General features: G+C 38.6%; 1 protein-coding gene across 2 annotated transcripts; it reads right to left on the bottom strand.

The window, feature by feature from the left end:
- Nucleotides 1-49446: 49446 nt before the first annotated feature.
- On the bottom strand, nt 49447-71878 carry MRPL39 (mitochondrial ribosomal protein L39). 2 transcript variants are annotated; one of them, XM_081234265.1, is made up of 10 exons: nt 71767-71876; nt 70766-70972; nt 68830-68969; nt 66218-66317; nt 65079-65146; nt 61511-61623; nt 58934-58999; nt 57560-57713; nt 52454-52517; nt 49447-49550 (listed from the first exon to the last, which is right to left on the bottom strand). In XM_081234265.1, the coding sequence occupies exons 1-10, from the start codon at nt 71828-71830 to the stop codon at nt 49543-49545; spliced, it is 984 nt and encodes a 327-aa protein (XP_081090391.1). In that variant the 5' UTR covers nt 71831-71876; the 3' UTR covers nt 49447-49542. The 2 variants fall into 2 exon arrangements, with proteins under 2 accessions (XP_081090391.1, XP_081090390.1); XM_081234264.1 differs by lacking the exon at nt 49447-49550 and having other exon boundaries at nt 49568-52517; nt 71767-71878.
- Nucleotides 71879-72089: the final 211 nt, after the last annotated feature.

The following is a 72089-nucleotide window of genomic DNA, read 5'->3' as shown; positions in this document are numbered from 1 at the left end:
GTCCCTCTTTTTTGAGATCTATTCAGCCAGAAGAGCTTTCATAAAACTGTTTCCTGATTGTAACATAGCTTTACCTGCCCACTTAGAATACTCTACAACTCCCAGCAACTTTCTGAACTCAAGTGTGGGGTCATTAGTTTTGTGGTAAATTTATTCTGGCAAAGATAAAAAAGGAGGGGGAGGAGAATGAAGATTAGAGAGCAAGAAAGAGGTATTTTTAACGTTACTGCCAAAAAACAAAAATCAATAAAATTTGGAAAGACATAGTTGAGGAAACCTCTCAAAAAATAAGTCAAAGAACTCCTCCTCAAAAAAGAGAGGAAAGGGGTTTCCCTGGTGGTCCAGCGGGTAAGACTTTACGCTCCCAATGCAGGGGGCCTGGGTTCAGTCCCTGGTCAGGGAACTAGATCCTGCACGCTACAACTAAGAGTTTGCATGCCGCAACTGAGGGGTCCACATGCCACAACTAAGACCTGGTACAGCAAAAATAAATAAATAAATATTTTTTAAAAAGAGAGAAAAAGATTAGACACAAAGAGAATTAATCCAAGTAGCCCATCATCAGACCGTAAAGAAAGGTTCCAGAAAAATGATTAGAGACAGCAGAACAGAGATAAGTATAAAATGAAAGAGGAAAATTTCCCTGGGTTAAAGACACACTCAGATTTTCAGACTAAAATATCCCCCCACATGCCCAAAAGTTGATGAGTAAAGACCCACACCTGTACATACTATTGTGAAATTTTAGAATGCAAGAATTAAAGACAATATTCTAAATATTCCCAGTTAGAGAAAAATCAAAACATAAAAGGAAGCCACATACAAAGAAATAAGAATTAATCCAGCATCAGACTTCTCATTTGCAACACTAGATGCAAGAATACAACAAAACGTGGCTTCAAAGTTCTAAAGAAGGGATTGGCAAAGTACATCCCATGGGCCAGATACAGCATGCTTCCTCTTTTGAAAATGAAGTTTTACTAGAACACAGCCAGGCTCATTCATTTACCTCTTGTCTATAACTTCTTTTATGCTACAAAGGCAGAGTTGAGTAGTTGCAACAGAAACCATATGGCTCACAAAGCCTAAAATATTTACTATCTGGTTCTTTACAGAAGTTTGCTGACCACTGCTCTTCAGGAAAATGATTATCAACCTAGATTTCTACAACCTTCCAAACCATAATGCAAGCTGGAGGGTAAGATATATTTACAAACATGAAAGAACTAATAGCTTAATCTATCATTCTCTCTTGGAGAATGGAATACGCAAGTGGAGTCATAACACAGAAAAGAAAAGGACGTGTGATCCAGGAAACAATGGCTCTTACATCAGAGAATAGTAAGAAAAGTGTAAGGATGATAACTGTGCAGCAAGTCAGGGCACCCAATCCATACTGTGTTGGGAAGACAGAGGAGAGGTCTATAGGAAACAGAACTTGACAGGACTGACATAATGAAGAGACTGAGGTAGCGGGGAAATGAGGCTATGGTGAAGGCAATACTCTTCAAGGAGATAACTCTATTTTGTCTAATAATGTAAATACTGACTATTGAATTTCAATGTGTACCATGAGCCTGTAAGCAAACATGGAAGATTCAATCATGACTGCAAAAAAGAAAGTAAATGTCATCAATCATTACAGTGTAAAAGGAAAAATACAGATCAAAAAGGCTGAAAGATTAAGGGGAGAGGAGACTTAAAGGAAAACTCTCTTCTCTTTGTAATATCTTCATCTTACAGAGTGAGGCAGGACTCTGATGTATCAAGTAATAAAGATACAATGCTGACCAATACAGAAATCAAAAGTGATAATGGAACTATACTGTAAAGAGAGAAAAGAGGGAGTATGTGGTATAAGTGAATTAAAATGTCTAAATCTGATCAAGTAAGTCACAGTGATATAAATGTGTCATTTAGAAATAGGGTTGAAATCACGTAGGAAAAAAACAGGTAAAAGGGTTTAAAATGGCTCTGGGAAGCAGAAGTGGGAGTGGGAGGGATGGGGCAGAATTGATGTTTTTAAGCATAAGTCTCTCTGCATTTGATTTTCTAATGATGTGCTTGGTAAATGTTTATTTTAAATGAATAACAAAGTTGTTATTAACCTCTGGATAATGAAATGAAATAATGAAATGGAATGAAATGAAATGAAATGAGCTGGACTGCATGCAGAGTAGATTCACCCCTCCTACTCTCACACCAGCATGCTGCTGCAATTGTCCCTGGGATAAATAAAGCAAATTTGCTCCATATTGCTTCATTATCTCCTTCTGTACTGTTACTATCAAATATACTATTTATTGTCAAATATATATTTTAATGCATATATTTTCATATATATAGTGTATACTCAAAAATATGGTGTAATAATTATTTCATTATTGATTTAAACATTCTTACATTTTTAAGGAAATAAAAAGATGGAAAAATACATATGCAGACTGTTACACATACCTACATATTTAACATTTTCTGTGGTCTGCATCTTTCCTGTGGATCTGAGTTAAAATTTCTGTCATTTCCTTCCTTTCTGCTGGACTTTTTTTAGTATTCCTTAAAGGGAAAGACTGCTAGCAATGAATTCTCTAAGCATTGGTAGATCTAGAAATGTCTTCATTTTATCTTATAATTTTTGAAGAATAATTTTGTTGGCTATTGGCAGGTTTGTTTTCCCCAGAACTTTGATTATGTCATTTCACTGTCTTTGGATCTCCCTTGTTTCTGATGAGAAGTCAGCTGTTTATTTCTGTATTGTTAATGCTCTCTGTGTGGTGAGTTGTTTTTTTCTTGTGGCTTTCAAGATTTCTCTTTATTTTTGGCTTTCAGTAGTTGCGCTATGATATGTCTAAATGTGATTCTCTTTATGTTTATACTAGATTCATTGAGATTCTCAGATGTGTAGGTAAATGTTTTTCATCAAATTTGGGAAGTTTTTTAAAACAAGTAGCTGTAAATATAGGTCGGTATATATGAACCTCATGGTAACCACAAATCAAAAACCTAAAACAGATACAAAAAAAAAAACAGAGAGAAAGGAACCCAAACATAACACTAAAGAAAATCATCAAACCACAAGAGAAGAAACTAAAAGAAGAAAAAAACAGATAACTATAAAAACAATCCAAAAACATTTAACAAAATGGCAATAAGTACATACCTATCAATAATCACTTTAAATGTAAATAGACTAAATGCTCCAACCAAAAGACATAGGGTGGCTGAATGGATAAAAAACAATACCCATCTATATGCTATCTTAAGACTTCAGAACTTAAGACACATACAGACTGAAAGCAAAGGGATGGAAAAAGATATGTGGTGCAAATGGAAATGAAAAGAAAGCTGGGGTAGCAACAGTCATATCAAACAAAATAGACATTAAGACAAAGTCTATAACAAAAGACAAAAAAGAGCACTAATGATAAAAGGGTCAATTGAAGAAGAGGATATAACATTCATAAACATATATGTACCTAATATAGGAGCACCTAAATATATAAAGCAAGTAATAACAGACATAAAGGGAGAAATTGAAACTAATACAATAATAGTAGGGGACTTTAATACCCCATTTACATCAATGGGCCGACCATCCAGAAAGAAAATCAATATGGAAACAGTGGCCTTAGATGACACATTAGACCAGATGAACTTGATCTCTGTCGAACATTCCAACCAAAAGCAGTACACATTCTTTTCAAGTACATGAAACTTTTTTCAGAGTAGATAACATGCTAGGCCACATAACAAGTCTCAGTAAATTTAAGAAGACTGAAATCATATCAAGCAGTTTTTCCAACCACAACAACATGAAATTAGAAATCAACTACAGGAAGAAAGCTAGAAAAAACACAAACACATGGAGACTAAAAAAGCAAAAAAAAAAAAAAAAAAAAAAAAGCATGCTACTAAAAAACCAATAGGTCAATGAAGAAATCAAAAAGGAAATCAAAAAATACCTTGAGACAAATGAAAATAGAAACACAACTTTCAAATCTATGCCAAGATGGACCAATATCTGGAAAATAATCAATGTGATATACTACATTAACAAAACAAAGGAAAAAATCACATGATCATCTCAATAGATGCAGAAAAAGCATTTGACAAAATTCAACATATATACATGATAGAAACTAACAACGAAGTTGCTATAGAAGGAACATACCTCAACGTAATAAAGGCCATTTATGACAAACCCACTGCTAACTTCATACTAAATGGTGAAAAGCTGAAAGCATTTCCTCTGAGATCAGGAACAAGACAAGGATACCTTCTCTCACCACTTTTTAAATATAGTACTGGAAGTGCTAGCCACAGAAATCAGACAATAAAAAGGGATAAAAGACATCCAAATTTGAAGGGAAGAAATAAAGCTGTCACAACTTGCAGATGATATGATACTTTATATAGAATAAAGACTCCACTAAAGAAGTATTAGATCCAATAAATAAATTCAATAAAGCTGCAGGATACAAGATTAATATACAGAAATATGTTGTATTTCTATACACTAATAATGAAATATCAGAAAGAGAAATCAAGAAAACAATCCCATTTACAATCAAATCAAAAAGAATAAAATACCTAGGCATAAATTTAACTGAGAAAGTGAAAGACCTGTACTCTGAAAACTATAAAACATTAATGAAGGAAATTAAATGCAGTACAAATAAATGGAAAGATATCCTGTGTTCATGGATTGGAAGATTAATATTGTTAAAAATTCTATACTACCCAAAGCAATATGCAGATTTAATGCAATCACTATCAAAATACCCATGGCATTTTTCACAGAACAAGAATAAATAATTCTAAAATTTGTCTGGAAACACAAAAAAGAGTAGGGGTATTCACTGGTGGCACAGTGGTTAAGAATCCACCTGCCAATGCAGGGGACATGGGCTTGAGCCCTGGTCAGGGAAGATCCCACATGCCACAGAGCAACTAAGCCTGTGCACCACAGCTACTGAACCTGCGCTCTAGAGCCCATGAGCCACAGCTACTGAAGCCCACATGCCTAGAGTCCATGCTCCACAACAAGAGAAGCCACTGAAATGAGAAGCCTGTGCACCACAACAAAGAGTAGCCCCCACTCACCACAACTAGAGAAAGCCCGCACCCAGGAACAAAGACCAACTCAGCCAAAAATAAATAAATACATAAATTTATTTTTTTTAAAGTATGATACTGGCACAGAAACAACCACATAGATCAATGAAACAGAATAGAAAGCATAGAAATAAACCCACACACATATGGTCAACTAATCTATGAAAAAGGAGGCAAGAATATACAATGGGGAAAAAACAGCCCCTTCAATAAGTGGTGTTGGGAAAACTGGACAGCTACATGTAAAAAAAATGAAACTAGAACATTTACTCAAAATGAATTCAAGACTTAAATGTAAAACCTGAAACCATAAAACTCCTAGAAGAAAACATAGGCAGTATGCTCTTTGACATTGATCTTAGCAATACTTTTTTGGATATGTCTCAGGCAAGGGAAACAAAAGCAAAAATAAACAAATGGGACCTAATTAAAGTTAAAAGCTTTTTCACAGCAAAGGAAATCATCAACGAAATGAAAGGGCAATCTACTGAATGGGAAAAGATATTTGCAAATGATATGTCTGATAAGAGGTTGATATCCAAAATATATAAAAAGCTCATAAACTCAATATCAAAAAGAGAAACAATCTGATTTAAAAATGGGCAGAGGACTTGAATAGACATATTTCCAAAGAAGACATAAAAATGGCTAACAGGCACATGAAAAGATGCTCAACATCACTAATCATCAGGGAAATGCAAATTGAAACCACAATGAGATATAACCTCACACCTGTTAGAATGGATATCATCAAAAAGACAAGAAATAACAAGTGTTGGCAAAGATGTGGATTAAAAGGAATTCTCACGCACTCTTGGTGGGAATGTAAATTGGTATAGCCACTACGGAAACAGTATGGAGTTTCCTCAAAAAAATTATAAATATAACTACTATACAATCCAGCAACTCTACTCCTGAGTATTTATCCAAAGAAAACAAAAACACTAATCTGAAAGATATATGCACCCCAATGTTCACAGCAGTATTATTTACGATAGCCAAGATATGGAAGCAATATAGTTTGCTTCCACAAGATGAATGGATAAAGAAAATGTGCCGTATATATACAACAGAATATTACTCAGCCATAAAAGAGAATGAAATTTTGCCATTTGCAACAACATGGATGGAGCTGGAGGGTATTACATTTAGGGAAATAACTCAGAGAAAGACAAATACTGTATGTTTCACTTACATATGGAATCTAAAAAATAAAACAAATGAACAAATATAACAAAACAGAAATAGACTCACAGATACAGAGAACAACTTAGGGGTTACCAGAGAGGAGTGGGGTGGGGGCGGGCAAAACAGGTGAAGGGGATTAAGAGGTACAAACTACTAGGTATAAAATAAATAAGTTACAAGGATGTAATTGTACAGCATAGGGAACTTAGTCATTATTTTATAATAACTTTGTATGGAGTGTAATCTATAAAAATATTGAATTACTATGTTGTACACCTGAAACTAATATAATATTGTAACTATATGCTATTGTAACTATTGTAACTATACTTCAATAAAAAATTAAGGAAGTTTTTGGCCCTTAGTTCTTCAAATCTTTTTTTTTTCTACTCCTTTCTCTCTCCTCTCTTTCTGGAACTCCCATTACATGTATGCTGTACACTTTATGTTGATCTAAGGTTTCCTTTTTCTTCAATTTTCTTCTTTTCATTTTTCAGATTGAATGATTTCTATTGATCTTTTTCTTCCTTCAAGTCTCTTATTTTTTTCCTCTGCCATTTCAAATATGCTGTTAAGCCTGTCTGATAAAATTTTTTATTTCAGTAATTGTATTTTTCAACTCTAGAATTTACATTTTGGGTTTTTTTATACTTTATAGTTCTCTATTTATATTTCTGTGTATTAAGTCATCATCACATTTTCCTTTCATTATTTGAACATAATTTCCTTTAATTCTTTGAAAATATTTATAATAGCTGCTTTGAAGTTTTTGTCTATAACCCCAAACTTGGGCTCACTCTGAGAAGTTTCTGTGGACTTCTTTCTTTTTTACTTTTTTTTTTAACTGAGTATGGGTTATATTTTTCTGTTTCTTGCATATCAAGTAAATGTTGTTTTTTTTAAAAATGAACATTTTTAGATAAATATCGTAGGAATCCTTGATTCTGTTTTATCTTTCTTAGGGTTGTGGAGTTTTATTAACTTTTTTTTAGTAATTTATCCGGACTTAAGCTGTGGAATCCCTGATGTCGATTCTCAGTTTTTAAATTATTTTTTTAGACTATTTATCTAAAGGTCTCCCTTCTATACACATAGCTTATTGGTAAACCAATGATGTGGGCAGAAAGTTGAGCTCAAATTCCTCATTCCCATAGGACTTCCACCTCTGTCAATTGATTTTTCTGTTGCTTGCAAAATGCAAAGTTACAACCAGTTCTCAAGTTTTCCTTGACTTTCACTTTTCACCAGGCTCTCTCAGGTCTCCCCCATGCATGTATAGTTTTATAGTCAGCCAAGAATGTATAGAGAGTTTATATCAGGCTTTCTACGGATAACTCATTTCCAGGGTCTCCCCATTAAATTTCTGGCTAGTCTACCATTCACCCCAACCAGAACCACAAAGTCAGGCTTGCAAAGCTATAGCTATTCCCCATTTATTCCCAACCATGTCCACCCCTCTTAAACAACAAAGCCAAGTATTTTCACCACCCACCCAAATTCAGTTCACTTCCCTTGCAGCAAAGCTGTTTGTTTCAAGATCATCCCCATGCTGATAAAACTATCATTCTTGCCAGCCAAGTTTGGATGGGGCAAGTGCAGGAAGGATGAATACAGTCCCAGTCAAAAGGCCACACTCCACTGTCCTTACCTGAAGTTCTAGCATTTTTTCAAGAATAAATGCTTCTCAATTTGTTATCTGACTTTGGATGATTTCCAGTGCCCAACCTCTTCACAGCTTCAAAACTGGATTTGCCTTCCCTCAAAGAGATTTGAGAAAAAATACCACCTAAAAACACAAGAACAGACTGTTATAAAACAAATCAAACCAAAAATCTAGTCACTTAGAAATGTTTGAGTTTTATGAAAAGTGCTTGAATACTAAGAAATTTAAACTCTGATTATGGACTAATTAGAAATTAGTAAAATTAGGACAACACATATAAAAACTAATGAAATTGTGCCAAGGTGGTATGCAAAGAAGTATTTTTAGCTTTACAATTATTTATAAGAAAGAAAGAAAGAGAGAGAGAAGGAAAGGAAGAGAGAAAGAAAAGGAAGGAAGGAAGGAAGGAAGGAAGGAAGGAAGGAAGGAAGGAGGGAGGGAGGGAGGGAGGGAGAAAGTTCTTAAGGAATTAGAAAAAGAACAATAAAATAAACCAAAATAAAGTAGAAGGAAGAAAAGCATACAGTTAAAAGAAGAAAGTAATGAAATATGGAAGAGAAAAATAATCTTGGAAAATAAATATAGGAACTGGTTCTTTGGAAAAGAGCAATGAAATACACAAACTCCAAGCAAGTCTAATGAAGGGAAACATCTCTAGAATTAAGCTCCATGAGAGCCTTATTTGCCATTGCATTCTCAGCACCAAGAAAATTGCCTGGTACATATAGGTACTCTGTAGATATTTGTTAAATCAAAAAAATGAATGAACAAACATTAAATTTCTAAAGAATATAGAAACAAATACAGAATAGAACTTTTAAAGCACATGCTTCTCACTTGTAGGTCTGCAAGTTGGCTACATATCTGCTGGACTATGTTGAATTCCAGATTCTGGGGTTCAAGCTCTAAGCCCCAAGGCTCCAGGCTAACTGCTATGTTCAGTTCTATTCCATGTATCTTCTTCTTCATGTTGGACCAGAGACTGCTCGTTGCATTCTCTTCTCGTGACAGATCACAGGCATACAAGAGGCCAAGCAAAATTGTGCACGCACACTTAATGCCTTTACAAGCATCCATCCACTAACATTCTATTGTCCAAAGGTAGACAATGGGGCAATGTCTTAACCAGTTCAGGCTATAACAGAGTACCATAGATTGGGTACCTTAAACAACATATATTTCTCACAGTTTTGGAGGCAAGATCAAGGTGCCAGCATGGTCAGATTCTCTTCCAGTTTGTAGATGACTGCCTTCTTGCCGTATCCTCACATGGTGGAGAGATCATCTCTCATGTGTCTCCTTTTATCACAGCACTATTCCCATTCCCATTCCATTAGGACTCATGTCCTAATTACCTCCCAAAAGCCCCACCTCCAAATATTATCACACTGGGAATTATAACTTTTACATATGAATTTTAGGGGGCAAAAGCATTCAGTCTATAGCAGGCATGAAAATTTACCACACTCACTCCAGTGTACTGTATGGTTATATGCCAGAAGGAAGTAGTAGTGGATTAAGAACAGTAATCCAATGTACCACAAAGCTCAATTTACCACAATAAATGGTATGAAAAATAAGACTACAGTGAGGTAACATTTCTTACCTATGCAATTGAGAAAAATCCTAAATATATTTTCTTGGTGAGGCTATGGGGAAACAGGCATTCTCATACGTTTGTAGTTAGAATACAAAACAGTCCCTCTGAAAGGGAATTTGGCAACCTCTAGAAAAATTATATATGCATTTATCCTTTGACCCAGCGATTCCACATCTAGCAATCTATGCAAAAGACACATTGGTGTGACTATCAGTTTTTATGTGTCAGCTTGGCTAGATTATAGTCCTCAGTTATTCATTCAAACACTAATCTAGGTGTTGCTGTGAAGGTATTTTGTAGATGCGATTGATGGCCATAATCAGTTTACTTTAAGTAAGAAGGATTATACTAAGTAGTTTGAATGGGCCTGATTCTTTCAGTTTGAAAGTTTTAAGAGCAGAAGTTTCCCTGAGGAAGAAGAAATTCCCACCTGTGAACTAGAACTTCACCTTATGAGCAAGATTTCTAGCCTTCCTGACACCCTGCCCTGCCAATTTCAACTGACCTAGTCAGTCTCAACAATCACTCAAGCCAATTCCTTGCAATAAATATCCTACTAGTTCCGTTTCTTTGGTGGAACCCTGACTAATAAAATTGGTAAAAATACCAAAAGGCATAACACAAGAGTATTCAGTATAGCACTATTTATAATTGCAAAAAATTGAAAATGTCCATCAACATGGGGACTGCAATGGAGGACGATTGCTATGGACTGTATGCTAGTGTTCCCCCAAAGTTCATATGTTGAAACCTTTATCCCCAATGCGATGGTGTTTGGAGATGGGGCCTTTAGGAGGTAATTAGGTCATAAGAATAGAACCCTCCTCATGAGATGAGTGCCTTTATAAGAAGAATCAAGAGACAGTTTGCTTCCTCTCTCCATCGTGTGAGGACACGAGAAGGCAATATCTACAAACCTGGAAGAAGAGTCTTATTACACCCCAGATCTGCTAGCACCTTGATCTTGGACTTCCATCCTACAGAATAGTAAGAAATGAATTTCTGTTGACTTAGTCTATGATATTTGTTATAGCAGCCCAAACTGTATAAGACAATTATGCATCTTAAAGAAGGAATAAAGACTAACTCTATCTTCTGCTACCGTGTGATATCCAAAATGTATTGCAAATCAAGAAACATAAGATAAAGAAAAGTGTAGACAGCGCACTGACATTTATGTAAAAAGGCAGATATATGTTCAAAAGTTGAAGCATAAATTATAAAAATATATTTTAAGGAAAGTAAAATAAGTAACAGAGAGAAGACAGGGAGAAAAGATAAACTTCTCTAAACATACTTGTTTTCTAAATTTGAGTTTGAAACCATGCAAATGACTTATGAAAATACATAAAACAAAAATAACTCAAAATAAAAAAGCAATACCTAAAAATTGAAAGTAAATTAAAGAAGTGAACTTAACTGTGAATCACATTATTAGCCAACAGGGAGAAATCACTTCAAGCGACTTTAAAATGAAGTATTTGGACTATACATCCCCTGTGGGCTATCCTCTGAGGACAAAGAGAAGTGAAAAAAATTATCAAGTATTAAGCTGTTTTCAGTAGTAATATTACCAGCAACAGTGTTGGTGTTATACACTCTGGTGTGTGTGTAGTCAGATAAAGTAAACAATTAGTAATGTAAAGATACCTGGCATGGGAGAGAAGAGATACAGGTGTGACATCAAAGTAAAGTAATACCATGTAGTTTTAAATATGAATTAGAAATATTAGTGAGAGGTAGTAGTTAATGATAAGGGTTAACTTGTCCAAGAATGGTCACCTGCAAGGAGAAGGAGCTGGCCTCTGCAAAGCTATGTGACAGCTGGCTACAACCCAGCCACCCAAGGCAATCAGTCCTGGCCAAGCATGATGTTTAGACCTAGCAACTCCCTCTGTATTAGTTCCCTATGCTGCTGTAACAAACCTCCACAAACTTAATACTTTAAAACAACATAGACTTATTATTCTACAGTTCTGAAAAGCAGAATTGTAAAATGGATCAGCAGAGCTCTGTTCCTTTAGAAGGCTCTAGGGGAGAATCTGCTTTCCTGCCTGTTCCAGCTTCTAGAAGCTGCCCACATTCCTTGGCTCATGGCCTTATTCCATATTCAAAGTTAGTGATGGCTGGGCCAGTCTTTCTCACATCAAGTTATACTCTGATGCCAACTTTTTTGTTTCCCTCTGTTACATTTAAATGACCCTTGTGATCAAATTGGGTCCACCTGAAGAATTTAGTATAATCTAATTTTAAGGTCAGCTGATTGGCAAATGTAATTCTAACTAAAACCTTAATTCTCACTTTCATGAAACATAACATATTCACAGGATCCAGGGATTAGGACAAGGACATCTCTGAGAAGACCATTATTCTGCTTACTAAGCACCTCACCCAGGACATGCCAGGAAAGAGGTTTATGCTTCCCCAACTACGAATGCTAATGTGGTGAATTCTGTCACTAACTTGTTATATCGTACAGCTACAACCAGAAGGCTTGGACCCTGGCCCCCGATCACATCAGAAGAAAGACAAGTGCCTCCCTAATCATGATGCTTAAAGCCACACAGCCCAGGAGTCAGTTATCACTCTCCCAAAATCTAAGTCTTTTCCTATCAGGTTGCTGTGACCCACCTTAGAATGTGAATGGTAACAAGGAAACTTCACATCTGCTGCTGCCAATGTACTCATGAATTTTCCCCAATGAACACCAACCCAGCAGCTTTGGTGCTATTAAATTATTTGCTCCATGGAAATTGAATACAGCCTAGTGCTTAAAGCATTCAATCGTGGTCAATCAAAATGCTTGGAGCCTGCCCCATCAGATAATTTTGATAAGAACAAACAAAAGTACTTAACACTCTAGCGAATTAAAGCAAACATTTTGTTACAGAAGATAGTAATGCAGTAATGAGAAGAGAAAAGAACGATGACAGAAAACCTATACTATCCAGAACCCATATTCACACAACCCAGAGAGACAGGGACAGTAAAACCGAATGGGTCGTCAGCTACAGCAAGAACAGGGCTCTTGTAGTTTCTCTCACTGGGATGAGACAAAAATGATCTTACTATTTTGCCAAATGATCTTATTATCTTCATACCTTCGTACCAGAAGCCTTCGTACCAGGCTTCTTAAATCTCTAGAAGTCTCATAATTAGTTACACTGGTAGCTATTTCTAGAGCTAAGTTTGCCTGTTGCATAACATATTTTTTTAAATTTAAGAATATGCAGCATGAACAAAATTAATTCAAAATGGATCAGAGACCTAAATGTAAAATGCAAAACTCTAAAACTCCTAGAAGAAAACAGAAGACCAAGAAGATCTTGGGTGTGTTGATGACGTTTTAGATACAACCCTGAAGGCTACATGATACATGAATGAAATAATTGATAAACTAAACTTTTTTAAAATTAAAAACTTCTCTGTGAAAGACAATGTCAAGAAAACGAGAAGACAAATGACAGGCTGGGAGAAAATATTTGCAAAAGATCTAACTGTTGAAATACTGTTATCCAAAGTATACAAAGAACTACTAAAACTCAACAATAAGAAAATAAACAATGTGATTAAAAAAATGGGTCAAACACCTTAACAGATACCTCACCAAAGAAGATATACAGATGGCAAGTAAGCATATCAAAAGATGCTCTACCTCATATGTCATCAGGAAAATGCAAATTAAAACAGCTAGATACCACTACACACATTAAAATGTCCAAAATCCAGGACATTGACAGCAAACACTGGAGAGGATGTGGAGCAACAGGAATTCTCATTCATTGCTGGAAAGAATGCAAAATGACACAGCCACTTTGGAAGACAGTTTGGCAGTTTCTTACAAAACTAAACATAATTTTGCCATACAACCCAGCAATCATGCATCTTGGTATTTACCTAAATATCTAAAACCTAATTACCTAAATTCCTAAAATGACCTTAAAACTGAAGATTCATGGCCACTCAAAAACCTGTACACAGATGTCTACAGCAGCTTTATTCATAATTGCCAAAACTTGGAAGCAACCAAGATGTCCTTCAGTAGGTGAATGAATAAACTGTAGTACATCCAAACAATGGGATATTATCAGCACTTAAATGAGCTATCGAGCCATGAAAAGACATGGAGGCATCTTAAATGCATATTACTAAGTGAAAATAGCCAATCTTAAAGGCTATTTACTATATGACATTCTGGGAACTCTAAAACTATGGGGACAATAAAAAGGTCAGTGGTTGCCAGGGGTTGGAGTATGAGGCAGGAATGAGTAGGCAGAACACAGGATTTTTCGGGCAATGAAAAACTCTGAATGATACCATAATGGCAGATATATGTCTTTATACTTTTGTCCAAACCCATAGAATGTACAACATCAACAGTGAACTCTAAGATAAACTATCTATCCGGGGTGACTATGATGTGTCAATGCAGGTTCATTGGTTTTAACAAACATACCAATCTGGTGGTAATGTTAATAATGGGGCAATCTCTGCATGTGTGAGGGCAGGGGGTATACGTGAAATCTCTGTACCTTCTCAATTTTGCTGTGTCTCTGAAACTATTCTTTAAAAAGTAGAGCCTTTAAAGAAAAAAAAAAGAAGGAATACACAACTTGTCCTGGATTCTCTTGTACGTCCGTGGACACTTGCCCAGTAGATTCATGATCCCAGCATATCTAATGCCCTAAAAGACTATATTAGTGTTTGCACACAATTTATTACTCCAAGGAAGCCAAAGTTATTAATAAACTAATCTATACACACTTTTTCTCCATATGAGGTGGGAATCTTCTGTTTTCTACAAATCGACCCAATGGAGGTAGAACTTCTTGAATTATTTTACATCATTTCTCAGTATAATCTGTGAATATGATTTCCAAGTATAGTGGTAAAGAGAGCATGTAAATGCAAAAGTGATCATTTAATGGTTAGAGGAACAATAAGAATAGAACAAAGAACTTTAAGATTTAAGGCTGTCAGTCTCTTCAGCAAGTGGTGCTGGGAAAGTTGGACAGCCACATGTAAATTAATAAACTTAAAACACTCCCTCACACCATACACAAAAATAAACTCAAAATGGCTTAAAGACTTAAATATAAGACATAACACCATAAAACTCCTAGAAGAGAACATAGGCAAAACATTCTCTGACATAAATCATAGCAGTGTTTTCTTAGGTCAGTCTCCCAAGGCCATAGAAATAAAAGTAAAAATAAACAAATGGGACCTAATTAAACTTATGAGCTTTTGCCCAGCAAAGGAAACCATAAACAAAACAAAAAGACAACCTATGGACTGGGAGAAAATACTGCAAACAAAGTGACCAACAAAGGCATAATTTCCAAAATATACAAACAGCTCATACAACTCAATAACAAAAAAACAAACAACCCAATCAAAAAATGGGCAGAAGAACTAAATAGACATTTTTCCAAAGAAGACATACAGAGGGCCAACAGGCACATGAAAAGATGCTCAACATCGCTAATTATTAGACAAATGCAAATCAAAACTACAATGAGGTATCACCTCACACCAGTCAGAATGGCCACCATCAAAAAGACTACAAATAATAAATGCTGGAGAGGGTGTGGAGAAAAGGGAGCCCTCCTACACTGCTGGTGGGAATGTAAACTGGTACAGCCACTATGGAGAGCAGTATGGAGGTTCTTTAAAAAACTAAAATTAGGGCTTCCCTCGTGGCACAGTGGTTGAGAGTCCGCCTGCCAATTCAGGGAACACGGGTTCCTGCCCCAGTCTGGGAAGATCCCACATGCTGCAGAGCGGCTGGGCCTGTGAGCCATGGCCGCTGAGCTTGTGCGTATGGAGCCTGTGCTCCGCAGTGGGAGAGGCCACAACAGTGAGAGGCCCGTGTATCGCAAAAAAAAAAAAAAAAAAAATAGAAACTAAAATTAGAGTTACCATATGATCCAGCAATCCCACTCCTGGACATATAACTGGAGAAAACTTTAATTAGATAAGATATGCGTGCCCCAATGTTCACAGCAGCACTATTTACAATAGCCAAGACTTGGAAGCAACTTAAATGTCCATTGACAGATGAATGGATAAAGAAGATGTTATATGTGTGTATATATATATATATATATATATATATATATATATATATATATGGAATACTACTCAGCCATAAAAAAGAATTAAATAATGCCATTTGCAGCAACATGGATGGAGATTATCATTATCACTAGGATTATCATACTAAGTGAAGTAAGTCAGACAGAGTAATACAAATATATGATATCACTTATATGTGGAATCTAAAAAATGATACAAATGAAATTATTTACAAAACAGAAACAGACTTACAGACATAGAAAACAAACTTATGGTTACCAAAGAAGAAAGGGCAGGGGAGGGATATATTAGGAGTTTGGGATTAGCAGATATATATATATATATATATGTATATATATATATATGTATATATATATATATATATAGTATATATATATATAATATATATATTTATCTATCTTATATATATATATATAGATAGATAGATAGATAGATAAACAACAAGGTCCAACTGAATAGCACATGGAACTATATTCAGTATCTTGTAATAACCTATAATGGAAAAGAATCTGAAAACGTGTATATATATATCCAAATCACTTTGCTGTACACCTGAAACTAACACAATATTGTAAATCAGCTATACTTCTATTTTTAAAATATTTTTTTAAAAACAGGCCTGGAGATGCAGAAGTGGGTACAAAAGAGTCACTGGGAATATTTAAATAATTTAAAAATAAATCTCTGAAAAGAGAAAACTGAGATTATTTTATTTATATAAAAGAATACAGAGAGAAAACCAAACACCATTATGATAGTCAATGAGTGTTATGGACTGAATCATACCCCCCAAAATTCATATGTTGAATCCCTAGCCCCAAGGGTAATTGTACTTGGAGATGGAGCTTTTAGGAGGTAATTAAGGTTAAACAAGGTCAAAAGGGTGAAGTCCTAATTCAACAGGACTAGTGGTCTTATAAAAGAGAGAGACATCCCTCTCTATGTGCATGCTCTGAAGAAAGGCCATGGGAGGCCATGGCAAGAAGTTAACCATCTGGAAACCAGGAAGAGAGAGAGTCCTCACCAGGAACCAAATTGGCTGGCACCTTGATCTTGTACTTCCCAACCTCCAGAACTGTGAGAAATCGATGTCTGCTTTTTAGACCCCCCAATCTACCTTAATTTTTATGTCAGCAAGCCAACTAAGTTAACACATTAAAGTACCACTGAGTTTGCAGAATGGTTCCAGGGCCTGGTTTGTACACACTGGTCTTCAGGCAGAAACAGAACACAGGAATGGATAGAGCTGGTGCTCAGAGAAGTCTCTCTGGTCATTTCAGAGAAGAAGAAGAAAAAAAAAAAAAAAGTCAGTGGAGAGTGATTTACTGCGAGTGACTCATCAATTCACCAACTGAAGCTAAGAACGCTGGGCCAGGCCAGTAGAGATAAGAGCTCGGCTGGGGTCAGATACTGAGTGAAGGGAGTGCCATGTGGGGGTGGCTAGAGAAGTTTTCTCTATATGTGATGATGGTAGACGGGAAAGCAGGATGGTTCCCTGCCAATGTTGTTCATAAGCCAAAATATTTTTAGGATCTCCGTTCAATCCCAAGACTCTAACTCTTCCTTTATTACTTGAAAGTTTCCAACACACTGTGACAACCTGGCTTCCCAAAACATGAAAAAGGAGAAATTGTCTAAGAGCAAAAAGTCTTCATTACCATAAAGTTTAAACATTAAGGTTATAAAATAAGTTATCTACAGAAGGCAGGCAGCATATATATAGACAAAAGGATTCTCATGAGGTAATTGGTGCGTACAAATGGTTGACAATTAGGGCATAGCTAATCAGAGCCTGTAACTCAGTGCAACAAACACTACTCTCTTATTTAGATGTCTGACTTCATTCCACTGTGCTTTTGGAAGGGGTGAAAGGGAAAGACAAAGTTGAAAGGTTAATTGTAATTTGTAAACTTTATCTCTTTAATGGAAAGAGATTTAAAAAGGAGAGGGGGACACGCCTTTATCCTCTGAAGGGGAAGACAGGCATCCCAGCATTGAAGAGTATCATGTAACACTCTAAATCAGAAACCCATTTACAGAGGAAATGCCGGTAGGAAAACATAGACTTCAGATTTACTTCCAAGACATTATAACAGTGAAAGGAATAAAAGTTAAATTATGATAGAAAAACAACCCAACTTCTTACGCTCTATGTATGAAAAACAACAACAAACACCATTCATTAAGTCTGGACATATTATGCAGGCAAATTTTTAGCCTTGGGCATTAATTATGGTTGTGCCACTGATGGGGTCTAGAAGATGCCAATTCAACCAGTTACATCCCCAGGAACGGAAAGCATCCACAAGTTCATGGAGAAGTGAACTATCTCCATTTTATTATTCAACTGAAACCCTGTGCTACATTACATAAGCTGGCCAAGCCTGAAATGTTAGTCTATTTCTTCACCCACCATCTAAAAACTATGATCCACTCTGACAAATGTCTCTTTCTTATATTCTTCCAAAAGGCTGAGCTTCAAGATGAGTTTAATACTAAGCTTCCTGGAATTATTTTTCATTTTTTCCATGATTAATTTTTAAGGAGAGAGGTTGTAGATTGGTTCCTAATCATTCCCTGTGATTATTGTGGTTTCTGCAGAATTTCATGAGCTTATGGTGCGTTTACCAAGACTTCTTCATTGGTATATAGTTGTGTCAGTTGCCACAATCAATTCATTGTTATCTAAAATAAGTAATATCAACAAGTACCACTGTGATGTGGGAGGTCACTGGTCTGCTCAGCCTCTGGTGGACATGAGTCATGAGGAGAAGGACAAGGATGCCAGCCAGATCAGCCCTGGACACACATATGGATTAGTTTGCTAGAGGTGCCATAACAAAGTAACATAATAGGTGTCCTCAACAACAGAACTTTATTGTCTTACACCGTTATGGAGGCTGGAAGTCCAAAATGAAGGTACTGGCAGGGTTGGTTCCTTCTGATGGTTGTGAGGGAAGGATCTGGTCCAGTCCTCTGCCCTTGGTGTGTAGATGGCCATCTTCTCTCTGTGTCACTTTATATCATCTTCCCTTTATGTGTATCTTATTCTCTACACATGGCAATTTTTTTTAAGGACACCAGTCCTATTGGAATAGGAGCCCACCTTAAGACTTCATCTTAAGTAATTACATCTGCAATGACCCTATTTCCAAATAAGGTCACATTCTAAGGTACTGGGGTTAGGACTTCAATGTATAAATTCAGGGGAGATGCAATTCAACCCATAACAACATCCATGAAACAACACTTGTGCCAGCAAGTGGCTCCTACTTTCTCAAGCTCTCATTTGAAACAGGCACTGTGTATACATCATCTTATTTAATCATTGTATCCCTGTCTTGATCTGCTAAGGCTGCCATAACAAAATACCATAGACAGGTGGCTTAAACAACAGACATACATTTTCTCAGATCTGGAGGCTGGAAAGTCCAAGATCAAGGTCAAGCAGGATTCGGTTTCTGGTGAAGACTCCTCCTGGCTGAATTTTTCTTTGCATGCGTGTGGAGAAAGAGAGCTCTGGGATCTCTTCCTCTTCTCATAAGCGCACCAGCCCTATCAGATTAGGTTCCCACGCTGATGACCTCATTTAACCTTTATCATCTCCTCACAGGCGCTATTTCTTAATACAGTCACATTAGGGCTTAGGGCTTCAACACACGAATTTGGGGGCAACAATTTGAGGGAAACAATTCACTCCATAGAGATCCCTAATGGAAGATATTATTATCTTCATTTTACAGGTGAGGAAACTGAGGCACAGAGAGGTTAATCCCCAGGTCCCACAGCTAGAACTAGTGTAAAATGTCAGTCAGTTCAATTTCAAAAAAGATTTATCAGACTTCCCTGGTTGTGCAGTGGTTAAGAATCCACCTGCCAATGCAGGGGACGCGGGTTCGAGCCCTGGTCCGGGAAGATCCCACGTGCCGTGGAGCAATTAAGCCCATGAGCCACAACTACTGAGCCTGCACTCTAGAGCTCACAAGCCTCAACTATCGAGCCCGGGTGCTGCAACTACTGAAGCCCATGCGCCTAGAGCCCGTGCTCTGCAACAGGAGAAGACACCACAATGAGAAGCTCATGCACCGCAATGAAGAGTAGCCCCCGCTCTCCGCAACTAGAGCAAGCCCGCGCACAGCAACGAAACCCAATGCAGCCAAAAATAAATAAATTTAAAAAATTAAAATTAAAAAAAAAAAAAACATTTACCTATCTACCATTACTGTGTATCCCAAACTAGGACCTAATATGAGAAAAGGGAATTTGGGCAGGCTTTGCAGGTGTCTACAACCAGCACGGGGTATGGCCCACCCTGGTGGGGATCATGATTCCTTTCCCCACCACACACTTTACCGCTCTTCTCCAGCTCCTGGACCAGCGTGGATCTGGCAGGGAGATAGGACTGTGGAGACATACACCTGAGGCAGAGCTGGGTTTGAGTCTCTTTTTGACTTCTTACTATGACCTAAGGCAAAGGGCTTAATCTCTCTGTGCCTTTGTGTCCCTCCCTCTTACGATCACACTGAGGACCAAAAGAATGAATACATGTAAGGAGTTTTAGAACAGGGCCTGGCACATAGTAAATGCTTTATAAGTGTTATTTGTTATTATAATCATTCTTTTACGAATTACAAGGAATAGGGAAAATGTAAGCATTAAGAACAGAGGGTTTTAAAATGTCTCCAGCTTCCTTAACCAACCTGGGCCACCTGTAGATTGACTATATCATTTCTAGCTTCCATGCCATCAGGCATTCTAGAAACTAATTTTCTGACATCAGCTTAATACAAACTATTCTAAAATGTCTCCTGCCCCACCTTGGGATGGAGATGCCACTATAGGAGACTTGTGCTGGAATCCAGCACTGGCCCTGTCTTAGCCACAAAAAGGTATGAGTCTCGTGGCTATGGGGCCAAGTCCATTCCTGAATTTCCCCTCCTCCCTCCCCCTCAAATTTCTTTCTTCTTCCTTCTTACGGTCTACAAGTTTATTGAACTGAGGCTCAAAAATGAGTTACTCAATTAGGCTTGCGGTATACACGTGTCATGTTTTAGATTGATTTTATTCATTTCCATCCAATGTGTCAAAGGACCTGCTCCAGGAAAATGCCCCCCAGCTCTTGACAGGATGAGAGAAAGTGAAGAGAGAGACAATGAAACCAAAATTAAAACTCAAGTCCTTTGTGCTCCAGGAACATAACCTTAGAGTGGGAATGGGGGGTTGGAGGAGGTGCGGGTGAAAAAATATTGGTGAGGCCAAAATTAAAGAAGGTCGGGGCCCTATATCTTACCACCCTCAAGTATAAATGTGGGTAACAGGCAAGGCGCGAATGCACTCAGACCCCAGGTGTACATCCCAAACCACACGCTGACTCCTGAAGGGTACCGAGGGGAGGGGTCACATGGAGGGGTCCTTTGACCGTGTCTACCTCTGTTGGGACCCGCTTGCCTCCAGCTGATTCCGTTGGGGAAGAAAAAGTCTCCCACTTGCTCCCTCTTCTTTCTCATCTGCAAGGATAGTGTAAAGACACCCCTGTCACCCAGTTAGCAACTTCCCCTCTGCCCGCCGACTGAACGCTCATTTGAATGCGTTTCCTTTTCATTAAGAACAAAGGTTGGAGTCCGAGCCTCGCAGCTCGGGGGCCGGAAAGTACACGACGTGTGTCGAGAGCGCACACACACACACACACACACACACACACAAATGACCCACGAGAAAGGGAAAGGGGAAAACACCAATCCCGCGCTGGGCTTTTTCGACTTTTCCTTTAAAAAGAAAAAAGTTTTTCAAGCTGTAGGTTCCAAGAACAGGCAGAAGGGAGGGCGAGGCGGGGGTTTACAGAAAAGGCGCCTGGTCGGTTATGAGTCACAAGTGGGTTATAAAAGGGTCGCACGTTCGCAGGCGCGGGCTTCCTGTGCGCGGCCGAGCCGGGTCGCAGCCCCGAGGTCCCGTCGGGCCGCCTCCAGCCTCGGGATGCGAGCGGAGCCGAGCCCAGAGGCGATCACGCGACGCGGGGAAGGAAGGAAGGTACGCCGACTTTGCCCTCTGCTTCTCCGCGCCGGGACGCGGCGGGCGGCGGCGGCAGCGGCTCCCGGGTCCCCCGCTGCCGGGCGCCGGGGGCGGGGGCGGCGCGCACGTGGCCACCACCTAGCGCCCCGCCCGAGCCCGCGAGCGTCCGTCCGAGGGGCGCCGTCCGGGCGACCTCGCCCAGGCCATCAGGTGGCTCGGGATGGATTTCTGGGAAGGAAGGGGTAAGGGGAAGGAGGGGTGCTCAAGACCCGGCCCTCGGCTTCTCCCCAAAGTTCCCTTGGCTGGTAGGAGGGGTACCAGGGACGTGGTCCTGGACGAGCTTAGCTAATGGAGCGGCCAGACAAGTGTGCAGAACAGACTTGAGGGGCAGGGTGGATTGGATCAAAAAGGACTGCCTTCAGGACAGGAGCCTTTTCTATTTTCTTTTGAAAAATAACAAATAATATACCTTCATTTTATAAAGTTAGAATCACAATGTCTTAGATATCAAGGTCTTTATTTAATCGACGTGAGGACTGAGCAGACGTTCTGTGAGCTTCTGTTTTTACTTGCTCCCATCGTACCAGGGTGAACTTTGGCAGAGCACGTTGGTTAGCTCTCTTTATTCCCACAAAACCCCCCGTATGTGTCTGTCCTCCACGTCCCAAGGGTGGACCAGTTCTTTGAATTTTCTGTCATCTAAAGCAGGCATATTGGGATGATTATGAATAAAACTTAACCTGGAATTACTGAAGTTGACAGCTGACAAACATATAAGCCAGAATCCAATCCTTTAAAATGAGAAGACTGAGGACCCGGGAGGTGAAGTTACTTTTCCAATGTCACACAGCAGATCCAAGACCCCATGTGATTTGAAGAGGCCAAAGGTATCTAATAATGCTCATAATTTAGTCTATATTTTATGTCTAATAGTTGAGGTCAAGTGGAGATATTCTTTTCATATGACCTTATGTAGAAGATTGCATAAAGCCGGAGTTACTCCTTCTCTCCATTCATCTCTCTGAAGAAGTAGTGCCTCTGATGTATGGCTTTAACATAATGTATACTCTAAATGACTGTAGGGCAGCTGAACTTTGACTAATCATGGGACTGAGCTTTTAAAAATGGATATGTATAAAGTATTGAATTGTCTATCCATGTGAACGGTAATATAAGCTATAAAGTTGCCAAGGCAATTTCCTGCCTATTGTCTAGTTTGATAGAGTCATCATAATAGAAAATTAGCATGGTAGGTGGTGTTATCCCCATTTTGCCCATGAGGACTTGTGGCTAGGAGAATTTATGTTTTCTCTGGTAAGGTCACTAGGTCCTTAGTATAAAGCCTGCTTCTAGGGACGGATGTGGGATGTGTGATGTGGGGCGTGGGGCTGTGCAGCCCAGGAGCCTTTTGACTCCATTTAAGCTCATGTCCAGTGTACTTGCTGCCCCCCTGATTTCTTTCAGGGGGCCAAAGCACACTGAGTAATTACTTCTGCTGCACGGACTAGTGGGTAATGGCTGGTAATAACCGAGTTTCCTCATGCAGTGGGTCAGCTCTCCCTGGCCACCGGACCAAGCTTCCGAACCACATATATTAACAAAGAGAAACCTGAGCGCGGGCTGAAACCTGCACTCTTTCAAGGCAGGACAGCGGCATTGGCACAAATTTCTAGTCTTGTTTTTACCTAACTAATCATGTGTAAAAAGTATAACTTCATGGGCTTCCCTGGTGGCGCAGTGGTTGAGAGTCCACCTGCCGATGCAGGGGACACGGGTTCGTGCCCCGGTCCGGGAAGATCCCACATGCCGCGGAGAGGCTGGGCCCGTGAGCCATGGCCGCTGAGCCTGCGCGTCCGGAGCCTGTGCTCCATAACAGGAGAGGCCACAGTAGTGAAAGGCCCGCATACCGCAAAAAAAAATAATAATAAAATTTTTAAAAAGTGTAACTTCTTGGTCTTAACAAAACAAACAAAATCCCTGAATGCCATTGCCCTGCATGCAATTCAATCGCAGTAACGTAACTCGTTAGAATGTGCTGTGAATTGTGTCATTCTGTACTTTCCAATCGCAAACATGGAAAATTAATAACCTTCATCTTTCTGCTTCTGTCGTCAAATCGGTCTTCTGTGAATCAAAAAAGCCACCCAAAAAGCCCTAAGTTTTAACTTTTGAAAGGTTTTTTCATCAGCTGTTTTATGTCATGACTAAGAGGTACCGTTCAACTGAAAGGAGGTTTTTCATATGAAAGTAATAGTTCTTAACTGTTTTTTTCCTATCTCAAATCTAATGGAGGTTATGTATGCTTTTCCCAGATTTTTTTTCTTTTTTAATGTGCATGCTCACACCCAATTTTGCATTCAGTGTCAGGATGCTCCAGACTTCCTTGAATCTCAGCCATGATCCTCCTGGGGGTGGAGTTTCATCATCTCTATTCTAAACCTAGTAGGACTAAATAGCTTGAGTGGTAGAGACTGGTGGGTAGACTCTACCTTGCCCCTGGATTGAGCACCCCTGTCTTTGACAAGCTGGCGTCTCTACTGTTTTGTGAGGTCATTGGCTATTGCTCAGCTGAAGCCATCGATTTTTATACCTTCTTTGCTTTGGTGTGTTAGGCCTCCGAAGCCTGGTATTATGGAAAGAGCACCAGCCTGGGAATCATGGCAGGTTTCTAAGTCCCAAGTTCTGAGCAAATGCCTGTGACTCATTCTTCTCATCTCTAAAATGGGTGGCTGGGATTAAAGTCATTTCTGAAGTCTCTTAAACTGATGAAATTCTATGATTCCAGCGTGACTACCACTTCATTTTCATATAGCTCCTAAGACACAGCTGGGCTCAGTGAATTCATATCCTTTATGTCCAAAGAGAGCGTAAGTAAGTACCACTATAATTGACTAGAGTATATATGTTTGTCTTTCACTGATCTTACTGCTTCAGAACTGTCACATGTTGGCTGAAATTGGCTAGGATAAAAAAATTGTGAAACTTATTTTTCTCAAGGAAAAATATTAAAATTTTAAATTTTAAAAGCTGCTCTTTATCCCACCTTTTGAATACATCTTTATCTCAGACTCGTAAGTAAATGCCGCATTTTTAATTTGATCACTGCTGTATAATTTTCATCTGCCACGAAACACTTAAGCTCTGTCCATCAATCCTGTCTTCAGCTTACAATACCCGGGGCCTCAAGCAAGACCACCCCCACAGCACATCTATTCTTAAATAAATATGCCACGTGTCTGAACAGTTCCACACCCTTACTCACAACTCCAAGACTCACAGCAATGTGGAAAACCACTTTGAACCAAAAGGCACAGCTCCCACCCTTATGCAAGATGACACACTAGCCAGAAAATGGGGCTTAACATCAGTCAGGGGGCATGGTACTACAACAGACTGTGAACACATCTGTGCTAATTCTGAAAAACAGGAACCATGCCTGGGTACATGGGGTTAAGGCACTGGCAGAAGGCTATCAAACAGCTGATTTCATGAAATTGTGAAGCTGATGTTTGGATAAGGACAATGACAGATAACAACGTTTGTGTCATGGCTCCATAAATGAGAATGTTCTATACGCAGTAGAGGTTCTTGGCTGTCTTAACAAAATGCTATGCTCTTTTACGTGGCTCAGCCATGGTCAGGCCAGCATTGTGGTTCAGAGCATGGACGCTGGTGCCAGACTGCCCTTGTTGGTATCCCAGCAGCTTAACCTTGGGCAATCAGCCAGTTAGCATACCTCTAGCAGTCAAACTGCTGCCCGGTCCAGAGGGTGCCCTGTGTGAGTGTTTGCTATTGTTATGAATACATTTATGATCTTTTATATTTCAGGAAACCAATTTGGAAAATGAGATACAAAAACAGCCTAAGAAAGTAAAGTATATATGTACAAAGTGGTCTCTAAAAGTTCTTGACAAAGTAAAAAGTTGTTTGTTTTAAAGTGCTTCTAACAGTTTCAGAATGCATTTCTCTGCTGATCCCAAAGAAAAACTAATGAAACATGTTAGAAAATCATTTCCAAGGAAACACCTTGCTGTACCTTTTAGCAGTTACCTATGACCTGGAGATTAGGATACAAAAGGATTATTTGGCTTCTACAGGTTTTTCAATAACCTCTAATTTATGTAATGATTCAGTTATACAGTAGTAAATGTATCTTGACTTGTACTTTTAAAACAACAAGTGCAACATGTAATAGATGTACAGAGACTTATGGGCACTCGGCAAGTATTCATGACTGATGCTATTAGCCCTGTGTCTCGCATCCACTGTGATTACGAGCCTAGCACCCGACAAATGCTTTACGTTCATTGTGTCACTTCATCTTCACAACGACCTTTTCAGTAGGTTCCATCATTATCTCTATTTTTAGAGAAACAGCTAAAACTTAAAGAGGTCAATTAAATTACCAAGTACCGCACAGCTAGTAACATTGCTGGCATCAGAAATGGAACCCAGGCAGGTTGAAAACAACAGAACAATAACACCCTGGACCTTTCACTTAGATTCATAACATCTGCCACGTTTGCTTTAATTCTCTCTGTCCCCATCCACCTCTCTCTCTCTGACTGTATCTATATGCAGACCTGGCATCTCACCTCTAAATGCTTTGGCATGTTGTCTCCTAAGAATGAGAACATGTTCCCACACAATGAAAACACATGTTTATAGCATCCAACTGTGGTTCCAAAAAGAAAAAAGAAAACAGGAATGGAACCTAGTTTTTATCCACAACTTCAGATAATTATATCTGGCAGAATTCTCCAGCTTTATCCTATAATGATTACACTTTGTAGACTGAGATCAAAGCCTAGAATCTTCTGAATGTAAATGGTCCATTCCTCATCTGGAATACCAACAAACCTCATTGATCTGCTTCCATATTTATAAGCTTCTACTACCCTAACTCTCCAAGAATCTGCATATTAGTTAAATCTTACTGAAACGCTCCCATGTCAGATCCAAGCCAGTTGTGCAGACAGAAATGCCTTTGGAGGATCTCAAGCACTTATTCAAAGCATTTACTGAGCGTGAGCTGTGTATCAAGTACTGAGGTAAGACCGAGCCCCGGCCCTCAAGCACACCTCAGCACTAGTGAACGACACAGTCACAGTGCTGTGTGATGAGTGCTCCAACCGAGCATGGAGAGAGGACCGCCACCTTGGGGGAGACAGCAGGAGGGAGGGTCACATCAGAAGACAAAGAGAACCCAGCCGCCAGGAGTTTGCTCTCTGCAGGAGAAAGAGAAAGAAGGCAAGGCGGAGAAGACTATCTTTGAGGATAAATTTGGAGTAGGAATATCTAGTGCCTACGAGTATGTATGAGATTATGTCTAGAGAGGACTTCGTGTGGAGCAGCAGACGTAACCCTCATTTGGGGTGTTATGGCCCTGACTAAAATGCTATGGCGGTGGAAGAAGTAAATGGTATGGTGTTTGCCTTGTAACACAGGGTATCCTATACATGAGGCATCTTAAGAAAATTAATTTTTAAACGGGCAAAACTAAACTGTTCCCAGAACTTGCTCAGTTTGTCTAACATAGTTCTCAGTAAACAAAATTTTCCTTGCCATGATGGTGTGTAGAAATAGAAATTTATGAACTGTGTCTTGTAGAAAAGCTGATTTTTCCTATAATGCCAGACATAGGGGACCGTGTACATATAACTAACAAACAGCTTACACATAGTAAGTTCCAAAGGAGGCATTTTATTGAAATTCACTGTTGAGAATAGGCACTATAGACTCAAATGCACAGAGGAGGCCTAGAAGAGGTGACCCTTGAAGGATGGCAAACACCCAGAGTTGATACCTGCCATCACCTTTCCTTTCTCCTGAGGCGGGGGACATGAGGGGATGGGGAGAGAAAAGATATTGAAAATAAGTTATAAACGAAAAAGAAAATTATGATTAAAATTCTCTTCTGGAATATGATACTTTAAAGTTTAAGTTGTTAGGCACGTGGAAAACCTTTTGTGTAAATATGAAAGAAGAATGAACGGCTATGATTTAAAGCAATAGAATGCATCTCCCCTGAGCTCTCTCCTTCCCAACCCTTGTTTTTATCCATGATTGTTTGATAACATTATCCCAAAGTTTCGGGCCTGAAGCTGTGCCAGAGTGAGGTCAGGGCATGGAGGAAGTCCCCTCTGTGACACACTGGTCCAGGAGTCAGGCTGGACTCAGCCTGGCTCTCAACCTGCTTCTCACTCCATAGAAAGACTCTGGGGGAAAATATTTCTAACCTGTTTTTTTCCACATCCTTATCTGAAAAGTGAAGGTATTAAGCTCTGTCCATAATAGAACTATTGGGAAGGCTACTTAGCTTGTAAATAAGTTCCAAGGGAGTTTCACTAAAAACTTCCTGGTTTTAAAATTGGGAAAAGCAGAATAATCCTCTAAGGCCAATATTCTTTCTCATTTGCATATTCACAATCAAATGGTCACTCTGTATAATGTTTCCATGGTGATCCTGTGTATCCACACTGGCTTTCTTCTGAGACAGTTCAGAAGTATGAAGTACTTAGTTTTATGTTTTAAAATCATTATTGGCATATATCTTTAAAAACTCATTTTCTGAATTTCAAAATACAGAAAGGCATGTTCTATTAAAGCTGTTTCATGTGCAAACCAGTCTTTCCAGTAAGGAGCTCTTAATTTAGAAAAAGTAGGTATTTTCATTAAAGAGTTCTTAATTAGAACTGTTAAGAAAAGGGATGTTAGATTTTTTATGGAAGCAAATGAAAGAAAGTATCATGACATAGTGAGTTTATAATATTTTTCCCAGCAATGGCTTATACAGGGAATTTTCCTTAAATGTAAAGTTAATGATATGAAAAGTAATTTTATCATTTATCAAGAGGTCAGGATATGTGTTATTTCTACAGAACAATCCATTTTACTTTTAGAAGATGCATTTTTGTGCTTTTTTTTTCATTGGAGTATAATTGCTTTACCATGGTTAGTTTCTGCTGTACAGTGAAGTGAATCAGCTGTATGTATACAGGTATCCCCACCATCTCAATCAGTAGCAGGTCACACCATCAATCCCTCTTTAATGATGGAATTCATGTGAATACAAGAGGAACATAATACTCTTTGCTGCATTTCCTGACAGCACAGAAGTTGACTTAACTCTAAAATGAGTTACTGAGATGTAACACAGAATAATCATATTCTACAGAAAATGATAAAAAAAAAACTTCACACGACTAAACACACTTTAGAAAACCAGTCACTTAAATATTTCTTTTTGTCACCAAATATTGAAGGTCCTTATGAAGAATTATTGAGAAATTGAACAATTTATATGTGGTTTTATAACACGTAGAGGTTGAAACACAGAGGACTGAACTAAAACTCAGGTGAGACTGCTTTAAATACTTAATTTGTGGCTCTTGTAGGCTGGACATGAAAAGAATGAGCTCTCGGATGATTTGAGGGTATATCTTCATCTTTCCTCCAAATCACTCTCTATCCCCATTAAAACTTACCCACCCTGGTCCTCCCTCCTCAGTCTTTGATCTCTGCTTTCAGAGATGACTAGCTAACTAACCTAACAAACAAGTCTAAGTTGAGGTGTCCATGGAGGGACTTCAACCCCACCCTTCTCCTCCTTCTCCAAATAACTGATTTGCCTTTCAAGGACACTTTACCTGAAACATTACCTGCCACCGTGGTTCTCCCACCCAAAGGAGATGGTTCTAACTGTAAGAAATTCAGACTAAGTAGAAGCGAAGGGAAGCACTACTATGTAGAATTGTTAGAGGGGCAGGTCCTTGGGGCATCATGTGTGCAGGCACCCTAGTCAAGAGTTAATCAAGAAATTGTTCTTCCAAAGATGAACAACGACAAGTACAAACTTTCTCAGGATCTTGATTTTTACTTACCTTCATTAATCTTCACTGCTTAGTTTTATGACCTAAATCAAAACAGCAACTTCAGAACATAGGGAATTAGAGCAAGTTCTGGTGGGAAAGCCAGATACTGCTTTCTTATGCAATTATATGCTACTCACTTTCAGTGAGCCGATCCAAATAGGAATCAACATTGAATTCCATTTTAATGATTATGTTTTTTACTGGTACATAAAAAAATTAAATAAAAATGGGGAAATATTTAAAGGAAGTTATCTAAACTTAATCATTTTAATCTCCAAAAGCATAATTACATTACTTTTCACCTATTAAAATGGCCTTGGAGCTAGGATTTGTAAGGCTACATCAACATAGGATCATGCCTTTCAGTAAAAATAAGTGTATATTCACTTTGTAGCAACAAATTAATAGTTTCCAAGTATTTATACCTTTCATGGTGAGTAAAGTCAGGGCTGTCTCATGATGGCTTGGTTATGAGAGTCAATCATTGTGACTCTTTTCTTTTTAAAGAAAATTTCATAGCATACAGTCCATTTTATTTTCTTTTTTTGTTCACTTATTTTTAATTTTTTATGCATCAAAAGTCCTTTGACTTTGTTTCCTTTTTCTTGAGTTTATCTGAAAGTAATATGCACACTCAAACACTAATAAGAGTTGTAAACATGTCCACATTCATAATTCCCATCAAAAAAGAGATATTTCTGAAAAAGGTTACAGTATTCTAAATTTTCTTACCAAGAGGAGAAATATTACGTATTCCAAATTCATGTTAATTACCTATTATAAAAGCCTTGTGAAGTGAAATATCTTGTGAATCCATATCTATTTCCATCTATATCTATTTCTTTATATCTATGTCTCTATAACATTTGTTATATTGACAGAATCTTCATATCTGTTACATCAACAATTCAGATTTCTGCTTTTGTGTGTGTGTGTGTGTGTGTGTGTGTGTGTGTGTGTGTTTGGTTTGGGTTTATTAGAAGAGGATATTACACTAAAATTCTTGAGGATTTCTATAATAGGAAAGGGGTAATCTTTCAAACTGAGTGACAAGAGTTATGCAGGACCCATGAAAGAAGATACTGAAAATGCTTGGTATTCATTCATTCATTCAACAAGCACTACTGAGTGCCTACTATATTCCAGGACCTCTGTTAAACATAGGAATAAGAAAATGAATAAGACATTAGATTGTCTCAGTGTAGTAAGAGAGACTGATAAACAGGTAATTTAATCATGGTGTGATATATTCTATGACAGAGGTGCAGAGAATTATCGGAGCACTGAAGAAGTGTTCTTTTCTTGTTTTGAGAGATCAGAAGACCTTCTCCAAGAAGGTGATGTTTTCCAGAATGAGAAGTTATTGGCTAGGGGAAAAAGGAGAGAGAGGCACCCCAGGCAGCAGAGACACCGTATGCAAAGGTGAAATTAAGAATCCTGAGAGATCAGGCACTGGAATGACTTGGTGCAGAAGGTCTGGGTGGGGGGTGTGATGGGAGATGGGCTGGAGAGGGAGGACAAGTCACATGTATGCCCAGCTAACAGTGGAGTAATCTGAAGTCAAAGGCTTCAGGATAAGAAGGCAGGGGCAGTGAGTATGGAGAAAAGAGCATGGATCTTTGAGTCAGCTAGGATGTATAATAACAATAGCTCCCGGAATGCAGTTCTTTTGCTATGCAAATATGAAGTGGTTGGTGCTGAGAATAAGCAGCAAAATAAGAAAATATATAGGTATATAAAATTGTGGAAGGATGTAACTGATGATTCATATATGAAGAGATCCTTAGTGACAAACTTAAGACATATTCTACTCTGAATGTACAGCTACTGACATCTTTCCTGGCAAATCAATAAGGTAAGAAGAAAAGGATATATTGAAATAATATGCCCCCCCCTACAAAAATCATCCTTCAGAAAAGCATAATTTAAGGAAATTTTCCCCAGAGTGCTGCCTTCAGTTTAGTGCTAACTACCAGAGGGAGAATCGATCTACCATATAACGAAAGATATCTACTGTTGTTATTTATCTAGTATATCTAGAGCTTCATCTTGGTAGATTTTTTTTTTTTTTTTTTGGTTTGCGGGCCTCTCACTGTTGTGGCCTCTCCCGTTGCGGAGCACAGGCTCCGGACGCGCAGGCTCAGCGGCCATGGCTCACGGGCCCAGCCGCTCCGCGGCATGTGGGATCCTCCCGGACCGGGGCACGAACCCGTGTCCCCTGCATCGGCAGGCGGACTCTCAACCACTGAGCCACCAGGGAAGCCCTGGTAGATTTTTATTGAAGAAAAGAAGGAATGGTTCTGACACTCAATTACTGAGTAATAAATTCTGTCAAGTACTACAATGAACTTGGAACCTATCTTCAGCTACTGAAAAGAATTGTGCTATAGTCAAGTTTATATTCACAATGGACATTTCATGCTGTGGGCCTAAAAGTAGTGTGGGTCACAGGGTTGAAAGTATGTCTTTAGAACTGCCCTAGTCAAGACCCTCACTCTAATTTATATTGTATAATCCATATGAATTTCTCTGTATTGCTATACATTACACATTATGTTTGTTACAGTCTTATCAAATGGTTAGCAGCTGTAGCTGTTGATTGCTGGGCCTATAATTATATACAATTCTTCTGCCACCCTACCAGCTGGGTGGCTGTACTGATTCCAGAATAAGCCACTACTTTTCTTATTACCTCATGACATCATCCTGTGTCCAATGCCTTGACTAATAGACTAGCCTTTGTTGACTGTGGTCACTAATTTCCACTCAGACACACAGAGCAATTCTGGTTTTGGTTAGCTTGGGTCCTCCCTTGAAAACCCAGGCAAAAACAGTGAAAGTGAGCACAGATTCACTGCTGGCTGAATGACCTTCTGGTCGTTCTAGTATCTAAAAGTCTACTGACTATACTTTTAAAAATACTATTCTGGATAAAAAAATATATATATATACTATTCTGGGATAATTTCTCCTTTATTCTGTTTATTGGGATTAATGCTTTTCACCTCTCATTATGTTTTAAATGAGATTTAAGATCGTGCAGTATATTTAGACAAACTGCTCATTCTGTGCAGTTTTAGGAATTCATCATGTCTGAGGGGTCTGTGTAGATAACACAGTACCACAGTTTCTGTCTGAGCACTGTGAACAGAAGGGGACCTGCGTGGTGCTTTTATTTCAGCATACCTTTAGTGTTTGAACCAATAAAAAAATAAAAGCTGTTAGAATTTTTAATATAGTATTGTGAAAACCACTGTCACTTTTCTGAGCACTCTAATTGGGCAATTGTGAAAAAAGATGAAAGAGAAAAAAATCTGATTATTATACTAAATGCATTTCTTTTAATACCTATGCTCAGATGTCACCTTTAAAGAACAGGAGTAAAATTTATGGGAAGAACAGTACGCAAGCAATTCACCTTAAATACGAATTAGACACAGTTCTTTAAAAGAAGGTTGAATGATATTGGCTAAAGGAACTAACATTAGGATATTAATATACATTTATTGAGCATTTACTGAGTCCAAGGCTCTGTGAAAGGGGAAAAAAGTCCTTATTTTTATAAGCTTTATTGACTGAAAATCTGTATAAGTAAACTAGAATCCATTATTTAATTCAAAGCTCTTCATCATTAAACTAATTCATCTCAGAAAACAGCAAAGTTAAAGAAAAAACGTACTATCAGTAAGAATGACAAATTTCCTTGGTCTGGAAATTTCCAAACCACGATATTCTGCCCTGTCAAAATATATTCACTGGGGAATTTTTAACTTTATACACTTCTTTTGAACTTAATCACAATTTCACATCGAGCTGGCTTCATGATTAAATAAAAGAGAAGGTGATTCCCCTCTTCTGCTAAAGGCAACCACATACTTGAATGATACTCTAACTTCTAGGTTCTGCTATAGTAACACCGAAACCAGAAGCTTGTGGGAGAAATGTCATTTTATCTGAGAGAATAAAATCGGACTCTAACAGGAAGTAGCAAATTCATCTTTTTCTTTTTTCAATCCACTCTGCCGAAGGCAAGTCGTTTGAAACACAGCACTCTGTAAGTCATACTTCCTTTACGCAGATCAAAACCAAAACCACTGGGTAGTGCTTCCCCCTAAGGAATCTCTAAATAGAAGATGGGGCCATTTTATGATGGATTCATTTGTAGGCAAGACCTCCACTCCCTGTATCAGATCTCCCGAAAAAAAATAAATAAAGGTAAAACCACAACTATTTATTACAGAATGAAAATCTAGCCCAAACTCCTCTGTAAAATAAGTTAATTCTGTTTTAATCTTCATAAATCATTAAGTACCATTTTTAATATTTTGGCCTTTTACCTCAATTACCTACTTTTCAGGTGAGATATAAATCAGAAAAGATAGTACTATGTCAGAACGCAAGGTCTCGCCTTTGCATTTTAGCATTTGGGGACTTTGAAGAATGGTTTCATTTTAGTTTTAAAGTTGATCCGTATGTGTAAATAATTCAGAACTATATTAGAATTAAAAACATAAATTTTAAAATAGTCTTCCAATACACTTAAAGGTAAAAATATCATCCTTTAATTGCCAATTTCTCTACCCTGAACAAATGACTAACTAGGATTTAATGAACTCCCTCCCTTAAAGAAAAAAGAGACTGTTTTTGCTTTCAGATTTATAGTCTGTGACTCCAACTTTATAACTTCATGTGCGTACACAACAATTTCTGTCTCTCTTGCAGGTGGCACAGACCAGGAAGGGGAAATCTGTGGTTTAAATTCTTTATGCCTCATCCTCTGAGGGCTGGAGGCTTGCTGGAGGCTGTATGCTGTTAATGCTAATCGTGATAGGGGTTGTTACCTCTGACTGACTCCTACATGTTAGCATTAGCAGGGTATGGTGCCTGTTACTAGCATTCACATGGGACAAACAGCCGACGTGGGAGGATGGCAAAGAAGCGTGAGTCACCCCGTTGGATAAACTCAGACTTCAGGCTTTATTATTTTTTTGTTAATCATAATATGGTCACTGGGATGTTCCACCTTAAATTAAGTGTTAAGAGTAAGGTCATTTAAAAGATTTATCAGCTGTATCCTGAATGCCAACATTTTTACTTTAATCCTCAAGCCCACATCCTTGTTTTTATCTTTAATGGAAAATATATTCGTGTTCTTTTTAATTCGAATTTATGGTTTGTCCCTTGTAACTGTTCATAAACACTTTCAACAATTCAACTGGAAAAAATATGGACTAAACACATTCTGAAACAAGCTTCTCGAATATCCTTGTAGTTGAAAATTAAAAGGACTACCACTATCCACCAGTTACATCATGGATTGTGCAGAAACGTGTATAAAAAGATTTAGAAATTGGTATTTTCCCCCATGTTACAATTCTATTTAGACAACTTTAGTGTAAGGTGGATACTTTTATTTGAATCTTAAGGGGGAATTGAAAGGCTATGACAATTATCAATAATTTGTCTTTTATATTTTTAGAAATTAGTATGGTAATTGACATCTGAGAGATAACCCCTGTCTTTTCCCTACAAGATACAAAGATTTAATCAAAAGTTTAATATTTGAAATTAAGTCCCATATCTAGCCACATAATAACACCGTGAGGTCAGAGAATCCACTTTTCCTCTCAGCCTGTTTCTCCTTCCACAGAATTGGGCTAATACTTTACGATGTTGGTGTGAGGCTTACGTGAGGTAGAGAACTAGTTTGTAAAATATAAAGTGCTACATTAATGTTATAATAAAATTAATCCAAGAGCTAGTCCCCCTACTTTGTTAGAGAAAAGCTAATGATTTGGTTTACAGAATTTTTCAGGTTTGGTTTTCTATGCAACCTTTCTCCATAATTATAGAACTATACCACTTACAAATATGTAGCTAATTGTAATTGTTAGCATATTTAATGTGTATTTGTATTAGCAACTCTTCTTAACATTTTGTCAAAGGGGTTATGCACTGTAACCAAATAAATCTCTTGAGCCTTTGATTTAAAATAATTTTTTTGTTATGGCCTTTTTTCTTTTGCAAAGTACAAACTGTAATTTCAGAAGTTATTTACACACACAAAAAAAAATGGGAAAAAATTATGCGAATACTAAGGGGAACATTCCTGACTCCTAGGACACAGTATTCTCATCTGAGGGCATCCCCTTGGCCTGTCCCCCATTTCTGTTCAAGTTAAGTGTTACCAAGATAAATTTCTCCTCAACCCGGAGTGAACGTTTCGCTCCATGGAGCCCCCATGTAGGTATGTCACGCTGAAGGGTATTTCTTCGCACTGTGCATCTCAACTGCACTGCTTGTCTACAAGAGGAGTCCTGGTTTTGAGGCCCAATTCTTCAAAACTCTGCTTGCTACCTACAGCCACCAGGACCCATAGTGTTAGGCCTGGAATACACTAAGCTCGTATTACCTTCCTGCTGTGAGAATGAAAAGCTATGACCAACAAAAAGGCAGATTAAGAAAAACTGCGCTGTGAAATGCTTCCTTTGAAGAGCACTAAACTACCCTACATGAAACTAAAGGGAGTTACTTAATCTCTGTAAGCCTCAGTCTCCTCATCAGTAAAATGATGAATATATTTCATAAGGATGACAGGCTTAAATGAAAGTGCTTGTAAAGAGCACCCACCATGTCCACTATGCGTTAAGTGTTAAATAAACACTAGCTTTAAAACTTTTAGGGGCTCCCCTGGTGGCGCAGTGGTTGAGAGTCTGCCTGCTAATGCAGGAGACACGGGTTCGAGGCCTGGTCTGGGAGGATCCCACGTGCCGTGGAGCAACTGGGCACGTGAGCCACAACTGCTGAGCCTGCGCGTCTGAAGCCTGTGCTCCGCAACAAGAGAGGCCGCGATAGTGAGAGGCCCGCGCACCGCGATGAAGAGTGGCCCCCGCTTGCCACAACTAGAGAAAGCCCTCGCACAGAAACGAAGACCCAACACAGCAAAAATAAATTAATTAATTAATAAAATCTCTCATCCCTTCAAGAAGCTGTTTAAAAAAAAAAAAACTTTTAAATTTCAGCCTTTAAATCAAGTGATCTAACGGTAAGCCTATGATGACAACCAAGAGAACCTAGATACTGCAAGGGCCACTGGGTTTTCTCTTGGCCCCATCCTCACAGGCTTCTAGTTCCTGATCTCATGGTCTTAGATGAAGTCCTTCTGACCAATATATTCAGTCATTTCAAAAATTCTTGGAGCGGGCTTCCTTGGTGGCGCAGTGGTTTAGAGTCTGCCTGCCGATGCAGGGGACACAGGTTCGCGCCCCGGTCTGGGAAGATCCCACATGCCGTGGAGCGGCTGGGCCCGTGAGCCATGGCCGCTGAGCCTGCGCGTCTGGAGCCTGTGCTCCGCAATGGGAGAGGCCACAACAGTGAGAGGCCCGCGTACCACAAAAAATAAAAAATAAAAAAATAAAATAAATAAAGGGAAGGAACTTCCCTGGTGGTCCAGTGGTTAAGACTCCATGCTCCCAATGCAGGGGGCCCGGGTTCGATTCCTAGTCAGGGAACTAGATCCCGCATGCCACAACAAAGAACCCCCATGCTGCAACTAAGAGCCCACATGCTGCAACTGAAAAAAGATCTCACGTGCTGCAATGAGGATTCCACACACAGCAATGAAGATCCCACATGCCGCAACTAAGACCCAGCGCAGCCAAATAAATATTTTAAAAAATATAAAATAAAGGGAAAAGAAATAGAGAAATAAGAAGAAAAAAAATGAAGTCAGGGGATGAAAGAATGTATAGAAAACATGGAGTATTAGAATTTCCCCACAAATAGAGATGAGCAGGGCTTTGTTCAAAGAAGGTGGGGAAACCTGAAGAGGAAAAAAGCTTGAAGAAAATAGAGCCCATAAATGGGCAGCATTCAAAAAAGCTGACCCATTATGTGGTTCTCCACTTATAATGACCAGAAAACAGTGAAACCAGCTGATGAAACTTGCACATAAGCTTTCCACTTTATATTTCAAATTCTCTTCTATGCATTGAGTATAAAGAAATAATATACACATAAAAGGTTTGCTGTTGTTGTTATTACTATTGTATTTTAACTAATCTAAGTGTTCCAGTATTAGTCTTCAGCTGGCTAACAAATACATATTCCTAACCACTTAAGTAATGATTTTTTGGGGTGGATTTCTCAACTATCATCCCAAAGATGTCTTCTCTATCTTGGATCACTCTTCCACCCTTCTTTGCAAAGCTCAGGGGTTTCCCAGATCACTAGCACTTAACACACTGTATCCTAATTTGTTTTGGTGTGTGAGTGACTGCCCTAGAGGAAGTGGTACCCATGAGGGCCCATCCACCATCTTGCATTTTTGTATCGCACTCCATGTTTACTGACTTAATCACACCACTATCATTCCAAGTCCAACTGTAAAAACAGAAATAAGTTTAAATACAATAAACATTTCACTTTATACTGATAGGCTCAAAGAGGTGATTTAGGATAAACAATGGTTCATTATAGCAAACAAATGACTGGAAAGTTCTACATAAAACTGAAGAGCTAGGGCAGTGACTCTCACCTTGGAAACTTGTTAAGGTGCAGGTTCCCAGGCTCCCAGCCCCCAAGGTGCTTATTCTGTAATGAAGCTGAGGAAACTACCTTTTTACCAAGCTAACCAGGTGATCCAGACGCAAGTGGTTCATAAACTGACTCTGAGAAACAGTAGTTTATACCCAGTGCTGCTGTTGGTGTGGCAGCTAGGAATGATGCTCAGCAGAAATCCTGCAACATACAGATGTAATGTCTGTTTACACACCATTCACTCTGTGTAATGAGAAGTTCTGCAATGTGGGCTGAGTGATGAGATGCCCTTATCACTGATCTCTTTGGGGGATAAGAAGCAATAAATTTCAGGTCCCATTATCCTTCCCTTCCAAAAAGATCCTAACCATCTCAATAAAATCCACCTGACTTGAAAGTTGCCCAATGAAACCAGCTATAACCAATCAATGACCTCGTACTATTTAGGCCTAACAGATCAGCTGCTACTTAGAGCAGTAGTTAGGGAGGGTCAAGTAGAAGGAATTCAGTGCAGTTCCTGACAAAGGAATGGACTGACTAAAGAAACAAGCATGAAATGTCGCTGCCATCCTATCTCACCCTCTCACCCCTGGGCTGTCAAGGCCTCACCAACCTTTATACCCAGTCTCCACTTAGGAAAATCCTACCCTTTCCCAAATGCTGACAGCTCAGCAATTTCTGACCCCTTTGCCCATGCTGAGCACATAGGAAAAGAGCCCTGAAAAGGGTTGCACCCAAAAGTGATCCTTCTCCTCTGTTATCCCAAAGTACAGTTTGTATCTCATAAAAGTGCTTCGCACTGTGCCCCGCATCCATTATTTGCGTACATGTTGCCCTCTTCTAGATCATGAGCTCCTGTAGGGAAGAAATATCATTTTAAACTTTTCTGTATTCCACTCAGCTCAGGGCCTTGCTCACAGTTGCTTAAGTGGAATGGGAAAACGTATCCAAGTCTCCACTGACTTTGGAAATACAGCTTGTTCTGATGCCGGAGACTATCTGTACCTGGCATATGTGTATGTCCAGACCTGAGGGACTGTTTTTCAGGTTGACTTGTATGGACTCATTACACACAGTTCAAACATCAATTTGGCTTTTCCTAAATTCTGAAGCTCAAGAAGGCAGTCTCCATATTCATTTTAAGAAATTCCATCATTAAAAATATATATATGAAAATTTGTCCTTTCTCTCTCTCCAGGCAGGCTTGGTGTAATAACATGCAACTTTGCGATCCCTTAGAAATAACACTGCAGTAGTAGCCACCCCCAAAACTATAAATATTTTCCCTTTCAACATATTTAGCCATGTATGAAATCTAAAATCTAATTGAATAAATTTATCTTCAAAAGGATGTTATCTGTATTTTTCAAAACTGAAAATACACGTACTCTTTGACCTATAGGATCACCTACAAGAATTTATATTATAGAACTACTAGCACACGTGGAGCATCATATGTTCAAGGTTACCAAGTGAAGCATTATTTTAATAGCAAAAATTTTAAATCAACCATCAACAGGGTTCTAACTAAATAATGGTACAACTTTATTTAACACAAATACAATATTCAGTACAAACAGAATACTATATACTGAAAGAATAGAAACAATGTGTGTAACTTCTAAAACAGAAAGGAAAAAAGAAAATTAGGAAAATGGGATCAATCCAGTATATGGCAAGAAAGGAGAGAAAAGAATGCAAAGAAATGGTAATCACAGGAAGGGGTATATGAATGAAAACCTATTTCTTAAAAGACAGTAATTCCAAATCGGGATTTGAAAAGAAAATAACAGTTTTATACTGTTTATAAAAGAAAGACTTAAAACATTAACAATGTTTAAAAAGTTGAAAAGGGAAAGAAAAATGTATACCATATAAATACTAACAAAAATCTAATGTAAAAATAGAACCAGATTAAAGAAAAAATAGATTGAGGAAACCAGATTAAGGGAGAAAAGCATTATTAGGGATACAGAGGATCCTTATTTACTGATAAAAAAGAAACAATTTGCCACCAAGTTATAAAAATTCCAAACCAGAATACATAATGCTAACAAAATAGTGTCAAAATAAAATAAGCAAATATAAATTGTCAAATCCACAATCATTGTAGGAGAATAGATTTAAGGCAGAAAAAACAAACAAACAAAAATTCCTATGTGCTTTTTTAAACAGAAAACCTAAAACATAATGATATGAAAAGTTAAAAGGAATGGAAAAATATTTACCACTAACCTAAAGAAATCTCATGTAGAAGTATCGGTATCGACCAGAGGGCAGACAGCAGAAGCAAGAAGAACTACAATCCTGCAGCCTGTGGAACAAAAACCACATTCACAGAAAGACAGACAAGATGAAAAGGCAGAGGGCTATGTACCAGATGAAGGAACAAGACAAAACCCCAGAAAAACAACCAAACGAAGTGGAGATAGGCAACCTTCCAGAAAAAGAATTCAGAATAATGATAGTGAAGATGATCCAGGACCTTAGAAAAAGAATGGAGGCAAAGATCGAGAAGATGCAAGAAATGTTTAACAAAGACCTAGAAGAATTAAAGAACAAACAAACAGAGACCAACAATAGAATAACTGAAATGAAAACTACACTAGAAGGAATGAATAGCAGAATAACTGAGGCAGCAGAACGGATAAGTGACCTGGAACACAGAAGGGTGGAATTCACTGCCGCAGAACAGAATAAAGAAAAAAAAATGAAAAGAAATGAAGACAGCCTAAGAGACCACTGGGACAACATTAAATGTAACAATATTCGCATTACAGGGGTCCCAGAAAGAGAAGAGAGAAAGGACCTAAGAAAATATTTGAAGAGATTATAGTCAAAAACTTCCCTAACATGGGAAAGAAAATAGCCACCCAAGTCCAGAAAGCGCAGAGAGTCCCATATAGGATAAACCCAAGGAGAAGCACGCTGAGACACATAGTAATCAAATTGGCAAAAATTAAAGACAAAGAAAAATTATTGAAAGCAGCAAGGGAAAAATGACAAATAACATACAAGGGAACTCCCATAAGGTTAACAGCTCTTTTCTCAGCAGAAACTCTACAAGCCAGAAGGGAGTGGCATGACATATTTAAAGTGATGAAAGGGAAGAACCTACAACCAAGATTACTCTACCCGGCAAGGATCTCATTCAGACTTGATGGAGAAATCAAAAGCTTTACAGACAAGCAAAAGCTAAGAGAATTCAGCACCACCAAACCAGCTGTACAACAAATGCTAAAGGAACTTCTCTAAGTGGGAAACACAGGAGAAGAAAAGGACCTACAAAAACAAACCCAAAACAATTAAGAAAATGGTCATAGGAACATACATATCAATAATTACCTTAAATGTGAATGGATTTAAGGCTCCAACCAAAAGACACAGGCTCGCTGAATGGATACAAAAACAAGACCCAAGGGCTTCCCTGGTGGCGCAGTGGTTGAGAGTCTGCCTACCGATGCGGGGGACGCGGGTTCGTGCCCCAGTCCGGGAAGATCCCACATGCCACGGAGCTGCTGGGTCCGTGAGCCATGGCCGCTGAGCCTGAGCGTCTGGAGCCTGTGCTCCGCAGTGGGAGAGGCCACAACAGTGAGAGGCCCGTGTACTTCAAAAAAAAAAAAAAAAAAAAGACCCATATATATGCTGTCTACAAGACACCCACTTAGGACCTAGGGACACATACAGGCTGAAAGTGAGGGGATGGAAAAAGATATTCCATGCAAATGGAAATCAAAAGAAAGCTGGAGTAGCAATATTCACATCCGACAAAATAGACTTTAAAATAAAGAATGTTACAAGAGACAAGGAAGGACACTATATAATGACCAAAGGATCAACCACAAAGAAGATACACCAATTATAAACATATATGCACCCAACATAGGAGCACCTCAATACATAAGGCAACTGCTAACAACTATAAAAGAGGAAATCGACAGTAACACAGTAGTAGTGGGGGACTTTAACACCTCACTTACACCAAAGGACAGATCATCCAAACAGAAAATTAATAAGGAAACACAAGCTTTAAATGACACAATAGACAGATAGAGTTAATTGATATTTATAGGACATTCAATCCAAAACCAGATTACACTTTCTTCTCAAGTTCGCACAGAACATTCTCCAGGATAGATCACATCTTGGGTCACAAATCAAGCCTCAGTAAATTTAAGAAAATTGAAATCATATCAAGCATCTTTTCTGACCACAATGCTATGAGATTAGGAATCAATTACAGGGAAAAAAACGTAAAAAACACAAACACATGGAGGCTAAACAATACGTTACTAAATAACCAAGAGATCACTGAAAAAAATCAAAGAGGAAATCAAAAAATACCTAGAGACAAATGACAATGAAAACACAACGATCCAAAACCTATGGGATGCAGCAAAAGCAGTTCTAAGACGGAAGTTTATAACAATACAAGCCTACCACAAGAAACAAGAAAAATCTCAAATAAACAATCTAACCTTACACCTAAAGGAACTAGAGAAAGAAGAACAAACAAAACCGAAAGTTAGTAGAAGGAAAGAAATCATAAAGATCAGAGCAGAGATAAATGAAAGAGAAACAAAGAAAACAATAGCAAAGATCAATAAAACTAAAAGCTGGTTCTTTGAGAATATAAACAAAATTGAAAAACCATTAGCCAGACTCATCAAGAAAAAGAGGGACAGAACTCAAACAGAAATGAAAAAGGAGAAGTCACAACAGACACCGCAGAAATACAAAGCATCCTAAGAGACTACTACAAGCTACTCTATGCCAATAAAATGGACAACCTGGAAGAATTGGACAAATTCTTAGAAAGCTATAACCTTCCAAGACTGAACCAGGAAGAAATAGAAAATGTGAACAGACCAATCATAAGTAATGAAATTGAAACTGTGATTAAAAATCTCCCAACAGGGCCTCCCTGGTGGCGCAGTGGTTGAGAGTCCGCCTGCCGATGCAGGGGATACGGGTTCGTGCCCCGGTCTGGGAGGATCCCATATGCCGCGGAGCGGCTGGGCCCGTGAGCCATGGCCGCTGGGCCTGCGCATCCGGAGCCTGTGCTCCGCAACGGGAGAGGCCACAGCAGTGAGAGGCCCGCATACCGCAAAAAGAAAAAAAAAAAAAAAAAAAAATCTCCCAACAAACAAAAGTCCAGGCCCAGAGTCTTCACAGGTGAATTCTATCAAATATTTAGAGAAGAACTAACACCCATCCTTCTCAAACTCTTCCAAAACACTGCAGAGGAAGGAACACTCCCAAACTCATTCTATGAGGCCACTGTCACCCTGATACCAAAAACAGACAAAGATACTACAAAAAAAGAAAATTACAGACCAATATCATTCATGAATATAGATGCAAAAATCCTCAACAATATACTAGCAAACTGAATCCAACAACAAATTAAAAGGATCATACACCATGATCAAGTGGGATTTATCCCAGGGATGCAAGAATTCTTCAATATATACAAATCAATCAATGTGATACACCATATTAACAAATTGAAAAATAAAAACCATATGATCATCTCAATAGATGCAGAAAAAGTTTTTGACAAAATTCAACACCGATTTATGATAAAAACTCTCCAGAGGTAGGCATAGAGGGAACCTACCTCAACATAATAAAGGCCATATACGACAAACCCACAGCAAACATCATTCTCAATGGTAAAAAAACTTAAACCATTTCCTCTAAGATCAGGAACAAGACAAGGATGTCCACTCTCACCACTATTATTCAACACAGTTTTGGAAGTCCTAGCCACAGCAATCAGAGCAGAAAAAGAAATAAAAGGAATACAAATTGGAAAAGAAGTAAAACTGTCACTGTTTGCAGATGACATGATACTATGCATACAGCATCCTAAAGATGTCACCAGAGAATTACTAGAGCTAATCAATGAATTTGGTAAAGCTGCCAGATACAAAATTAATGCACAGAAATCTCTTGCATTCCTATACACTAATGATGAAAAATCTGAAAGAGAAATTAAGAAAACACTCCCATTTACCACTGCAACAAAAAGAATAAAATACCTAGGAATAAACCTATCTAAGGAGACAAAAGACCTGTATGCAGAAAACAATAAGCCACGGATTAAAGAAATTAAGATGATACAAACAGATGGAGAGATATACCATGTTCTTGGATTGGAAGAATCAACATTGTGAAAATGACTATACTACCCAAAGCAATCTACAGATTCAATGCAATCCCTATCAAATTACCAATGGCATTTTTTACAGAACTAGAACAAAAAATCTTAAAACTTGTACAGAGACACAAAAGACCCCGAACAGCCAAAGCAGTCTTGAGGGGAAAAAATGGAGCTGGAGGAATCAGACTTCCTGACTTCAGACTATACTACAAAGCTACAGTAATCAAGACAATATGGTATTGGCATAAAAACAGAGATATAGATCAATGGAACAGGATAGAAAGCCCAGAGATAAACCCACTGACCTATGGTCAACTAATCTATGACAAAGGAGGCAAGGATATACAATGGAGAAAAGACAGTCTCTTCAGTAAGTGGTGCTGGGAAAACTGGACAGCAACATTTAAAAGAATGAATTTAGAACACTCCCTAACACCATACACAAAAATAAACTCAAAATGGATTAGAGACCTAAATGTAAGACCAGACACTATAAAACTCTTAGAGGAAAACATAGGAAGAACCCTCTTTGACAAAAATCACAGCAAGATCTTTTTTGATCCACCTCCTAGAGTAATGGAAATAAAAACAAAAAGAAACGAATGGGACCTAATGAAACTTAAAAGCTTCTGCAAAGCAAAGGAAACTACAAACAAGACGAAAAGACAACCCTCACAATGGGAGAAAATATTTGCAAACGAATCAACGGACAAAGGATTAATCTCCAAAATATATAAACAGCTCATGCAGCTCAATATCAGAAAAACAAACCCAATACAAAAATGGGCAGAAGACCTAAATAGACATTTCTCCAAAGAAGACATACAGATGGCCAAGAAGCACATGAAAAGCTGCTCAACATCACTAATTATTAGAGAAATGCAAGTCAAAACTACAATGAGGTATCACCTCACACCAGTTAGAATGGGCATCATCAGAAAATCTACAAACATTAAATGCTGGAGAGGGTGTGGAGAAAAGGGAACCCTCTTGCACTGTTGGTGGGAATGTAAATTGATACAGCCACTGTGGAGAACAGTATGGACGTTCCTTAAAAAACTATAAATAGAGCTACCATATGACCCAGCAATCCCACTACTGGGCATATACCCAGAGAAAACCATAATTCAAAAAGACGCATGCACCCCAATGTTCACTGCAGCACTATTTACAATAGCCAGGTCGTGGAAGCAACCTAAATGTCCATTGACATATGAATGGATAAAGAAGATGTGGTACATATAGACAATGGAATATTGCTCAGCCATAAAAAGGAACAAAATTGGGTCATTTGTAGAGACGTGGATGGATCTAGAGACTGTCATACAGAGTGAAGTAACTCAGAAAGAGAATAACAAATATCATATATTAACACATATATGTGGAACCTATAAAAATGGTACAGATGAACCAGTTTGCAAGGCAGAAATACAGACACAGATGTAGAGAACAAACATATGGACACCAAGGGGGGAAAGTGGCGGGTGGCAGTGGTGGTGGGATGAATTGGGAGATTGCGATTGACATGTATACACTAATATGTATAAAATGGATAACTAATAAGAACCTGCTATATAAAAAAATAAAATAAAATTCAAAAAAAAAGAAGCATTGGTATCAGAAAAACAAATTTTCAGACTAGCACTCAGAAGTTGACATGCTGATCCAACAACCATCATAATTTTGAAAAAAAAGGAATAAGAACTCACCATACCATAAATTAAAATGTGTTATAAAGCTGTAAATAATTAAAACTGTGTGACAGTGGTGCAGGGATAGACGAATGGACAAGCGAGGTGCACCCAGGCATTTAAAGGAATCTGATACATGTGTGATATAACCTCTAAGAGTAGGAAGAAAATAAACGGTACAGAATAACTGACTATCCATGTGGGCGTGGAGAGGATTCAAAATTAGATCCCTTCCCTCACTCTATATGCAAAATTAAATGTCAAATAAATGACACAATTAAATATGAAAAGACTTTAAAATATTAAAAAATACAAAATACCTTATAACTTCAAGTTAGGGAAGGCTTTTTAAAATTTCCTAAACACATATAAATCATAAAGGAAAAGATGAGTAATTCTGACGACACAGAGAAAGCATCAACGAAGTTAAAAGGTAAGCCAGACTAAAGATATTTGCAGTGACAAAGGTTTTTCTGAACATATAAAGAACTCATATGAAAAGGACCAAAGAGGTGACTTCCCTGGTGGTGCAGTCGTTAAGAATCTGCCTGCCAATGCAGGGACATGGGTTCGAGCCCTGGCCGGGGAAGATCCCACATGTCGCAGAGCAACTAAGCCCGTGCGCCACAACTACTGAGCCTGCACTCTAGAGCCCACAAGCCACAACTACTGAGCCCACGTGCCAGAACTACTGCAGCTTGCTTGCCTAGAGCCTGTGCCCCTCAACAAAAAGAAGCCACAGCAATGAGAAGCCCGCACACTGCCACCAAGAGTAGCCCCCGCTCGCCGCAACTAGAGAAAGCCCGCGCCCAGCAATGATGACCCAACGCAGCCAATAAATAAATAATTTTATTAAAAGAAATAATAATAAAAAATAAAAGGACCAAAGATCCAATAAAAAAATAAATAAATGGGGCAAAGCCTTAAACTGGTAACTCACAGAAGAGGACATCTTATTGGATACTAAACAAAGGGAGAAATGCTCATTGTCACTATATGCTCAGTATTAAACAAATTAATTTAATTAGATAGGATCATGCATATCCAACCGACCAAATATTTGAATGTCTGACAATGACAAGTATTTGTGAGGGAGTAGGGAAACAGGAACTATCAGACTGCTGATAGGGAGTAAACTGGTACAACTATTGTGGCGACTGACTAACAATATTTAGTAGAGTTGAAGATGCATGTTCTACTTCTAGGTATGTACCCTAGAGATACTGTCAAATGTGTACACAAAGAAACATAAACAAGAGTATTTTCTGCAGTACTGTTTATAACACTAAAAAGTCAAGACCATCCTCAATGGTCAATAAGAGAATGAACTAATTGTGGGATTAATCATACAAATGGGATAGTATATACTCCTACAGGTATTAACCAGCTCAGCACATGTACTAGCTCTACATGTATCAACATGTTAAATGTGAACACACAATACTGAGCAACAGAAGCAAATTTCAAAAGGATATGCATATCATGAAACCAATTATGTTTAGTATAGAATACAGAGAATAATATACATTGCAAATCATGAATGGTAAGGATATGCACAAAAAAAGGACAGTAGTTCTTCTTGGAAATGACATGAGGAAAACTTTCAATGGGTAGGCAGCTTTTTCTTTATTTAAAAATGAAAGAAAAAAGGTTAACAGTGGTTAATTTGGATAGTGGCTATATGTCAACATTCTTGGTTGCAAACAAGATCTGCTCTACTAGTTTAAGCAAAAAACAAATGGCTCACAAGGCTCAGAGATCAGGTTACAGGACTCAAAGAAATGCCCACTATTACAGCACAGAGCAGCTGCAGGGAGAAAACCACTGAGCACAGCCCCACATCTTGTACCACGACACGGGACCCTCCACCGCTGCTGCCTTAAAAGCCACATGTCACTGTTCCCCTCGACAAACTGGATCCCATGTGCCATGGTCTCCACAGCATCGCTTTCAAATTTCACACAGGTGTGTCTAACTAGTGAGCCTAGGATGCCTGTCTGGGCCCTGACTGCAAGGAAGGTTTGGAAATTAAGTTTCACTCTCCACTTGGTAAGATACATAAAGGGGGAAGTCAACAAAAAGTGGATGTTCAAGCAGGGCTAGGTGCCCAAAAAGCATGAAAAATGTCCATCCAAATAAGGGTTTGTTAAATTATTTTTTGTAAGCTCAAAATACTTCACAATTTTTTAAAAGAAAAAGAAATTCAAAGTATAAATCCACAGACAACAAAGGGGATGGGAGAGGAAAACAGCAGCAGACAAGAAATTTCGCCCAGTTGCTAAAAGACAGACAGTGAAGTGACCAATGCAACAGTAGAGGATGTCACCGCCTAGAATACATGTGGGAGTCCAGCAGAAGAGAGCCAACCTGCCCAGTTGGCCTGGAGAAGCTCAAAGATGGTGGAAGACAGAAGACAGAAGAGGGGCTAAAGAGAATGGGATCAACTGAAGGTCTATATACAAACCAGTTGATCTCTACCCCATACCCCCTACCTCCAAATACAGAAGGGCCTGAATCCAGATATTTGCCCACAGGTAAGATACTGGAGGGATCTCATAAAAGAAATGAACAGTCTGGGGAGAACGAGATTAGTCATTATAGAAACCAGTCACCAAGACTGACAGTCTCTTCATTCTAGCCTTAGAAAATCCCCATCATAACAGCCAGCTTCACCTACTCACCTTGAGAAGCCAAACCTCGCCCATACCACAGAGCTACCACTCAACCTCCCTACAGCCGCATTATCAACTAAAACTAACAATCAACAATCGCTAGATTTGAAAAAAAAAAAAAAAAAAGCCTGAAACATGAAAGACTGAGATAAGCAAAAAATCCAACTCTAGAGGAAAGAGATCATTCAGGGACTAGGAAATAGATGAATGAACAAATCAATGACTATAACTCTATCAGTATCTTCAGAAAGATTCGCAAGTACATACTATAACTGTTAAACATGAACAAGAGAGTGGTACATAAGAGCATGTCAGTGAAAGCACCTGGGTCCAAATTCCAGCTTTGCTACTTGCCAGTTCTATGCTCCCCAGTTTCCTCATTTATAAAATGGAAACACCTTCTCAACAGGTTGTTGTGAGGATTAAATAAGAGACTCCATGTGAAAAGCTCAGCACAATGGCCATATATATAGTATATAGGAAATACTCAGTTACTCAGTAAATAGTTAATCCATCCACAAACACTTGCCACTTGCCACAATGATGTTTATGCATCACTGTTTACAACAGTGAAAAATGGGAATTAGGATGGTCCTATTTATGTTTGTAAAAGATGGCATTGGTATTTGTGCATATATGTTTATACATGTACAAAAAAGGACTGAAAGGAGAAAACATGCCAAAGTGTTACATTCGGGGAGAGGAGGAGACAGGGGTGTTTCTGTGTAAAATTTTTACTGTGAACATAAGTTGTGTTATCCTTTAGAAAAAGGAAAAAGTAAACATCAGTATACATCTTAGGGAGAAAAAGACAAAAAGCACACACAAACATTACATAGAAAACTTTTATTTTAATTTACTATACATATCTAAATTTGAGGAAGTTACTAGGCAGATACACTTTCCTCTGTAGGCTGAGTTTGATCTTCAGGTACCTGTAAAAACATAAATAGCTTTACTTTTCTAATAAACACTTTTAGTTTTACCCTTCACCCACCATTTAAAATCACTGTACAGCCTTTCTCTTACAATGACCCTGTCTTTTTCTTTCTCCTTCCATAGTAATTACTATAGAAAGTTAAGTAGAAAGAGAAGAAAACTTACATGACCAAGTTCCCAATATAAATTACCAAGTACAACAATTCCATTAAAAATACAACCTGAGGCATATATCTAGGCTTCTCAAGATGGTCATTTTATTTTTCATCTATAAAATGAAATCATTCGTATAAGAAAACTATCAGCAGTGCTGCAACAAGGTATTTTAAATCAATCTATTTTGTTGAAAAAAATCAATAATTCTACTTTGAATATAGTATAATACAGGTTTAGTAGAAATAGATATCTGTATGTTAATATTTCTATTATATGTCACTCAGATATAGCAAACAAACAGAGCTAAACTGTATCCCTCATCACCCCCAAAACCTGCCCTACTTCCTGCATTATCTATTTCAGTGAAGGGCTCTACCCAGGTGCCCAAGCCTGGCATGAGAGAATCCACAGTTCTCTTACCTGCATATTTAATCAACAGTCCTATTAATTCCACCTAAGTAACTCTCACAGCCATTTTTACTGTCCTGCCGGAACTTCAGGATCTCATCATCTACTATGGCTTAAGTCACAGTTATCTTCCATGCTGCCCCCAGAATGAGCTTTTACACAGGAATAGTTTATCAATAGGTCACTTCCTTATTCAAATTCTCCAGTTACCTGTCACTCCCTTATTCAAATTCTCCAGTTACCTCCAAACACCTTCAGGAGGGGAATACAAATTCCACATCATGGAAGACAAGCCCCTCATGTTCTATTTCCAACAAACTAATCTGGACTCATCACCCACCCTACATGTACATCCAGATTCATCTTACATTCACCACGCACTCCATTCCTCCACACCTCTTAGGCAAGTAGCTTCCTCTGAGATAAACCCATCCTCAAGCAAATTAACTGCCTGGCCCACTTTTATTCACCCATTAAAACCAGCTTAAGAAACACCAATTCCTGGAAAGCTTCCTTAACCAACCCCTCCCAGCTTGGTTTGGGTCCTTCTCTTCTTTATGCCAGAGCCCCACATGTACAACTGAATTGTCTGCTTCTAAGTCTAGTTATCTTGTTCAAGTAATTTGCTTGAGGACAGCAAGAAGATTTTGTTCATTACTGTACCCACTGTTGCTGGCACATAACAAACATTCAATAAGTCTGTGTAGTTAAATCAATGAACCATATGTTTAACCTACTCCCTTTAGACGAGCAAACAAACAGTGGAAGAAGGAAACTGAACCAAAATAAATGTTGCAAAAACAGCTATTCACTGATTTCTACTAGATACTACTCTAGGTTACTGTCTCTACTATTTTTCTACATTTCTTATAGACTCATTTTTTTCTCTAGTTTCTTAATCTAAAATGGACATTGTGACCAACCAAAGAGACAAAGTTATTCTTCCTATTCAAAAACACTTTCTTCTCATGAGAAAAAGAAAATTTACATCACCTTTACACAAAAACATTATAGCTAAGTGCCTAAATAGTGAATTCTATCTGTAAAGTCATTAATAAAGACTAGGTTTACACATCATCATGCAAAATAATCAATAAAAATTTATTGGGTAATCCCCCATATGCCAAGTGCTGTGTTCAAACTTTGGCATTACACATAGTATACAACAAACCCTGAATGGGTTAACACAATGTAAATGCACCAGCAAAAATAATCAGAAAACAATATGAGGAGGTATACAATCAAGCAGAAATTGCAGGGATGGATATTTGTTCAGAGATTACTCTGAGAATGGTACATGGAGAAGGTAAGACTTGGACAAGGTCTTGCAGAATGAGTAGGATGTAAATAGACAGGAGGAGGATGGGAAACAGAGTCCAGACATAACTGTCATAAAGAAACATAATTTGAGCATAAGTTTGAGTTAACAATATGCAATACGTATTTGAAAGTTGCTAAGAGAGGAGATTTTAAACCTTCTCACCATAAAAAAAAACTAACTCTCTGAGATAATGGATGTGTTAACTAACCTTATTGTGTTAATCATTTTGCAATATACAGATATAACAAAATCATTACACAGTATACCTTAAAGTTACACAATGTTGTATGGCAACTGTATTTCAATAAAGCTGGAAAAAAATGAAGTGACAGAAGAAGGTAAACTAAAACAAAGAAACAAGAAAGTAAGTTTGATGTGTACTTGTAAGCTTGACTAGAGTGGAAACTTAGGGAAACTAGGAAGGGTTCATGAGGCCAGATTACACAGGATAGCTATCAGATAATGTAAGTAAAAAGTTAACACTTTGTCTCTGAAAGAGTGAACAGGGAGAATCGTGGTCAAGAAATATAATCATTCCTATTTGTGAAATCTAGATGCTAGTGACACAGAATAAACGACAGTAACATAAGTATTCAAATTTGGTTCTTCAGGACATTTGCACATTTAATATGTCAACTGTCAAGGCAGCTTTAACTCATATCTGGCGAATCTCTAAATGTTCATTAAGTTTACCAAAAAATTATCAAGACCTAATTAACACCATTACAACCATTAAGAACTACAACTACTATACAGTAATATTCTTATTTTTCTTCAAGTTCTACAATATCATTCCCATGATGCTAACAAATAAAAATGAAAAGAATTGCCAAATAACAACTTTTCTCTTGCCAATATACTAACAGGGTCAACAAGCACAATACCGCTTTAGCTATTTAGACAACTAATTACTTTTTTCTTTCTTTCTCTTTTCTTTTTTCTTTATTATTTTGTTGTTGTGGTAGTAGTGGTTGCTTAATTTCAAGGAAAATTTCTTCATAGAAATATACTCACATGTTGTCAAAAACACCATTTTCCGAGACCTTTCCAATAGTTTATTCCATATCGTAAAATGTGCCTTGAGAAGAAAAGATTTACTATGAATTATATAAAGCACAAAAGTTACAATAGAAGAGGCTGAGTCTTTACATAGGTTTTAAAACAAATACATAAAAAGTTAGGCAGTACTAATGAGGCTAAGTGGTTCCAAAAGTGAGTTCAAGTAGGGAAAAAGGGTACATACTATACAGAGCAGCTGCTTTGTTTAGCATTTAAGAAAAAAAGACTTAGGACTGAATATGCCATTCTTCGTCTCTGTCCTTCTTAATCATTACCACCGGAGAACACGTTCCTTCTAATGGGAAGCAAAAATCTGCCCCACTTTTCCACCTGTTCTTTTCTTAAATAGCCAATTCCAACACGCTAGTGGTCACTCTTCAAATCACAAGCAATCACAAGGAAAGGTTCATTAACAACCAACTGTGACGCAAGAGGGAGGGGATATGGGGATATATGTATACGTATAGCTGATTCACTGTTATAAAGCAGAAACTAACACACCATCGTAAAGCAATTATACTCCAATAAAGATGTTAAAAAAAAAAAACCAACTGTGACATCTCACACTGAAAGAGCAGACCTAGAGGATTTAGTAAATTACCATAAAGAACAAGTAAAAACTAATGAAGACAACAGTAAAGTTATAGAACCGATTTCCTTAATTCTTAACAATCTTATGTAGCAGAGGATTATCAGAATGCATAAATGAAAACTGCAAAGTGCAAAACGACCACATCAATGTTACTAACTCAGTTGAAGGTGATACTGAGGGATATGGGAGGGTCAGGGACTATTTCAAACTGGATGAGCTGGTAAAATCTGTAATAAAAGGTAAAATTAGTAAATACGTACATGCAAACCTTCTGGAGGAAGAGCAGCATGGTATGTTAAAGGGAAAACCATACCTGGCTCAGGCGGAATGAGCAGAGGGTGGGAGACTTTAAGGTGTGAGTGGAATATAATGGGTAACGGAGAAAGCGGTATAAGATGAAGTCAGAGAGAGAGAGGCAGGAGCCACACAACGTAGGGCTTTGTGAGACAGAGTGAAGGGCTGGCATTTGTTCATGAGAAGCCACTGGAACGTCTGGGGCAGAGGAACTGCATGATCTGATTTGTATATTAAAAGCTTCATTTTGGCTACTCAGCAGAGAATGTGCTGTAGGGGGCAAGGATGAAAGCAAAGAAGGGGAGTGAAGAGAAAGAGCGACAGGGATGAGGGAAGCAGTAGTAGATGAGATGCTATGCCGTGGATGCATTCGGAACATGTTTTAGGGTTAAGAGTTGAAGAACTTGCTGATGGATGGGATGGGGCATGGCTATGAGGAAAACAGAGAATCAAGGATTACCTCAAACAGCCGGCTAGACGACAGTATCATTTACTGAAATGGAAAAAGCTAGGAAAGGAAGGTGTGTGGAGAGAACATGTAAAGGACACGTATGGTAAAAACTAAAAAATGCTGATGAAAGGGATGAAAGAAGATTTAAATAAATGAAAAGATATATTGTGTTCATAGATTGGAAGGCTCAATGCAGTAAAGACATCAATTCTCCCCAAACTGATATACAGGTTTAATAAAATTCCTATCAAAAACCCAGCAAGGGAGAACCATTAAAGATGGCGGAAAAGTAAGATGTGGAGATCACCTTCCTCCCCACAAATACATCAGAAATACATCTACATGTGGAACAACTCCTACAGAACACCTACTGAACGCTGGCAGAGGACCTCAGACTTCCCAAAAGGCAAGAAACTCCCCATGTACCTAGGTAGGGCAAAAGAAAAATGAAAATCCCAGCAAGATTTATTGATAGAAAAAAGATTACCCTAAAGTTAAATGGAAAGGCAATGGATCTAGAATAGCTAAAACAAATTTTTTTTTCTTTTTTTTTTTGTTTTTTTTTTGCGGTACGTGGGCCTCCCACTGCTGTGGCCTCTCCCGTTGCGGAGCACAGGCTCCAGATGCGCAGGCTCAGCAGCCATGGCTCACGGGCCCAGTCGCTCCGCGGCATGTGGGATCTTCCCAGACTGGGGCACGAACCCGCGTCCCCTGCATTGGCAGGCGGACTCTCAACCACTGCGCCACCAGGGAAGCCCCTAAAACAATTTTTATAACAAATAATAACATGGGAGGAATTATTCTACCTCATTTTAAGACCTATTAAAGCTATAGTAATCAAGGTTGTGTGATATCTGAAAGAGAGACACATAAATCAATGGAACACAATTGAGAAACCAGAAATAGACCCACACATATATGACCACTGATTTTTAACAACAGTACAAAAGCAACTCAACAGAGGAAGGATAGCCTTTTCAACAAATGGTACTGGAGCAATTTGACAAGTATAGGGAAAAAGAAAACAATGAACCTCATCCTCAATCTCACACCTCATACAAAATTTAACTCGAAATAAACTACAAACTTAAATATAAAACTATAAAACTTTTAGGAAAAAGAATAGGGGAGAATCTTTGGGATCTAGTGCTGGGCCTTTAATTCTTAGAATTGACACCAAAAGCATGATCCATAAAGGGAAAAACTGATAACCGGACTTCATCAAAATTAAAAACCGCTATCTGTAAAAACCTGTTAAGAGGATGAAAAGACAAGCTACAGACAGAAAGAAAATATTTGCAAACTACGTATCTAGCAAAGAACTAGTATCCAGAATATCAAAAAACAAACAACTCTCAAAACAACAGTAAAAAAGCAAACAATCCAATTAGAATGTGGGCAAAAGAGAAAAACAGACATTTCATCAAAAAAAGATATACAGATGACAAGTAAGCCCATGAAAAGATGTTCAACATAACTGGCCAGTAGGGAAATGTAAATTAAAATTAAATAAGAAACCACTACAAACCCATCAGAATAGCTAAAATAAAAATTACTGACAACATCAAGTGCTGGCAAGGATTAGAAAAACTGATTATTCACACACTGCTGGTGGGAACAGAAACTGGAACTTAGCTTGGTAGTTTCTTAAAAAACTAAACATGTCCCTGCCATATGACCCAGCAATTGCACTCCTGGGCATTTATCCCAAAGAAATGAAAACATTTATTCACAAAAACCTATACACCAATGTTTACTGCAGCTTTATTCATAATAGCTTTATCCAAAGTAGCCAGAAGCAACCCAAATATCCTTTAACAAGTGAACGGCTAAACAAACTGTGGTATATCCACACCAAGGAATACCACTCAGCAATTAAAAGGAATAAACAATTTTTTTTCTGTCTTTTTTTGTTTTGTTTTTAATTAATTAATTTATTTTTATTTTTGGCTGCCTTGGGTCTTTGTTGCTGCGCGTGGGCTTTCTCTAGTTGTGGTGAGCAGGGGCCACTCTTTGTTGCAGTGTGCGTGCTTCTCATTGGGTGGCTTCTCTTGTTGCACAGCACAGGCTCTAGGTACGCGGGCTTCAGTAGCTGTGGCACTTGTGCTCCGTAGTTGTGGCTCGCAGGATCTAGAGCACAGGCTCAGTAGTTAGCGCACGGGCTTAGTTGCTCCACGGCATGTGGGATCTTCCCGGACCAGGGATTGAACCCGTGTCCCTTGCACTGGCAGGCGGATTCTCTTTTTTTTTTTTTTTTTTTTTTTTGCGGTATGCGGGCCTCTCACTGCTGTGGCCTCTCCCGTTGCGGAGCACAGGCTCCGGACGCGCAGGCTCAGCGGCCATGGCTCACAGGCTCAGCCACTCTGCAGCATGTGAGATCTTCCCGGACCAGGGCACAAGCCCGTGTCCCCTGCATTGGCAGGCAGACTCTCAACCACTGCGCCACCAGGGAAACCCATGGCAGGCGGATTCTTAACCACTGCGCCACCAGGGAAGCCCAAAAGGAACAAACTATTGATATACTGATACATGCAACAATTTAGATGAATCTCCAGAGAATTATGCCGAGTGAAAAAACCCAATCCCAGAAGATCACAATAGTGAATGATCCCATTCATATGACATTCTTGAAATGAAAAAATTATAGAAATGGAGAACAAGTGAGAAGTTACTAGAAGCAAGGAGGTGGAGGCGGGGCAGAGGGGAGTGGGTGTGAGTGGCTGTGGCTATCAAAGGCCAACATGAGGGATCCTTGTGAAGGAACTGTTCTGTATCTTCACTGTATCAACGTCCATACTCTGGGTGTGATAGTGTGCTACAGTTTTGCAAGATGTTACCACTGGAAAAACTGGGTAGAGGTACTTGGGATCTCTCTGTATTATTTCTTAGGACTGCAAATAAATCTACAGTTATCTCAAAGTCAGAACTTTAATTAAAAAAATAAAAGGATTAGCAAGGGGTGGGAGCAATATGGAAAATGATATGGAGTAGATCCTCAAAATAGAATAGGGAGAAGAACGTGCCAAATGTTAAGGCCAAAAGGCACCCCTGAAGGTCCTATCAATATGTGCTCCATTACTCCTCACTGCACCCTCCTCCATACTAATTTGAAGTATTAAAAATACTATCTCGGACTTCCCTGGTGGCGCAGTGGTTAAGAATCTGCCTGCTAATGCAGGGGACACGGGTTCGAGACCTGGTCCAGGAAGGTCCCACATGTCGCGGAGCAACTAAGCCCATGCGCTACAGCTACGGAGCCTGTGCTCTAGAGCCCACGAGCCACAACTACTGAGCCCGCGTGCCACAACTACTGAAGTCTGTGCACCTAGAGCCCGTGCTCCACAGCAAGAGAGGCCACCATAATGAGAAGCCCACACACCGCAACAAAGAGTAGCCCCCGCTCGCCACAACTAGAGAAAGCCCACGCGCAGCAACAAAGACCCAATGCAGCCAAGAATTAATTAATTAATTAATTAATTAATTAATTATAAAAAGAAAAACTATCTCAATTTGATTTAATTTTTTCAACTAATACTTCTCTTGTAAATTATCTGTTTACATCCTGGGTAAAATTATTTTTAATCATAAAACCAAGTTGACAAACTATTAGTGTTACACAACTTAATGAAAATTAAAATGTATGTCCTTCAAATTGGTATAAAATCAAGACCAGAATCACACCCACACCCAAACTAAATGACCTGAAACTTTAAGCTTTACTTACTCTTAAGTGCACAGGTAAAGAGAGACCCTGGAATCTTCGTACAAGACTTGACTGGGTGGCTTGAAGATTATGAACCGCTGACACTTCGTACTGGAAACAAATACTTGTTCTTGGAATAAGAGGGCCCTCACTCACATCAATGAAGTCACCACATCTGATTTGATTTAAAAAATAAACAAATAAAACCTCAAAATCAAATCACTTACAACAGTTTAAAAAAATCTATTCATTCTTTTTGCCACTACATCCCTAATCAAGAACAATCCATGTGGATCAATTCCATCTCTAATAGCCCCTGACACAACAATCTCAAGTGATGAGACTAAAACTTTAGAAATTAAAATCAATGTATCTTTTTCTTACTTAGCATTGATATAAATTTAAAGATTTTTAAAATAATTTTTTAATTAATTAATTAATTATTTGGCTGCTTTGGGTCTTTGTTGCTGCGCGCGGGCTTTATCTAGTTGCGGCGAGCAGGGCTACTCTTCGTTGCAGTGAGCAGTCTTCCCACTGCCGTGGCTTCTCTTGCTGCAGAGCACGGGCTCTAGGCGCACAGGCTTCAGTAGTTGTGGCTTGTGGGCTCTAGAGCACAGGCTCAGTAGTTGTGGCACACAGGCTTAGTTGCTCCACGGCATGTGGGACCTTCCCGGACCAGGGCTGGAACCTGTGTCCCCTGCATTGGCAGGCAGATTCTTAACCACTGCACCACCAGGGAAGTCCCTTAAAGATTTTTAAGATCACTGAACACATCATGCTATCAAGTGGTTCCAATGTCTAAAACTGATATCCTATCACCTTATAACAACTAACTGCAACAGAGTTTAGAATTTAGCATGTAAGACAGCTTCCTAGAGGAAAAAATTTAAATCTGAGTCAAGAAAACATGAAGTTGAGAAAATTGATACAGGCCGTGAAGCCATTTTTGCATAATGCATTCTTACCTCTCTCATCCCAGCATCAGAAAGCACAATGTGATATAACTTCCTTATATGTAACATAAGTAGTAACTAATTAGTCAGTATTCATGTTTCTATATACATATGAATCACGTTCAATTCATAACAATGAGCATTTTGCCGAATTTCAAAATTAACTCTAAAAATTACATTTTCTTACAATGGTTTCCAACTCTTTCAGAAATAAAAATAACAAACAATAAAATGAGGAATAGAAACCACAACTGTTCCTGAAGATGACTTAAAGCTTCCAATTACCACCATAGCAAAAAGTTGAACAAAGCAGTAAAAAGTAAGGTAGTCAGAACAACAAATTAAGGTACAAATCTTTTCCAGTCATACACCAGTCAGGTAACAATAAAACTAAGCCTTCCTATAAATTAGCATAGCAGTCAATTTTTATATTTTTACTTACCTGTGTAGCTTGACTATTCTCTCAGGGTTCTGAGATGCCTTCTCTTCTATGAAATCTAATTTGTACCTAAAAAGCAGCAAAGAAACAAATGTTTTAATTCTAAATGTACAAAAAGGTGTTTAAAGCCACTTCCCTTTCTCTCCCTCTTCAGCCATAATTTTTGCAAGAGGGGTTTACACTCGGAACCTCCCCTTCCTCACCTCCCATTCACACCTCACCTCCTTCACTCTGGCCACAGCTTCACAATTCCACCGAAGTATTCTCCTTGGTGCCAACCTAATGGACACTCTTTAGTCCTTACTTCCACTGCTCACCTCCACTTCTCAAAGTGTTCTTTTCCACCAGCTTCTGTGGCATTCCCTACTGCTTGTTATTTTAACTCTCTGGTCACCCTGCTCTTTCCCTGCCCTTCAAGGATTCTGTCCATAAACTCTTTTCACTCTAAGCATCCTCTCTGGGCTAGCTCCTTGATTTGCAGTTTTAATTATCACTTATGTGTTTATATCTTCTACACCTCTGCTTCTAATCCACATACCTCTTCTGAGCTCCAAACTGTATATCCAAAACACTCCAGACATCCACCAGGGTGTCTACAAGCATCTTACACTCCCAAGTTCTCAAACTGAACAAAAACTTACCCTCTCTTTTCTCACCAAACTTATTCTTATTCCTGAATTCCCTAGTTTAGTAAATGACACCACCAACTACCCACATCTCCAAGTGAAAAACTGCAGATACCCCTGATTCCTGTTTCTCCCACCACATTCCCTCCATCCAATTCATTACCAAGTCACATCAATTCTACAGCCTAAATGTCTCCCAAATCCACTAGGGTCTGTCAGTATAATGAATAGTACAGATGGAACTGCACAGCCCAGGTTCAAATCATGACCTTACCACTTACTATTAAGAGCCTTGCCTATTTACCCCAGAATGCTAAACAAACATTACACATGTGTGGCAAGGTTGGGAAGCGTCAGTTTGTGCAAAAACATCCACTTACTGCCACACCCCTTCTTCCAGAGCCTTGATGATTACTGAGGGAGCCAACTCCCTTGAATACTTGTTCCTCTTGACCCACTTCTAAGAGAAACTCCTGTCCCCTGGGAGGCAAAGCCACTGAAAGTTCCCCCTACAGGAGAAAGGCCCCATCACTGATCCACCTTCAACCTCCAAAACTCTGTCTCCTCAAACTTGCCCCTAAATGATCTCCCACCTCCCTTTACACATTCACCTAAAGTTACCAAAGTCCTACAAGCCTCTCCTAGACTTTGACAGTTGAGTGAGAGGAAAGGGAAATCTCAGTGTAACATGAAATGAAAGTCTAGAGTACCGCTGCCCAATATGGTAGCTATGAAGCACTTAAATGTAATTAGTCCTAATTGAAATGTGCCTTAAGTGTAAAATACACACCAGATTCTGAAGACTTAGTATGAAAAAGAGAATTATAAAATATTAAGTTTTTAATATCAATCACATGTTGAAATGTTTCAGATACATTGTTTAAATAAAATTGTTTTATTAAAATTAACTTCACCTTTATTTTGAATTTTTTTTAATGTAGCTAACTAGGAAATTTAGTTATATAGATGACTCACATTATATTTCTATTAGACAACACAGCCCTAGAATTTTGGTAGGGGTGGTGACTTGATAAATTCTGATAATTTAAGGAATTTTCTTATAGAATTAATGGTAATTTAGTTGTAAAGAATTATTTGTACTCCAGTTCAGTATATTCCTACTGCTTTCTAAGTATACTGGTTCCAAAATATGCTAAATATTATAAACTAGCCCCATGAGAATCTGTGCCTCATTTTATAAATAGCTAAAGAAATTCCAATCCATTACCTTTAACAATTTGCAGGTGCACATTTTGGCTTTAGACTCTAGTATCTATATGATTTTTTGCAATGCAGATATTCCTTTCTAATTAATTCTAATTTTAATTAGTTTAACATTAAAATTTAGTTTATGTTCTCACAATTAGTAGAAGATAAACTGGAAGTTTTCTGAGTGAAAAAGGGAATTGAGAAGGCAGGCAGGATTTAACATGTTGGCAAAGAAAATCTATCAAATGGTTAATTCCCATACAGAAGACTAAGATCTGTGTGAACGTTTTACTTCAGCTGTTAGCTGCCTTCATTTTCTGTCTTACCCTTTTCATCTGAAGAGTGGAAAGATGGGAAGGAAAGGTTGCCAAATGCAACAGTTTAAATAAATTTAAGTTTAAATTCAAAATAATGCAGTTTCTTAACGTAGGCTACCACTTCACAATGGAAGGAAAAAAGGGAAACATATTGCTACGGTGATATAAAGAAAAGGACTAGCCAAAGAAAAAGAGAAGTAAGACAAAGTAAGAAAATTATCAAAGGTGTGGCAGGGGCACTTCTTCTCAGTGAAATAATGAGATGAACAAAAACAAATAGGCTGGTGCAGAAAAGAGATCCCAGAGCTAAAAAGTAAAAAGTGTGCTACATAAATACATCAAGTATGAAAGTTATTAAGAGCTGAATTTTCTTCATTACATACAACTTTGGGAGGTTTAATTTTGTTTAAAAGGAAGCCAACACTTACTTATTGTGTTGAAATATTTCTAACGCCACTTTTGCTTCAACTTCCAGAGTTTCAAATGGAAGATCTTTATAAATTAAAGCACGAGCATCTTTTGTGAAGGAACGTAGGTTCTCCTTAAAAATGAAAGTATTAACCTTTCGTAACAATTTACTTAAAAACATTTCCCTATAAGGCTGATAAAACTGTATGCTTAATATTGTAAGTCCAACTACAACAAAAAGCAAAAAGCAAATTTTCTAGGAAAGAAAGCATTAATTTACAACAATTAAATACTGGAACCATAAAATGTACAATTAGCAATTTCTCCCAATTCTACAAACTATAAAACTTGTAATTAACTTGTAATTAAATAGCCTCCTGTATTAGAAATAATTATTATGGATAATTCTACAAAGACATTTTAATAAACATTTCATTCAAATTATACAACCCTGTAAATGTTTATTACAGTGATGGTGCAACAAGTAGAAATACTAATAAGTAAATGGTAAGATACAAAAATTTGTTTACACTATGAGTAAAACTAAGCTTTTTAAATAAATGCATGAGGAAAAAATTATTATTTATGTGATTCAGAAACTTTCACTAGGAAATGTAATGTCATCATTGGCCATGTCCAAAATATAGCATAAATCCAATATTAGAAATTTCTGTTTAATGAAAATGTCAATTTCACACAATTAAAATGACTAATAATACACATTAACAATGTTTATGAGTTTAATAAAAACTATAGTTGAGTTCTCACACTATAAATCATAACTAATATAGAAAAGATCAAGCACTATTATACAAACAATTTTTGTAATAAAATTATTTCCATAAACTTCCTAATAGACTCTTTTGAATGAACTGACTCTTCTCCATTCTTAAATGGATAATTTTCTGTATAACCAATGCACATTAATAGTTTAATATAGCTGTTACTTGACTGTAACTTTCCCCCACTTTCTAAACTCCATGGTGCCTGCAATTAACTAGTACATTTCTTTTTTAAAGTTTTATCTTTAAAAAAAGGAAAAGGAGGCAGCAAGTTTCATACATAATGAGACTTAAATTTTCATCTCCTTAGTTTTTACTTAACTCCCCCAATGAATTAAGAATCTTGACAGACTTGAATAAAAAAAGAAATTATATTGCCACAAGTGCACAGATCATGAAGAAACCATTCCAACCTCTCCCCTCACCCCCCCATCTCTCCCAATACCTCTCTTCCCTCTCTCCCTTTCTCTCTCTTTTTTCCTTCCTGTTTCCCTCCTCTCTCTCTCTCTTGATACTAAGCAGTAACGGCAGGATTACATAAGAAATAACTGTCAAAGCCAGCATTTAAACCTGGATCTTCCCTGACTTCAAAATTTTTTTTTTCAGGTGTCATTTGTGATTTCCTTTTTTTTTTTTCCTCACATCTTTATTGGAGTATAAATGCTTTACAATGATGTGTTAGTTTCTGCTGTATAACAAAGTGAATCAGCTATACATATACATATATCCCCATATCTCCTCCCTCTTGAGCCTCCCTGCCACCCTCCCTATCCCACCCCTCTAGGTGGTCACAAAGCCCCGAGCTGATCTCCCTGTGCTATGTGGCTGCTTCCCACTAGCTAGCTATTTTACATTTGGTAGTGTATATATGTCCATGCCGCTCTCTCACTTCATCCCAGCTTCCCCTCCCCGCCCCCAACACCCCATGCCCTCAAGTCTGTTCTCTACATCTGCATCTTTATTCCTGCCCTGCCACTAGGTTCATCAGTACAGCTTTTTAAAATTCCATATATATGCATTAGCATACAGTATTTGTTTTTCTCTTTCTGACTTACTTCACTCTGTGTGACAGATTCCAGTTCCATCCACCTCACTACAAATAACTCAATTTCATTCCTTTTTATGGCTGAGTAATATTCCATTGTCTATATGAGCCACATCTTCTTTATCCATTCATCTGATGATGGACAGCTAGGTTGCTTCCATGTCCTGGCTATTGTAAATAGTGCTGCAATGAACATTGTGGTACATGTGCCTGTTTAAATTATGGTTTTCTCAGGGTATATGACCAGTAGTGGGATTGCTGGATCATATGGTAATTCTATTCTTAGTTTTTTAAGGAACCTCCATACTGTTCTCCATAGTGGCTGTATCAATTTACATTCCCACCAACAGTGCAGGAGGGTTCCCTTTTCTCTGCAGCCTCTCCAGCATTTATTGTTTCTAGATTTTTTGATGATGGCCATTCTGACTGGTGTGAGGTGATACCTCATTGTGGTTTTGATTTGCATTTCTCTAATGATTGGTGATGTTGAGCATCTTTCCATGCATTTGCTGGCTGACTCCAAAATTTTTGCTTTTAGAAACTACAATATTTCACTAAATCCAAGATGCACCACTAAGAAAAAACATTACCAGTTATAATCATAAGATGCTATCTACTGTAAGTCACATTTGCTCCAGAGAATTGCACTGAGTGAAAAAAGTCAATCTCAAAAGATTACATACTGAATGATTTCATTTACATAACATTCTTGAAATGACAAAACTATACAAATAGAGAACAGATTAGTGGTTGCCACAGTTTAAGGATGGGGGGCAGATGGAGACTAAAGAGAAACGTGGGTAATTTTGGCAGTGATAGAAATGTTCTTGGCTGTATCAGTGTCAATATCCTGGTTGTGATATGGTACTATGATTTTGCAAGATAATACCATTGGGGAAACGGAGTAAAAGGAACATGGAATCTCTATGTATTATTCCTTACAACTCCATGTGTATCTATAATTTTCTTCAACTAAAAACAGTTTAATTTTAAAAAGTTATATAAACAAACAAAAGACACATTTGTTTTCAGAGATATTAAAATGTGAAAAAAATGTACATAGTGGAATTGATAAAATGGTATGCTACACTGCCTCCCCTCTTCTGATCTCCAGACTTCCAATCTGTAGGACATACAGTTTTGCTTAATTAAGAATTAGGCATTTGTCTGTTCTCCCCAATCATAACTAAGCCTCTAGGCTTGACTTTTGCAAGCCATCAGCATCCTCTACCTACACAGCACCTGGTCTAGATTCACTCTGTTAGCCAGGCTCCTGCTGCTACCCCAGTCCCAGACCAACAAGGAGCACCCTCCTTGTGAAGGCAGACCATTCCAGAAGAGGTTAGTTTGCTGCTATTTCAGTTACCTTTGTCAAAGCCTGATATTTTAATTCACCCCTCCCCCACTCTCAATGTAACCCTTGTTGATAGGAAGATCTCAGGATGCAATAGGCTTAAAATGGCTTAGGGCAGTGGTTTTCAAATTGTGCTCTGAAGATCCAAGGAGGTAAGGCTCCAGGCCCCTCGCCCCCACATCAACCAAGATAGTTAAGCTTCTATATTTTATTCTGGGTACCACGCTGTTGTGAATATCCTCAATCATATACATCTGTCTTAAATACACTAAAAAGCAACAATAAAGATTGACTGATTCTTTTAAATATCCTCGACATGCAGTACCATTCAACAATACTAACACAGGACTCGTTCTAACAAAGAAAGGCAGAGACTGTAAAATTAATACTCCAAAGAGTAGACTTACTTTTGTTGGCATCCACTCATCAAGTCTCTTATCCAAAACTACATCATAGCAGAAGGCTCCAGTGATTACTGTAAATCCAACCAAAATAAAAAGCAAAGTCAAATCTGTTAGGGTAGAAAGTTACTAATTGGCAACAAATGAATATTTAGACCATAAAATGAAGGGTCAACGATCTCTCCCAACACTACAAATTATAAAATTGTCACCAGTATTCCAGCTGCTTGTCAGAGCTGTACCAACTTTCCCCCCACCATAAAACTAACTCACTTTTTGTTAACCCAACATCACCAGTATTTTTTAACCATTCACTTTTTCTTCAGGAATAGTACCACCATAGAGATCTCAAATATTAGTTACTAGATATAAAAATTCCTAAAGAGTAAGATATTTAATAAGTAGATGAGTAACTAAATGGACATGAAATGTTTAATTTCTTTTTTAATATCTTCTAAATTTCTTCATTTTTTGTTGTTTTGTTTTGCTTAGAATCATTTATTGCCAAATCAAATATTTTTTGGTATATAAACTTCCACCTTTTTTAAAAAAATACCATTGTGATCCTACTACACATACAGTTGCAAAATCCTAGTTTTAGGAAAATTACAAAAAATGTGAACTCTTCCACCTCCCCAAAATGGTATTCCTCTCCAGTGTCAGGGTCATTTCTGGTGAAATGGTACCACCTAAACACAGTTTTCTACAGAAGTCTATTTATACTCATATCTCCTTGTCCTCACATTCTGTTTGGAAATAAGTACTTAAAATGGTAAGAAATAAATACTGATACAATATAATTACATGAAATTCACATTCAAAAGAAACATTCTCCTCTAATTTTATTATGTTAATAAAAATTGACCGCCAATAATTAAATAAAATGGATTCTTTTACCATTATAAATAGAAGGTATATATGACAGTAATAGGATGGATTTTGTTACCCATAATAAATGGAACGTATGTAGGATGGTAATTTATATTAGACTAAGTGAACTCTATACAACAACAAAAATAGGTACCAAAATATTCAAAGATTACAGAAAGTGTGTGTGTGTCTATATACATATATATATATATATAAACACACACACACACATATATATATATATGTTTATTTATTTCTTTATATGTGTACATCACCTGGAACTTCTGGAGCTCTGACCAAACTGACCACATATTCATCTTTGAATGCCCTCTCTATCACACAGCCCATCAACATGGCACAAGAACGCCAATAAGCCTAGAAAAATAAAATACACACAAACATAATAAACACAAGATTTACTAACATTTCTTTAATATTAAAATTTAGGTTGACTTTTGACTTAGGAACCGTTTCTCAAATATCTGTCCATCCTCCGCAATTAGCAATGGTTACCATCAGACCATGACATGACCACCACCAAGCAAAACCCACAAAAGAATGAAGCACCAACTTCATGTGGTTGGCAATGTTTGTATAAGATATCAGACACTATAATGTTTATCAACCAATAAATAGTTTTACCATCGGTAGTAATTTTATTTTTAACCCAGGATAAAGTTAACTTGTTAACAAACTTGTGCTGAAGTAAAACAAATATATTAAAATGTACCTGTTTATAACATACATAAATATGGAGGGATAACCCAACTTTTTTTTTTTTTAACATCTTTATTGGAGTATAATTGCTTTACAATGGAAGCCAACTTTTAAGAATTATTTATGGGCTTCCCTGGTGGCACAGTGGTTAAGAATCCCTCTGCCAAGGCAGGGGACATGGGTTCAAGCCCTGGTCCAGGAAGATCCCACATGCCACAGAGCAACTAAGCCTGTGCGCCACAACTACTGAGCCTGCGCTCTAGAGCCCACGAGCCACAACTACTGAGCCCACGTGCCACAACTACTGAAGCCCATGCGCCTAGAGCCTGTGCTCCGCAACAAGAGAAGCCATCGCAATGAGAAGCCGACGCACCGCAACAAAGGGTAGCCCCCGCTTGCTGCAGCTAGAGAAATCCCACACACGGCAACAAAGACCCAATGCAGCCAAAAATAAATAAATAAAAATAATAAAATAATAATTTTTTTTAAAAAAAGAATTATTTATGACTCCTATCCTATACCTAACATCACATATCACTTAGGTTATTCATATTTATAACAAAGCAATCTCACTATTAACTGGGCTTTCACCTCACTAGCATTTTGATCCATGGACATGCCCAATATGGGTATCCATGCAATGACCTTCCCAGAGTCATAAAGAGAAACATAAGTCCTACACCATCTTAAGCTCTGTACTGGCACTACTATAACTAGGCACTTAACTTTCCTAAGCTCTTGTCCATATCTGAGGACAACAAGAGTGGGTTCATTTGGTTGCACATGGCAGAGACTGCTCCAGAATGTGTTCTACACAACCACACAAATACACTAAAAATAAATGCAAACCCAGGCCTTGAAGGCTGGTAGCAAAATGCACTTCTTCACCTATCTGACTTGATTGTTTTTAATGTCTGATGAACTCCAGAGTCAATGCCTAGGTTCAAATCCAGGCTCAGCCACTTAGCAATCTGGTAACCTTGGTCAGGGTAAGACACCTCTCTTTGCCTCAGTTTATTTATCTGTAAAAAGGAGATAATAGCACCTTTTATGGAATTTTTTTAATGAGGATTAAATGAGTTAATACTTGTGAATCACTAAAACAGTGCCTGATATACAATAAATGTTCAATGTTAGCTACTACTATTATCATGTCTACCATTTCCTTCTTTAAGTATTTCATTTCAACAAATATTTATTAAATACCTACTGTGTAAGTCAAGGACAAGATCTAATAAGGGACATGATCCCTGTCTTCACAGAGCCAAGAATCCAGGACATTCAACAGTTCGTATTACAAGGGAAAATCAAACTACTGTATCTAGACACTAGCCACGTGTTCTGAGGCCCAGAAGAAAAGAGCGATTCATTCTGACAAGAAGAAACTGAGAAGGTTCCACAGAGCATATGGCATTTTAATTGAACTATAACAGATAAACAGGATTTTAATAGGGAGGAAAGAAAATACTCGAAGAGCATCAACAAAAGCAAGGAGGATAACAACAGAAACCATTAGTGACCAAGTCCTCCAGTGTGGCTGGAGCAAAGAGGAAGTGGAAAGATGCCATGGAAGGTGAAGCTCAAAAGGCAGGCGAGGGCTTCCCTGGTGGCGCAGTGGTTTGAGAGTCCACCTGCTGATGCAGGGGACACGGGTTCGTACCCCGGTCTGGGAAGATCCCACATGCCGCAGAGCGGCTGGGCCCGTGAGCCATGGCCACTGCACGTCCGGAGCCTGTGCTCCGCAACGGGAGAGGCCACAACAGTGAGAGGCCCGCGTACCGCAAAAAAAAAAAAAAAAAAAAAAAGGGGGTGGGGGTGGGGGGGTGGGGGAGTTAAAAAGTTATTGAAATAATCCAGAAAAGATGGTGAAAGACAAGAATGAAACTACTGCAATATACAGGGTGATTAATAAAAGTAAGCTGAACAAAGATATGAACGTCTTTTAGTTTTCTCAAACCAAAATACAGAGCCATTAATGCCACTGAGGATTTCTGAACTATGAACATGCCTAATCTACCAAGTAAAACCCTGATTATCTAGTACAGTACAACATTTGACCTTGGCCAGATTTGTACATTTCAAACTCCATAGGAAACAGATTTTAATTTAAAAAAAAGACTAGAAAAAAAACTGGGGGGATGGGTACAAAAGAACATAGAGGCAGAAATACCTTATTGACTTCTCCTGGATCATCATCTTTGAAAGTAAGAAATTTAATTTCACATGACTTGGTCAAAGGCTTATACATGTCCCAAGGCTGTCCGTCCACAAGAGCCAGAATGGACTTCCTGCAGTACCACTCACTTAAATCTAGGAATTTAAAACAGATTGAAGATCTAACTCTAACAAAACCCAAGTGAAAAATTACATGATTAAGTGCTACGTTAAGAAATAAAACAATAGAAAGGCAAGATTCTGCAAGCTGTCTTTTTTGGGGAGAAAAAAATGATTTGTAGCCAATAAAAACATAATTCCCAACACATCCAATGTATTGCTAATTATTAATGAAATTACCCAAACAAAAATCATTAAGGCTAAGTCTAACTTGAAATTAATCTGTCAATTGTTAAGTAATAAAATAGTTTTCCAAGAGCTACCCTTAAATATTCAGAGAGCAGCATCGTGGATATATTTGGCTATATGCACACACGACTTAGAAGGGAGAATATATAAATATACATCCCAGCAAGTCTGTTCTACATGGTTTGGGGTCTTGCTCCCAAACCATCTTTACTTCCCTAACATGGACTCTTCAAGTTAAATACCACAGTTACCAGTTTTTATTCAATAATTATCAGTATGAATTCACACATAAACCAATCAGCTCTGGTCTGTTATATGACTCCAGAATGCAACTCCAACTCTGATTAGATGTTTTTTGAGTACCGAGCTATTCACAGAAGTGGTCAAACCACAGGTCTAAATAAGTTCCATAAGGCGGGGATCATGCCTATTTTTGCTCACTCGCCAGTATAGCTAGAGACTAGCATCAGGCCTGAAATACACTAGGTACTCAATAAAATTTATTGAATGACTGACGGTATGAGTGACAAGCAAGTCTGAGGTCAGCGGTTACGCTAAGAGTGGTTCAGAGGCTTCATCTCTATGTGTGATGTGTGTAAAACTCCTTAAGGGCCTGAGCTTTGTCTTAGCCTCCTCTGCATTCCTAATGCCTATCCTACAGCAGAGGTTCAATAAATGCTTGCCAAACAAGTAAGCAATTGTAAGTACTAATTCAAGTGCCAAAGTAAAGGAAGATTGAGAGTACACACTCGGCAGGTCAGCTTAAGCTTTTAACTAAAGTTAACTCCTTAAATGGAATCATTACTGAGTTTTCCAAACATCTGAACAATGCAGCCAGTCATATATGAGCGAGTATGTAGGTGTACATATCTACGTTTCGTTCTTTCGGAATTTAAACGTTACCAGTTCTATCAAAGGTACTACAAAAGCATTTTGATCGAAAATAACATAGAGGCCTTGTTCCCTTCATTTCCACACCAAATCACACACAGGGCCTTGTTTTCTCCCTTAAGATATGAACACAACAAATATTTTTACCCCAATCACATTCACCCCATGCACTCACACATTTACTACATGTACAGTAAATGTAAACAAAGACACAACACACAGAGAGGCAAGTGGTGAGCAGATAAAAGACTTAAGTTAGGCTATAAAGAGCAGGAAAGGAAAAGAAGGCCAAAAACAGCTGATCATCTGAGGCCAGGGCAGTCCCTCCACCCCAAAATCCTTTAATGGGACTCACATGGTGACTGCTCCCATTACACCACAGTGTGTCTAAAAGGGGCAAGCACACTAGTAGCAATGCTTTCAGGTCTGCCTCCTGCAGGAAACAATGACAGCTCTCTAAACTCAGCCAGATTCCAGCAAGTCCCAGGACAACCTATGCGTTACAGCATCAACCTTTCAAGACCCACAGTGCCCTCAACTGCTAAGCCCGCAGTGAACACACAGTACGATGCTAGATAAAGGAGAACTTCCGGGAAGTTCAGGGAGCAATTATAGCATCTTGTCTCCTCTGCACCGGTTCTTCTCCTGATTTATGCAAAATCTTCAAAATGGTACCCTGATTCGTTACTTACGCATGGCACAGCTATAAGGAGTTGAAATGTTTTTATTCATGACGAAGACAGTGCCAGGGTCAGCTTTCCCAACGTGCTTCACTTCAATCTTCTCAGTTCGGGGAGTTAATGATAGCTGCCTGTTTTTCTCTTTGTTAAAGAGATCATTCTGCATTTCTGTCCGTTCGGTCGGTGACAGCTGAGAAGCAGGTGATGTTGCTATAAATCCTGTGCAGAAGTTACAATAAATGTGAATACTGACCAAAAAAATAATATATTGCCCCACCCTGTTCCCCTCCCGTATCACCATCCTCCAACAAGGAAAGAATAGGAGGCAAGGGAATTTTAAACGCTGTTCACCAAAATGAGTTCAGAAGTAAACTTAAACCCCTTTCTAATATTGATAATTAAAACACCCACGGAAAAGAACTGCAGCCTGCCCTGATCCACGCCTTTACTTCAACTTTGCTCTTTCACCATCAGATCGCCACTTCCCACCACTTTCCTCGGTCGTATTCCAATCTGTGCTTTACAATAAAGGGCAAAAAGTAACCAGGAAGTGGAGTCAAAACCAGACCAGTCATTGGAAAGGTGAGCAAAACTGTCTCTTTGAAAAGGTCTTGGGGACAAGAAAGCTCCACGAGACTGCAGGTCCCACGCCAAAACTCTCCATATGTAGAGCGAGAAATGCTAAGCTTATTTTCCAAACCCCAAATCAGAGGATTTGGCAAGGCATGTACGAGTCCAGTGGAAAAATAAGGACATGTTTGCACCGGGACGTGGTCTCCCTCCCAGGGGCGCCCCAAGCTCCTCCCGCGGCCCCGCCCCTGCCCTCCCCGTCCCTCTCGCGTCCCGAGATATGTACCCCAAGGCCGGGAAGGGGCGACCAACACAGCAGGGTCTCAAAAGACCCTCCTCGGCCCCCAACCCCGCGGGACCCCCCAGGACCCGCCTCGGGCCCAATCTGGGCAGACACCATCCTCTAAGCCTCCCTCCCTGACCCTATGGCCGCTAAAACTCACTACAGCCAGCCCCGCCGCCGGGGGCGGCCCGCCAGAGCCGCAAGCCCCAGGTACCCACGGCCATTGCCTCCTCCGCGGCGCTAGGAACCGCCGCGCGCAGGTCCTTTTCCGTCTTCTTCCCCGGAAACTCCGAGCGCGCACCCCAGGTTCCGCCGGAGAGTTTTGTTCCGGGCCGGGCTGAAGGGCTGCGTCCGCCACCAGGGGGCGCGCTCGCTCCTCGCTGAGAGTCAGTCGCTGGAGGTCTGGAGTCCAGAGCCCGGCTTGTTGCTGGCGCGCGGAGGATGACCCGGAGGTCCTGGGACCCACGGCGGCCGGTCGGCCAC

Source organism: Mesoplodon bidens (assembly GCF_964165515.1).
Source record: "Mesoplodon bidens genome assembly, chromosome: 5".
In the NCBI taxonomy this organism is placed as follows: Eukaryota; Metazoa; Chordata; class Mammalia; order Artiodactyla; family Ziphiidae; genus Mesoplodon; species Mesoplodon bidens.
Note: the sequence above shows the minus strand (reverse complement) of the source record. Positions and strands in the feature narration are given on the sequence as shown.

Coding starts and splice junctions, on each gene's coding strand:
- MRPL39 (XM_081234264.1), bottom strand. CDS start 71,830: ATGGCCGTGGGTACCTGGGGCTTGCGGCTCTGGCGGGCCGCCCCCGGC. Junction 70,973..71,766: donor CGGCGGCGGGGCTGGCTGTA/GTGAGTTTTAGC, acceptor ACTTCTGCACAG/GATTTATAGCAACATCACCT. Junction 52,518..57,559: donor CTTTACCTGTGCACTTAAGA/GTAAGTAAAGCT, acceptor TTTCTTCTCAAG/GCACATTTTACGATATGGAA.